Source organism: Coregonus lavaretus (assembly GCF_964263955.1).
Source record: "Coregonus lavaretus genome assembly, chromosome: 28".
Taxonomy (NCBI): Eukaryota; Metazoa; Chordata; class Actinopteri; order Salmoniformes; family Salmonidae; genus Coregonus; species Coregonus lavaretus.
In genome coordinates this window covers 40,476,841-40,536,064 of record NC_140015.1, presented here as the reverse complement: position 1 = coordinate 40,536,064, position 59,224 = coordinate 40,476,841, and the positions used below count along the sequence as shown (strand labels likewise).

At 45.7% G+C, this 59,224-nt stretch overlaps 1 protein-coding gene across 1 annotated transcript; it reads left to right on the top strand.

Moving 5' to 3' along the window:
• The first annotated feature begins 13,115 nt into the window (after positions 1-13,115).
• Positions 13,116-55,378, top strand: LOC311103631 (polycomb protein suz12-A-like). Its single transcript, XM_084145231.1, has 16 exons — positions 13,116-13,813; positions 16,565-16,611; positions 16,828-16,892; positions 22,982-23,050; positions 23,371-23,420; positions 23,848-23,933; positions 24,120-24,363; positions 25,129-25,228; positions 25,651-25,756; positions 38,092-38,275; positions 40,177-40,268; positions 40,669-40,812; positions 43,822-43,979; positions 46,422-46,620; positions 46,907-46,986; positions 54,096-55,378. The coding sequence occupies exons 1-16, from the start codon at positions 13,624-13,626 to the stop codon at positions 54,532-54,534; spliced, it is 2,253 nt and encodes a 750-aa protein (XP_084001357.1). The 5' UTR covers positions 13,116-13,623; the 3' UTR covers positions 54,535-55,378.
• The last annotated feature ends 3,846 nt before the right edge of the window (positions 55,379-59,224 follow it).

Sequence of the window (59,224 nt, the reverse complement as noted above, 5' to 3'; positions counted from 1 at the left end):
TAGTAATAAGCTTTGGGACAAGTAAGCGTGAGGCAGCTTGATGTACACAGCCTGGACAGGACGCTAGTCTATAGCAGAGCCTTACCCCCAATCTGTCTCCTTAATGCTGAGTACCAAGCAGAGAGACACTGGGTCCCATTTCTTAGTATTTTGGTATGACTTTAGAGTCCATTGTGGTTACATATAATGATGAAAATAAGAAAATAGTCATTATTCAGAATAACAAAATAACATTATTCAGAAAAAGAAACTCCACACTCTCAAGGGAAATATGTTTGTTATCTAATTAGCATAATCTGATAAAGGAAAATTCAATTATAGGATTTAATTGTAAAATCTAAATGTAATTATTACATCCTTCTTCTTTTTTAACATCTCTACTACACTTGATGAAGTAAGACGAAGAATATGCCTTTCATAAAAAAAGTTTCCAACAGGTCAAAGTTATTCCGTTTTTTTTCCTTCTGTTTACTGCACTAACATTCCAAACCAAAACCCTGTGTGGTTCATTGTTGTGATCCCTGGTCAGGGAACCGCTGGCCCTTTAAATAACCTACTGCACGTCCTCAAATCAACAACTACCTTGTGACAACTTCAGCTCAGTATATACTACATGGCACCCTATTCTCTGTAGTGCACTACTTTTGACCAGGGCGCATAGGGAATAGGGTGCCATTTGGGACGTATGGGCCCTGGTCAAAAGTAGTGCACTACATAGGGAATAGGGTGCTATTTGGGATTAACCATATGTCATCAAATCAACAACTTAGTCATATCCTCAGTATACGCCGACTGTATGAGTGACATCCTAATATTGGAGTTAATATAAGTCCATCACAAATCACACATTCGCTCAGCCTGCCCGTGGTAATCTATTTTAAAACGTGATTAATGTTAGTGAGAAAACATCCTGATGGGTTAGCACCCTGCGTGCGCGGATGTGTGCGTGTGGAGGGTCTTATTGCAAATGAATCAAGTATTTCTAGGTGTGATAACTATTGAGCTGTTGATGAGGATCAGACACAGATATAGTCACTGACGTTCTCAGCTAAACATTCAGGGCCTGGAGCAGTAGCACCACGTGGATACACACACACACACACACACACACACACTAACATGCGCATATACACACACACACACTCCTACGTGCACACACACACACACACACACACACACACACACACACACACAGGAATTCACAAGTCAGACAGGAAAACATTTAGTGGGATCTAGGTATCCTAGTATGCCATCTCCTGCCATTGTGCCCTTGAGCAAGGCACTTGACCCCTAAACTGCTCCAGGGGTGTCACATTGTGGCTATACAGGTTCAGATGAACTGGGTGATCTTGCGGGCCAGAAACTGGGACTTTGTAGGCCAGTTGAGAGGAGTGTACACTAACTCACCTTACCCACAAAGACCCACCCTCTGACACACCAGGAACAATGGAACAACGGCTAAAACATGGCTATTATTGACCCACACTAATGATCTATTTACTGAATTAAACTATGTAGATTATGTAGAAAACAGAAGGAAGGTAGGTGCTGCTAAGGTACACAATAGTAGGTTTTGGTAGACAGAAGATGCTGCTATGGTACACAATAGTAGGTTTTGGTAGACAGAAGATGCTGCTATGGTACACAATAGTAGGTTTTGGTAGACAGAAGATGCTGCTATGGTACACAATAGTAGGTTTTGGTAGACAGAAGATGCTGCTAAGGTACACAATAGTAGGTTTTGGTAGACAGAAGATGCTGCTATGGTACACAATAGTAGGTTTTGGTAGACAGAAGATGCTGCTAAGGTACACAATAGTAGGTTTTGGTAGACAGAAGATGCTCTTTGGTAAAAGGGGTAAATTGGTCTTCATAAAGAAAGGAGGTCCAAGGCACTCTTCATATAACTAATTAAAATGTATTTATTTGTATTGTATGTTCAATGGTAACAAAGATTAAAAACGTTGTTTAATCTTTGTTTTTAATCAGTTTTTAATCTTTGTTTCCATTGAACATGCCATACAAATAAAGGCATTTTAATTAGTTATATGAAGAGTGCCTTTTTTATATAGATTATGTATTTGTCTACTTTAATGTACTACTAAGACTTTATTTATTCATTCCAAATGGGTAAAAAAAAAGCTGTAAAGTTGCTTTGAACGCAAAACTATTGTTGTGAAGCAAAGACAATTATCATTCTGCATTATGCTAATCTATCCACTGAAATTACCTTGTTGTCCTCAAGTGAACTGTCTTGCTCTCACACTTCAGCGTTCAGGTGAGAGAGAAATGTGCCTGTTCTCTTTGTAGCTCAGAAGTATTTAGGGTTAGGGTAAGGTTAAAGAGTTAACTACAGTAAAAAAAAACTTACTCCCAAACTTACCCATCATGTAGGCCTATTTATCTACATAGCTACAGTAGGCCGCTGTACAGGTTGGGCACACTCTCCAAAGCGCACCGTTGGAACACGAGGGGATACTTCTTGAGTTCTTGAGCCCACGCCCAGGGTTCCCTTTCGCAATCTACCATATGACTTGAATGTTATGAGTAAAATCCTTTATGAAAAATGTCTGTGTCATCCTCCAAAAAAGCAGTTTTAATTGTCCACAGTCAGACACGAAACAGATTACAGAATGGCCTGTATCGGCATGGAACATAGGCCCATCTCTCCAAAGACAGTTGAATATCCTCCTAAAGTTATTCCTGACAAAAAGCAGTAGGCTACCGTATGTCCCAGACCGGTAACGTTACCCGGGGGGAAATGAAGCCACCTGCTCTCTCTCTCTCTCTCTCTCTCTCTCTCTCTCTCTCTCTCTCTCTCTCTCTCTCTCTCTCTCTCTCTCTCTCTCTCTCTCTCTCTCTGTGTGTGTGTGTGTGTGTACTGACCGGTCGTCCCGTGCAGCAGCCGGAGACAGTAGCCCAAACCTCGTGGCTCTGGCTGTGCTGAGTGGGCCGCGTGGTGCGAGCTTCTTCTTCAGGCCCTCCCTAAAATGGAATTCTAGAATTCTTGGTGGTGGTGACTAGGTAGTAGGTACGTCGAGCTCCATGCATGCGCCACTCCAGAAGAACACAATCCCGTGGTTGCAGCCTGACCAGTCCTGGAGACAGTTGAGATCTTGCAGTAACCATTGCCACCAAATGGAAAGGTTTGGCTCTGCACTCTCGTGCGTAAAAGTGTGGGAATAACTATTGTACCTTCCTCCTCCAAAACAATCATCAGAACGACGAGGTTTTCCTATACCATAAGGATTTATCAAGTTTCTGAGTAAAATATAGCATTGGGATTGAAAACAAGATCTATATTTACAAACATATATATTTACAAAGATAGACAAGAACTCAGTCTTTAGTTTAGTTTTCGTTTCTTTCATCCATGTGTCATTGTCTGGTGAGGGTTGTTCTCTCATATGATCTATCTGTATGTAAAATCTCAGTGGGCTACTTAACTGGTCTAACTATTGTAGTTGGAGCGCCGACTGGTGGTCATTAAGAGGGGCCTGCCAAATAAACTTCTAATAAAGTTTAAGATTTTTAGCTGTAAAACTGTTTTACCTTGATGTCTCCTAGATTTGTTTTAGCGATAAACCTGTTTTACCTTGATGTCTCCAATTTCTTGTCTTGATGAACACCATTTAAGTATGATAAGTCTTAGCATATAACTAGTGCATTGTTGAGATATAAACGTTTTATCAACACATTAACTTTATATTGAGTGAAATATATATCAAATATCACCATGAAGTATCACGTTGGAACTGTCGTGTTTAAAAATGTGTCCACCCTGGACTTTCTTTCCGAGGCACGGACGGGGATCGAGCCCGCGATCTTCGGTTTACGAGACCGACGCCTTACCACTTGGCCACCGCGCCCGGTAATAGTGCGACATAAAAAGATGAGCTTTCAAACCTTTTTTCTGCCAATTGACTGAATCTGATTGGATAATGTTATGGATGATACAGATACATTTATTGGTAGTAGCTAGGTTTTATGACGAGCAATCTCAAACATACATGTCCAAACCAGACACACCATGTCATCTTCCAGTTGACCACATAGCTAAACTTTGCTAAAACCAACGTTGGTGGCTAGCTACTGGAAGTTAGCTACACGGGTCGTTTTCAAAATGTGACTTTAGCCACTTGAAAGCAAAATAGGATGATGATGCACGATAAGTATTACGTTTATTATCAGTAGTGATAGATTTTATGACGCTATTTATAAGACGCCCTGCCCATGTGTTCCTGAATGTAGCACTGCACCCGGATGTAGTGGATGAGTAAACCAAGGATCATGTTGCTAGCCGGGTTTGGTATCTCGAGCATCAAACGTTATATGTTGATGATTATGTGATTTATAGCTAGATAGAGAACTTGGATGCAGATTGCGAGCTTGTCTCGTTTTAACCTGTGCGCTTGGGTCATCTTGGTAAGTCCTAGGTATGTTCCTAGCTCAGCAAAGATGTAGCTAGTTAACTAAAAAATATATCTTAAACTAGCTAGCTGTGAATATGAGATCAGTACAGTACATCCAGTTCTGTACCTGTGTCATTGTCAAAAGTGGTCTCCAACGGTAGCAAATTCGTGGAATGTTGGTCGAATACATATGAGCCTAATAATCATCCTGGTCTGATGTTATGTGCACCGCACTGTAACAATGTAGCTAGTTGCAATGTTGTTAGCTAGCTAGCTACAATAACATTACAATATTGTTAGCTTTGTTTCAAAGCTCAGGCTAAGTTCCACATGTATGTTCCGTGGAACAAACAGTATATTCAGGATTCCCTGAATCATGGCAGTGAAATGTGTTATATAAGATCATAAGTGTGTGTGTGTTACACTTTTGACCGTGTTAGTTTTCATGTAGCTACAACAGAGTAGACTACCTATGCTACTTACCGTAACTGAACATCATATTCCGTTCTATATTCATAATATTGCGTCTATATAACCTGGTAAAGCTACATTCCCAACCGTTCCCTTTGCAGGTGAGGAAGCGTAGAAATCAGGACTACTGCAGGAGTAACCCGGGAGAGGCTAGAGAGACCCTGAACTCTCACCCCTGTGACACCCCAGCCCTGTCCCAAGCCGTCCCTGACCTTCCACGCCTCCATGTCCCAGGTGTAGGCTAAACCTTTGAAGCTGGAGAGACCCTGAAGTCTCACCCCTGTGACACCCCTCGGTCCCCTCCCCAGCCTCAGCCCCTCTCTGACCCGCCACCATGCCCCTGATCGTGGATGCTGTGTGGGCCTTGTGGAGCATCGGGGCGGGGGTCTATGACTACTTCCACACCAGTGCCATGGAGGAACGCATCGGCAACCTGGAGAGCGTCCTCACCATCCACCAGTGTGTCATAGCAGCCCTGTCCGCAGGCCTCGTCCTCCTCATGACCTACATACTGTGGAGAAAACACTGAAGCCATGGTCGTATTCAGTTGGTGAGATGGCCCCCGGGGTGAGGTTTCCCCTAGGTACAGATCTTGGATCATTTCCCCCTCCCCCAATCCTATCCGTAACCAGTAGTGGGGAAAATGCTAAACTGGCCCAAGATCAGCATCTAGGGGCAACTTCACAATACTCCAGGGGAGATGGGACGGTCCTAGATACTCCAGACCTAAGGACTGCAATGCGGCTAACATCAGCTACTCAGCAGACTAACAGCCAGTCCCAAATCACTCCCTAACCCTCCCCCCATTGTCTTATGTCAGTGCAATGACTGTCAGTTTAGGGACGGGTATCGTGTAGGAGTGACGCCACCTAGCATAAGACAATGACCTTGGCCCTAACCCTTTGGTGTTTGCAGATCTGAAGGGTCTTGATAGGTATAAGCAGTGTAATGCTGGATCGTCACATCACTACTACTACTGGAGCTCAACAGACAGTCTGAAATCCCTCCCTGGTCCTTCCCGTCAGCCCTGACCCTCAAATGAAGGGTCTGGATGGGTATGACAACTGGAGAGGTGTGGTAGCGCAGTGTTGGATCAGGATTCTGTTTCAACCACGCACTACTATTGAAGACGAGCTCAAGAGACCATGAGGAGTTGCTTGTGGAAGCTTCCTGGTGGAAAGTAGCCCTGATATACAGTCCCAGGTCTCTATCAGCGCTTGCTGGAGTTGGAGTAGGCTGGCGTTGCCGTCCCTCCCAAGTCTCGTTCGTCGCTCTGTTGTTACTTGGAACGGGAGCGAGAGGAAGTCTGGGAGCTGAGGGTAGCTGGAGAGGGGCTCTTCAGTCTGAGAGCTGAGGGTAGCTGGAGAGGGGCTCTTCAGTCTGAGGGTAGCTGGAGAGGGGCTCTTCAGTCTGGGAGCTGAGGGTAGCTGGAGAGGGGCTCTTCAGTCTGAGGGTAGCTGGAGAGGGGCTCTTCAGTCTGAGGGTAGCTGGAGAGGGGCTCTTCAGTGTGGGAGCTGAGGGTAGCTGGAGAGGGGCTCTTCAGTCTGGGAGCTGAGGGTAGCTGGAGAGGAGCTATTCAGTCTGGGAGCTGAGGGTAGCTGGAGAGGGGCTCTTCAGTCTGAGGGTAGCTGGAGAGGGGCTCTTAAGTCTGGGAGCTGAGGGTAGCTGGAGAGGAGCTCTTCAGTCTGGGAGCTGAGGGTAGCTGGAGAGGGGCTCTTCAGTCTGGGAGCTGAGGGTAGCTGGAGAGGGGCTCTTCAGTCAGAGGGTAGCTGGAGAGGGGCTCTTCAGTCAGAGGGTAGCTGGAGAGGGGCTCTTCAGTCTGGGAGCTGAGGGTAGCTGGAGAGGAGCTCTTCAGTCTGGGAGCTGAGGGTAGCTGGAGAGGGGCTCTTCAGTCTGGGAGCTGAGGGTAGCTGGAGAGGGGCTCTTCAGTCTGAGAGCTGAGGGTAGCTGGAGAAGGGCTCTTCAGTCTGGGAGCTGAGGGTAGCTGGAGAGGGGCTCTTCAGTCTGAGAGCTGAGGGTAGCTGGAGAGGGGCTCTTCAGTCTGAGAGCTGAGGGTAGCTGGAGAGGGGCTCTTCAGTCTGAGAGCTGAGGGTAGCTGGAGAGGGGCTCTTCAGTCTGAGAGCTGAGGGTAGCTGGAGAGGGGCTCTTCAGTCTGAGAGCTGAGGGTAGCTGGAGAGGGGCTCTTCAGTCTGAGAGCTGAGGGTAGCTGGAGAGGGGCTCTTCAGTCTGAGAGCTGAGGGTAGCTGGAGAGGGGCTCTTCAGTCTGAGAGCTGAGGGTAGCTGGAGAGGGGCTCTTCAGTCTGAGAGCTTGAGGGCCATATATGTTTGTGCTATCATGTCAACTCCATGTTTGGCATGGCAAGCAGTTGACATGATAGCACAAACAGATCTGGGACCAGTCTATCATGACTGGCAGTGATCAGAAAACACTATTTTGCTACTGTGTGGATACTGACTTCAAGCCTGGTACCAGATCTGTTTGTGCTGTCCTGCCAACAATGACCATAGGAGTGGGTAAGACCGTACAAACAAATCAAGGACCAGGCTAACTCACTCCACTTGTTTGATTTTAAACTATCATCCATTAAATGTGATTGACTCATTTTGGTACTTTATATTGCCGAAAGGGATTTGAGAAACATGGCTTCCGTCCATGTCACTGCAGAGTTAGCCTAAATACTAATGACACTGTTAGGACTAAACATTATGGACCGTTTTCCCGGACACAGATTTATCCTAGTCCTAGAATGAAAAGCATGGTCAATGGAGAATCTCCATTTAAAAGTGTGTTTTTTTTAGCCCAGGACTAGGCTTAAACTGTCTGTGAAACCTTCCCTGTAAGAGAAAGATAACACCATTTAAGTTACTGTCTAGGTCAGGGTTGCCCAACCCTGTTCCTGGAGAGCTACCCTCCTGTAGGTTTTAACTCCAACCCTGTTCCTGGAGAGCTACCCTCCTGTAGGTTTTAACTCCAACTCTGTTCCTGGAGAGCTACCCTCCTGTAGGTTTTCGCTCCAACCCCAGGTGTTACTAACCTGATTCATCTTATCAACCTGCTAATTATTAGAATCAGGTGTGCTAGATTAGGGTTGGAGCAAAAACCTACAGGACGGTAGTTCTCCAGGAACAGGGTTGGGCAGTCCTGGTCTAGGTTAACATGTTTCCATGTCGATGACACCTTAACGGTTTTCTCTGTATTTGTACGTCATAATATATATTTTGAAATCATGCTTTTATCATTGTTGGATCTGTTACCTGTCTTGACTATTATCCTGACCGTTGGCCATTGTTGTCGACTCAAGCACTACTGTGGGGATTTTGCTGAATCACTACCTTGTTGTGGTTTCTATGGGAACAAAAAGTATTAATGTCAGGTTAATAAATAATGTGATTAACTCTGCACTATTCTTTCCTCCTTACTGTATTTCAACTATTAGCTTATGTACAAACTATGATATGATTTAGTCTACTGTTAGTTTATTATGTACAAACTATGATTTGTAATTCCCTTGAAAGTTGGTTGCCATGACAGTGGCCAAAGCTGGTTGTAATCTCAACCAGTTTTGATCACTGAGATACTGACAAGTAGGTCCTGTAGGTTTTAACTCCAACCCTGTTCCTGGAGAACTACCGTCCTGTAGGTTTTAACTCCAACCCTGTTCCTGGAGAACTACCCTCCTGTAGGTTTTAACTCCAACCCTGTTCCTGGAGAGCTACCCTCCTGTAGGTTTTAACTCCAACCCTGTTCCTGGAGAACTACCCTCCTGTAGGTTTTAACTCCAACCCTAATCTAGCACACCTTATTCTAATAATTAGCTGGTTGATAAGCTGAATCAGGTTAGTTACAACTGGGTTTGGAGCGAAAACCTACAGGAGGGTAGCTCTCCAGGAACAGGGTTGGAGACCTCTGTCATAATCTCACATGACTCCTGCTTCCAACATAAACATCATGATCCTAGTCCCAAATGGTACCCTATTCCCTACATAGTGTACTACTTTTGACCAGATCCCTATGGGCCCTGGTCAAAAGTAGTGCACTATATAAGGAATAGGGTACCATTTGGGACGGAGCCATGTACTCCTGGAATGGCCACAGATTGATATCGTCCATCCAGGTCAAAGATTCTTCTTCTCTTTGCCCTCTTGATTCGTATCAGGGATTGAGAACGTCAGGAAGACTGCTTCTTCCTTCCGTAGAAACTGAACTTGCCCGGGTTTTCTGCTTCTATGGCGCCTGCCCTGAATATGTCATCAGGCCAAATTGCTGAATAAATCTCTCTTTCTCTGTCATTATACTAGGCTATTTGCTCAGCTGTGCCTATCCCCGCCCTCATTATGTTTGTTGGTCAGTCCATTCCTATTAGTACCGTACTCTTCACTTCCACATTGCTGAGATACACTCCGTTTATTAGGTTCACCCATCTAGTACCAGGTCGGACCAACCTTTGCCTCCAGAACAGCCGGAATTCTTTGGGACATGGATTCTACAAGGTGTGGCGTTCAAACGTTGCTCAGTTGGTATCAAGGGACCCTAACGTGTGCCGGGAAAATATTCCCCTCACCATTACACCACCGCCACCAGCCTGTACCGTTGACACCAGGCAGGATGGGGCCATGGACTCATGCGGCTTATGCTAAATCCTGACTCTGACATCAACAGGAACCAGGATTCATCGGACCAGGCGAAGGTTTTCCACTCCTCAATTGTCCAGTGTTGGTGATCGTGTGCCCACTGGAGATGGTTCTTCTTGTTTTTAGCTGATAGGAGTGGAACCCGGTGTGGTCGTCTGCTGCAATAGCCAATCCGTGACAAGGACAGTTCTGCACACCACTGTTGTACTGCGCCATTATTTGCCTGTTTGTGGCCTGCCTGTTAGCTTGCACGATTCTTGCCACTCTCCTTCGCCCTGTCTCATCAACGAGCTGTTTTCTCCCACAGGACTGCCGCTGCACCATTCTCTGTAAACCCTAGACACTGTTGTGCGTGGGAAAACCCAGGAACAGAGAGCGAGTGCAGTGGGAATCACAAGAATCTTGACATCCGAAGTGTCGGTTTTTGAACTTCGTTAAGGGAGTAATCTCTGGGGTGTCGATGGAAGTTGAGGTGAAATACCTAAGGGAGAGAATAGCAGGTGTGGTTAATATCCGGCCTGACCAGAATGGTGAAAGGGAAAAAAGTATGTTGGTTCTTTAGTTTTTTGACAAAGAACACCTCCCTACCAATGGAGGTTGGTGGCACCTTAATTGGGGAGGACGGGCTCATGGTAATGTCTGGGGCGGAATCGTATCAAATACATGGTTTGATGCCATTCCATTCGCTCCGTTCCAGCCGTTATTACGAGTCGTCCTCCCCTCAGCAGCCTCCACTGCTCCCTACACATTTAAAGCAAAGGTAAGGTAAGACCATTCCTCCACAAAATGCTACAATGTAAAAACTGTAAAGGATTTGGCCATGTGACAAATGTGGTGGAGATCATGATCCAGAGTTCTTGGAGTGCCCTGTAAGGGTGAAGGAAGTTGAGCTGGCGAAAGTCAGGACGGTCCATCAGATCTCCTATGTGGAGGCAACCAAAAGTGTTGAGAAAGCAAGTGACAGTGTTGAAGATATGATCGCGGATGCAACACAACGCGTGTGACAAGCAAGAGAACCGTTTATTGCATCTGTTATTAACTGTATGGCACAAGTATCAAAGAAATCAAAGAAGTTGGACATTGTGGCTGCAGCTGAAAAGTATCTGGGACTTCAGGAGTTCACAGCGGAAGGTCTGCAAGGGGTTTTGGCAATGGAAGATGTTTGATGCAATGGAAGAGTTTGGATTGGATATGGCGGTTTTGTTTTAACAGAATAAATAATATGTTTTTTTTGGTAGTCTGTATGGATCTCCCCCCCCCAACATGACAATGTTCCCATTTTTGGGTTATTTTTGTTTTCATCCCGCACAGTAAGTGGCGGCAATACACTTCCAATAAACATAAAGAAAAAGAAGTAGCGCGTGTGCGTCACTAGTTAACACAGCCACAAGGTAAGAAGGCCCGCCTACTCGAGCAATCAGGTGAGGGAGTGTGATGACGTGAATGCCGACCGGCTTGCAGGAGCAGAAAAGAGACCTGTATTTCTTTTATCCAGTGATCCATCAATGATTTGGTTATTTATTAGATATAATAAAACCAACCGTTCTAAATGCAAAGTTGTAATCGGATGTCTTATTCAAACTCAGTTTGCAGGTTTATCATGATGTTTTCCCTTACTTGTCTTAACCCAAAATAGGTTTACTCCAATATCTGCATTGTTTTTAAAATGGCACGTAAACAAACAAATTGACACATCTTGATTTTAGATGTTTATTTTCAAAGTCCACAAGTAATCCACGAGTAAAATGTTCACCGTTTCACAGAAATGGTCACAGAAATTTATATTTTTGAAATTGGCTGATTTAAGATGAAAATGTCCACACTGTTACTTTTTTTTTTTGGCATCCAGGCACTTACTATAGTAATTTATTTAACTTAACATAGCCTTGCAATCCATATTTCTGGTATTTTGTACCAGTTTCCAAAGGCATGGTCTTCAAGCTATGGAAGATGGCAAAACATTTAGTTAAAATAATAATTGATTGGGGACTTACATGACACTTTTATAGACACCCAAGGCTCTTTATAGTGTATGGGGAAACTCACCACCCTAACCCCACTTACATACTCTTTATTTGATTTGATTGGCCCATCCACCCACCTCTTCGGAGGACAAAAGTAACTTTTTTTTTTTTTTTTTTTACAGATGTTTTGTGACATATACATTATTCATACACTTTACATACATGGTACTATTATACAAAGTATTACATGATAGGAATACAGTTTGCTATACACATTACACATAAAATACTTTCTGAAGGCGCTTTGTGCCCACAACTTGAAATTGTAGGCTATAAAATAAATAGAGTTGCACGCTCTATATACAAGCTCCGAGTAATGTATTGGGTAAACCGCCAACGTTTCGGCATCACAGTGCCTTCTTGAAATGGAACACCATTTAATGGGAGACTTTTACTCTCCCAACTGAGTTTTTTTCCCTGCCAAAATAATAATAATATGCCATTTAGCAAAAGCTTTTATCCAAAGCGACTTTTTGTGTATGGGTGGTCCCGGGGATCGAACCCACTACCTTGGCGTTACAAGCGCCGTGCTCTACCAGCTGAGTAACAACAGATGTGCAGGTATAATATATTACTATTAAAATGAAAGGCTTGTAGGCATAGCTGCAGGAAATAGGGGTGCTGGGGATGCTGCAGAACCCCCTGATAAATCACACATTTAAAAAGTATTAATATATAAAGAAATTGTGCACTAGGCCTTTATTATTCCTGTATGAGCAGAGAAAAATACTCCTCAAAAACAACAACCTCTAGGGGACACCTTACACTGTAGTTAGGCCCTGTAGCTCAGTTGGTAGAGCATGGCTCTTGCAACTCCAGGGTTGTGGGTTTGTTTGTTGTGGGGGGGCAGTATGAAAATGTATGCATTCCCTAACTGTAAGTCGCTCTGGATAAGAGCGTCTGCTAAATGACTAAAATGTAAATGTTAGGAGTTTTTCATGTAGCATCACCTGAACAGTAGCTCAGCAGATGGAGTTGGGGTCTCAGGGACCAGAACCAGGGAAAGGGGTCGAATCCCAGAGAAGGCATGTGACACCACACTTTCAGCACATTGTTGTTCAAACAATTATTTTATTATTTTTATTATTATTATTATTATTTATGTGAATTTTAGTGACGTTGCCAACTGGGACCTCGGGAAAAATCGCTTTGAACGGTCATCCAACTCGGAATTCCAAGTCGGAAACTCTGGCCTTTCTAGAGCTCCGACTTTCCGACCCGAAGATCACTGACATCATTTGACCTCGTTCTTTTCCGAGTTCCCAGTTGTCTTGAAAGCACCATTGGGTCCTCAAACTCGAAAATGAGGCGTTTCCCGCGAAACGGAATATGAGTGATCACTTGTCTGATTGGTTCGGTAGGCGGGCCTTCTGACTTTGTGGCTGTGGTAACTAGTGACGACTGCGCGTGAGCGGCAAAAGCTTCTCTACCGAACGTCATCCGCAGACCCGTGATGATTCGCACCAATCACAACTCTCACTTCTCTAAACAACGCCTCTAATTCGGCTAGGATCTGTGGGGGCGGTTGCTTTTAAGTCACCGTTTGAATTGTTGAGTTCAGGGAGTTTATGCCTATGTGAAAAAAAAAAAAAAGAAACGGTCAATTTGACTATTCCGTAGATGCTCTCAGGAAAATTGCACTAAATGGTTCATTTGCGTAGAGTTTTGTAGCTTTACCAAGCCGACATAGCATTCTTTCATGACATCTTTCGAACTCACCTTATTTGCTGTGATATCTACAGCATAACTAGCTAACGTTAGCTATTTGATGTTCAGTAGGAAACATAGCTAGGTGGACGTGCCAGGTGCTTGCTAACTTCTCTCATTTCCTTGCGATTTAATCGAATTTGTTTCTCGGACAAACTGTTTTCTAGCCAATCAACAACTGTAGCTGACAAACAATGCATTGATACAACAAGTCTAATGTTAATTCAATGAAATTGACAAGAAGAAGATAGCTGGCTAATATCGGCTGGCTAGCTTCAGCTTGCTCGTTGTTGGTGCTCTCTTTGTTTTGACAAAGGACTTGAGTTTTTATATTTTTTATATTTGGAATACACCTGTGACACTTTATTTCCTGGGCCATGGCTCCCCAGAAGCACGGTTCTTCTGGCGGCGACAACAACGTTGTGGGCTATTGTGGTACCGGTGGCGGCAGAGCGAACGGCAGTGTCTACGGCCACCAAACAACTGCAGTTGTGGTGCCCGCAGCCAAGAAACCGAAAATGGAACTGGTTCAAGCCGACCATGAGTTGTTCTTGCAGGCATTTGAAAGTGAGTTGCTGTCATTGTCGTCGTATAATGTTGTTGCATGATTATTCTTTATATAGCTAGATTGCTTGTAAATACCAATCTACTATATAACCATCTCTATTTAATCTAGCCTATATAGAAGTGTCCCTTGTGATTGTGAGCCATCATTATTTCAACAAAATTATAACTACATTTCACCAGAAAGACGTCAAGTTAAAAGCATCTGACAACATGATCATTATACTGAGAAATCGGATCCTATTTTAGATTTGTAGCTAGATAATTTATTCTACCACGTGCTTGCTTACTTCCTCATCTGAAGAGATGACATGTGCCAGAACTACTTTAAGAAATGAGCATGTGCTGCATTTGAAATATGTTTGACAACATGTGAAGAGTCTATGTTTGTGAAAAATTAAGGTGTGTGTATATATTTACATTTACATTTTACATTTTAGTCATTTAGCAGACGCTCTTAACCAGAGCGACTTACAGGCGCAATTAGGGTTAAGTGCCTTGCTCAAGGGCACATTAACGTCATTTAGCAGACGCTCTTAGCCAGAGCGACTCACAAATTGGTGCGTTCACCCTATAGCCAGTGGGATAACCACTTTACAATTTGGGGGGGGGGGGGGGGGGGGGTTAGAAGGAATACTTTAGCCTATCCCAGGTATTCCTTAAAGAGGTGGGGTTTCAAATGTCTCCGGAAGGTGGTGAGTGACTCCGCTGTCCTGGCGTCGTGAGGGAGCTTGTTCCACCATTGGGGTGCCAGAGCAGCGAACAGTTTTGACTGGGCTGAGGGGGAGCTGTGCTTCCGCAGAGGAAGGGGAGCCAGCAGGCCAGAGGTGGATGAACGCAATGTCCTCGTTTGGGTGTAGGGACTGATCAGAGCCTGAAGGTACAGGGGTGCCGTTCCCCTCACTGCTCCAAAGGCAAGCACCATGGTCTTGTAGCGGATGCGAGCTTCAATTGGAAGCCAGTGGAGTGTGCGGAGGAGGGGGGTGACGTGAGAGAACTTGGGAAGGTTGAACACCAGACGGGCTGCGGCATTCTGGATGAGTTGTAGGGGTTTAATGGCACAGGCAGGGAGCCCAGCCAACAGCGAGTTGCAGTAGTCCAGACGGGAGATGACAAGTGCCTGGACCAGGACCTGCGCCGCTTCCTGTGTAAGGCAGGGTCGCACTCTCCGAATGTTGTAGAGCATGAACCTGCAGGAGCGGGTCACCGCCTTGATGTTGGCGGAGAACGACAGGGTGTTGTCCAGGGTCACGCCTAGGCTCTTCGCACTCTGGGAGGAGGACACAGCGGAGTTGTCTACCGTGATGGCGAGATCATGGAACGGGCAGTCCTTCCCGGGGAGGAAGAGCAGCTCCGTCTTGCCAGGGTTCAGCTTGAGGTGGTGATCCGTCATCCATACTGATATGTCTGCCAGACATGCAGAGATGCGATTCGCCACCTGGTGATCAGAAGGGGGAAAGGAGAAGATTAGTTGTGTATCGTCAGCGTAGCAATGATAGGAAAGGCCATGTGAGGATATATACGTTTGATACAACAATTTCCCATCCTAAAAATTATGAATAAGCAAAGGCTTTGATTTACATTTTAGTCATTTAGCAGACGCTCTGGGACTTACAGTTAGTGAGTGCATAAATTGTTTCATACTGGCCCCCCGTGGGAAACGAACCCACAACCCTGGCGTTGCAAGCGCCATGCTCTACCAACTGAACTACACGGGGATTTCTGGTAAAACAGATAGAAAAGGGGTCTTAGAAAACGTCTACCTGAAAAAGTCTTAAGGTATTAGAAATACATTAAAACACAATAACGTTGAAGTAAAGACCCCTGCCAACTAATATCAACACTTATATTTAGTTTAGGAGAAATGTTTCTGCCTTCTGTAAGTTTAAGAAACATTGCCTTGTGCCTTGAAATTCCGTTACCAAAAATCCACACATCAATTAGTTAGTGTTTTTACTGACATACATTTTGTTTATGAATTATTAAGTGATTAAGACTCGAAATCCCGTTATCAAATCGGTAACAGAATTTCAGAAAAATCGGTCACGGAATTTATGCAATTGAATTGGCTACAATGGGAAATCAAAGTAGTCACAAACCACAGTTGGATTCACAAGTTTAGACAGCACATTACAGCACAGTAGAGTATAGGAAAGAGAAGTATAGTTCTCTACAGTAGAGTTTAGTACGGTATACAGTAGAGCACACAAGTTGAGTACACTGTACTGAACTATACTGTACTGAACTATACTGTACTGTACTATACTGTACTGAACTATACTGTACTGTACTGTACTATACTATACTATACTATACTGTACTGAACTATACTGTACTGTACTGTACTGTACTGAACTATACTGTACTTTAAAGAACTGTACTGTACTGTACTATACTCTACTATACTGAACTATACTATTTTGTACTGAACTATACTCTATGGAACTATACTGTACTGAACTATACTATACTGAACTATACTCTACTGTACTGAACTGTACTCTATTGTACTGAACTCTACTGTACTGAACTATACTCTACTTTACTGCACTGTACTCTACTATACGAGAATAATATTGTTGTCAATGTAAAGTAATTTACCGTAAGATAATGAATGTTAAACCAGTGTCTGTTTTTGGAGCCAACAATAATTGCCCCTCTAGGATAAATAGTCTGTTGCCTAAGTATAATGTTATTGTCAATGTAATTTACTGTGAAGTTAATGAATGTTGAACCAGTCTATTGTGTTTCCAGAACCGACCCAGATCTACAGGTTTCTCAGAACCAGGAACTTGATAGCGGTACGTTGGAAGCCTTCTCAGCACCTGTCATTCTTTACTGTCTGTGGCCTCTAATGGTGTGCCTGTTTGAAGATGGTAAAGATTTGATGCACTGCACACTTCCACTAGATATCATTTCCTTCTTTTTGGCATTGACAACCTGTTGCGACATTTCTGTCAAGGTGCAGAAGATGCATGTGCAGATTTCTAATCGTTTTTTCCTGTGTTGGTTTTCAGCCCATATTTTTGCACAGAACCCTCACCTACATGTCCCACAGAAACTCAAGAACAAACGCCAAAAGGTAAAAACCTGAATGAAGGTGTTGATTATAACTGTTGAATGTTTTTAAAAGGTCCATTGATATGTTAGGCATTCTCAGCATACTGATGGACCCAGTTAGATGAGTCCCAGTCTTCAAATAGCCTACATGAGCAGCAGAATGGAAAACCTAAAGCTTTTAGTACTAAGACCTGTTCGTGTGTACCAGTGACGTAATTACAGTGAACCCGACGACCCCAGAAACTGAAGAGTTGGTAGGGTTAAACCCTGTTGGATTACAGCAGGGGAGAGTGTGTGTGGTTCAGTATGCTGTAATCTTAGCACAGGGCCTACAGCCATGGGGCTGCATAGTGTAGGAGGGGGCAGCCCCTGCTATTTCACTGAGTGACGTAATGTATACAGTTGAAGTCGGAAGTTTACATACACTTAGGTTGGAGTTATTTAAAACTCGTTTTTCAACCACTCCACACATTTCTTGTTAACAAACTATAGTTTTGGCAAGTCGGTTAGGACAGCTACTTTGTGCATGACACAAGTCATTTTTCCAAAAAGTGTTTACAGACAGATTGTTTCACTTACACAGTGAGGGAAAAAAGTATTTGATATATAAGTGGTTCAGCTATGAAATCAGCTGCCAGTTTTAAAAAGCAGGGATCAAGAAGATCAGGACCTGCAGGCTTTCTCTGATCTAAGGATTTCAGGGCTTTACAGTGAGGGAAAAAAGTATTTGATCCCCTGCTGATTTTGTACGTTTGCCCACTGACAAAGAAATGATCAGTCTATAATTTTAATGGTAGGTTTATTTGAACAGTGAGAGACAGAATAACAACTAAAAAATCCAGACAAACTCATGTCAAAAATGTTATAAATTGATTTGCATTTTAATGAGGGAAATAAGTATTTGACCCCTCTGCAAAACATGACTTAGTACTTGGTGGCAAAACCCTTGTTGGCAATCACAGATGTCAGATGTTTCTTGTAGTTGGCCACCAGGTTTGCACACATCTAAGGAGGGATTTTGTCCCACTCCTCTTTGCAGATCTTCTCCAAGTCATTAAGGTTTCGAGGCTGACGTTTGGCAACTCGAACCTTCAGCTACCTCCACAGATATTCTATGGGATTAAGGTCTGGAGACTGGCTAGGCCACTCCAGGACCTTAATGTGCTTCTTCTTGAGCCACTCCTTTGTTGCCTTGGCCGTGTGTTTTGGGTCATTGTCATGCTGGAATACCCATCCACAACCCATTTTCAATGCCCTGGCTGAGGGAAGGAGGTTCTCACCCAAGATTTGACGGTACATCGTCTCTGATGCGGTGAAGTTGTCCTGTCCCCTTAGCAGAAAAACACCCCCAAAGCATAATGTTTCCACCTCCATGTTTGACGGTGGGGATGGTGTTCTTGGGGTCATAGGCAGCATTCCTCCTCCTCCAAACATGGCGAGTTGAGTTGATGCCAAAGAGCTCCATTTTGGTCTCATCTGACCACAACACTTTCACCCAGTTCTCCTCTGAATCATTCAGATGTTCATTGGCAAACTTCAGACGGGCCTGTATATGTGACTTCTTGAGCAGGGGGACCTTGCGGGCGCTGCAGGATTTCAGTCCTTCACGGCGTAGTGTGTTACCTATTGTTTTCTTGGTGACTATGGTCCCAGCTGCCTTGAGATCATTGACAAGATCCTCCCGTGTAGTTCTGGGCTGATTCCTCACCGTTCTCATGATCAATGCAACTCCACAAGGTGAGATCTTGCATGGAGCCCCAGTCCGAGGGAGATTGAGAGTTATTTTGTGTTTCTTCCGTTTGCAAATAATCACACCGACTGTTGTCACCTTCTCACCAAGCTGCTTGGCGATGGTCTTGTAGCCCATTACAGCCTTGTGTAGGTCTACAATCTTGTCCCTGACATCCTTGGAGAGCTCTTTGGTCTTGGCCATGGTGGAGAGTTTGGAATCTGATTGATCGATTGCGTCTGTGGACAGGTGTGTTTTATACAGGTAACAAACTGAGATTAGGAGCACTCCCTTTAAGAGTGTGCTCCTAATCTCAGCTCGTTACCTGTATAAAAGACACCTGGGAGCCAGAAATCTTTCTGATTGAGAGGGGGTCAAATACTTATTTCCTTCACTAAAATGCAAATCAACATTTTTGACATGCGTTTTTCTGGATTTTGTTGTTGTTATTCAGTCTCTCACTGTTCAAATAAACCTACCATTAAAATTATAGACTGATAATTTCTTTGTCAGTGGGCAAACGTACAAAATCAGCAGGGGATCAAATAATTTTTTCCCTCACTGTAATTCACTGTATCACAATTCCAGTGGGTCAGAAGTTTACATACACTAAGTTGACTGTGCTTTTAAACAGCTTGGAAAATTCCAGAAAATGATGTCATGGCTTTAGAAGCTTCTGATAGGCTAATTTACATAATTTGAGTCAATTGGAGGTGTACCTGTGGATGTATTTCAAGGCATACCTTCAAACTCAGTGCCTCTTTGCTTGACATCATGGGAAAATCAAAAGAAATCAGCCAAGACCTCAGAAAATAAATTGTAGACCTCCACAAGTCTGGTTCATCCTTGGGAGCAATTTCCAAATGCCAGAAGGTACCACGTTCATCTGTACAAACAATAGTACGCAAGTATAAACACCATGGGACCACGCAGCGGTCATAATGCTCAGGAAGGAGATGCGTTCTGTCCTAGAGATTAAAGTACTTTGGTGCGAAAAGTGCAAATCAATCCCAGAACAACAGCAAAGGACCATGTGAAGATGCTGGAGGAAACAGGTACAAAAGTATTTATATCCACAGTAAAATGAGTCCTATATCGACATAACCTGAAAGGCCGCTCAGAAAGGAAGAAGCCACTGCTCCAAAACCGCCATAAAAAAGCCAGACTACGGTTTCAACTGCACATGGGGACAAAGAACGTACTTTTTGGAGAAATGTCCTCTGGTCTGATGAAACAAAAATAGAACTGTTTGGCCATAATGACCATCGTTGTGTTTCGAGGAAAAAGGGGGAAGCTTGCAAGCCGAAGAACACCATCCCAACCGTGAAGCACGGGGTGGCAGCGTCATGCTGTGGGGGTGCTTTGCTGCAGGAGGGACTGGTGCACTTCACAAAATAGATGGCATCATGAGGAAGAAAAATTATGTGGATATATTGAAGCAACATCTCAAGACATCAGTCAGGAAGTTAAAGCTTGGTCGCAAATGGGTCTTCCAAATGGACAATGACCCCAAGCATACTTCCAAAGTTGCGGCAAAATGGCTTAAGGACAACAAAGTCAAGGTATTGGAGTGGCCATCACAAAGCCCTGACCTCAATCCTATAGAAGATTTGTGGTGGGCAGAACTGAAAAAGCGTGTGCGAGCAAGGAGGCCTACAAACCTGACTCAGTTACACCAGCTCTGTCAGGAGGAATGGGCCAAAATTCCCCCAACTTATTGTGGAAAGCTTGTGGAAGGCTACCCAAAACGTTTGACCCAAGTTAAACAATTTTAAAGGCAATGCTACCAAATACTAATTGAGTGTATGTAAACTTCTGACCCACTGGGAATGTGATGAAATAAATAAAAGCTGAAATAAATCATTCTCTCTACAATTATTCTGACATTTCACATTCTTAAAATAAAGTGTTGATCCTAACTGACCTAAGACATGGAATCTTTACTAGGATTAAATGTCAGGAATTTTGAAAAACTGAGTTTAAATGTATTTGGCTAAGGTGTATGTAAACTTCCGACTTCAACTGTACATTATCTGTGTGTCTATGGACTTGGTCAACAGTGCAGGCAACTGTCAACTGACTGATCTACAAATCACCTCGCATCATATAACTACTCATTATTATTAGTAGTAGATCAGTCAGTCACAATTTACCATAATGCATCATCACAGATTTGATGCTCTTGAAAACAGTGATCCCTGTGGGAATTGAAAACAACAGTTGAAAAACAACCTTGTTGCTAGCACTGCACTCTTCCTAATTGAGCCACACAGGACCATTTGTCTGCTGTAATGAGACGTAGTACATGTTGGCTAATGGCTATATCTTTCTCTATGTAAATGAGAAATGGTATGTTTAGTTATCTTAGCTTTTTTGCATATCGGTTGATTTATAGTGAAATCTGGGGCCCTGAGTTCTTCTTGATTATAGTGATATCTGGGGCCCTGAGTTCTTCTTGATTATAGTGATATCTAGAATCAAATGTTTTTCCTCTACGATGCGAAATGTAACCTACCGGCTGTATTTCTGCCCAACGTGAACGGCAATAGTGCAAGATATATACATGAAAACATGAAATGACACCGGGAATCGATAGAACATCGCTCAAAAAACAAAATAACTTTCCAAATAGGTGAATCTTTCCTTTAATCCTTTACACTCGTGGGAATTGGCCTATATGGATAGGGAGGCTAAATTGAAATGTTTCTTACAGAATAAATATGAAAAGTGTATGCATAACCATGGCAGAAATTGAAAGGGAACAGTTGGGAGGTTCTGGGAAAATGATTAGACCAAAGTTGAGGACACAACAGTTCACCTGACACAAGACTGAATCCAAACATTACACTGTTGATTTTATGTGCATTTTACATTTACTTTTGTTATCTGTTGATAACGAAATCTGAAATAGTCTGGATACATTCAGTAACATGATAATATTCCTGGGAAATGTGTTGCAGGTGCAACATGAGACCAACATGTGTAAAGGATTTGAGTGAGAGGACTAACTGGTGTCTCCAAGTGGCCACACACCTCTCCAAAGTTCCTAACTAATTCTAATGCACTTTTATGACTCAAAGTCTTCAACTATAAGGTGCTGTTTTGAGCTCTCCTAGCTGTGCTGGTGAGGAACTAGAGCAAGGACACTTGTAGTAGTTTTCTTTTGGAACACAGCCCTGCATCCCCGCCTTTACACAATTACTGTTGTATACACAATTCAAAAATGGTCCATTAATAAATCCCAATCTGGGTCAGGTGGGCATCATTTGAAAGCTTGTTCTATTGCCAACATGACTAGCTAAGTTATAAACTACGATATTACAGTGTTAGGCTTTCACAAGGTAATTCAGGGAAACAGATGGTCATTTTGGTTGGCATAGAAAGGAGTCCTGAGCTCATTCAGGTGGGTGTGCCGAGGATAATGTTCTTCACAGTAGACAAACCGGCTCGTTCTGTTCAGAACAACCCAGGGTATAACGCCATGTCATCTTGATCTTTACATCAAACGTAGTGATCATAAACGTTGACACTATATATGACATGAGTTATATGATATGGAAATGTCAAGTGGAAATGTGGGTGTTTGGCTGCTGGTATGACATCAAAGCAGTATTTACTATAGTCCTCAACGTCTCCTCTTTCTAAATACATAGAGTCCTCTTCATTTACAGCATTTCTCTCACTCAGTCAACAACATTAGCGGGAGGGATGGGGGGCAACTTGTTGTCACGTGCGGTGCTGAAGTTCAGAACGGCTGTCAGTCAAAACCCATACAGAGCTGTGAAGCACAGAGCCAGAGGTCTGACGTCATGTATAGCATGTTACTGTACAGCCGCTGAGCTCTGACGTCATGTATAGCATGTTACTGTCCAGCCGCTGAGCTCTGACGTCATGTATAGCATGTTACTGTCCAGCCGCTGAGCTCTGACGTCATGTATAGCATGTTACTGTACAGCCGCTGAGCTCTGACGTCATGTATAGCATGTTACTGTACAGCCGCTGTGTTCCAATTTAGATGCTTATCAGTGTCCAAATCTGCCATTTTCAACCTGTATACGGGTACGAGTTTACACAGCCCAGTTTCTCCATTGGGTTGAATACATCCTCACTTTTTAAATGATATTTATCTGCATTTAATGGTGATGTGTGTTCTGATTCTCCCACTTGTGCACTCCCTGTCATGGTTTTCAAATCATTGGATGGTTGTAGGAGCACTGGGTGGGGCAGTTTCCAACATGGTTAAATCCTTGACGGGGAGTATGCAAGACAAGTGCACACTTTGGGAGAAGTGTAGTGAAGGAGGTTCAAGCCTCAGAAGTGCAGTATAAATCCCCAGTGTGTCCTGTCTCTATTAACCCTGAGGGTTCTCTGGGGGGGGTCAGGAAGTCCTCCAGGGTGGATCACCTGCTGTACAGAGTGGAGAAGAAGAGGGCTGAGCAGAGGGCACACAGGTAAACACACACAGAACCCTTCAGTATCTTCTGGTCTTTTTCCATTAGTCCACTGTTGATACGGTGATAATGTGGCATGCTACACTTTGCTTCTTGAACGTTCTAGGCCTATGTCCTGAACTTGACCGTTGACATGCAAAAAATGTTGGGGCTGTATCAATGGGTAAAATACCGAAATATCGTTTTTGAGTGGATTATTCCTTGAACTCCAAAAGGTGCTTGATATCGATAGTCCCAAAAAAGCCATTCACACCTGAAAGAATCAGATCTAAGCTCTTTTTTGTAACTCTTTGGTAACTCTTTCATAACTTTGTCCCCAGCCTGGCTTCACACCTACAACTCACCTTCACTGGGTTCTTTCATAAAGTTGGTAAGTGTTTAACTTGATGTTTGCAGGGAGGATAGTTGGTAAGTGTTTAACTTGATGTTTGCAGGGAGGATAGTTGGTAAGTGTTTAACTTGATGTTTGCAGGGAGGATAGTTGGTAAGTGTTTAACTTGATGTTTGCAGGGAGGATAGTTGGTAAGTGTTTAACTTGATGTTTGCAGGGAGGATAGTTGGTAAGTGTTTAACCTGATGTTTGTAGGTATGATGGAAAATATAAATTTCATCAGATACCAAATGCACGTTATTAGTTTAAATCCTGATTGTTACCCTCTTATTATTCATTTTACATTTTTTACATTTTAGTCATTTAGCAGACGCTCTTATCCAGAGCGACTTACAGTTAGTGAGTGTATACATTTTCATACATTATTCCCTTTAGTCCTGATTGTTAATGTCTTCTTCCTCTACAGAGAAGTCATCAGTAGACTCTGAGAATAAGCAGAACTCTGTTTCTCTAGAGGTGCTGCTGGTTAAAGTCTGTCACAAGAAGAGGAAGGTAAGAGGGTGTGTGTGAGCATCAGCTAAATGAGTCAAATGGAAATGTGTGCATCTTCTCTCCTTTTACCTCTCTCTCTCTCTCTCTCTCTCTCTCTCTCTCTCTCTCTCTCTCATCCTCTCTTTTTCTCTTTTTCTCTCTCTCTCTCTGGTACACATTTCCACTCCCCGTTCTCTCCCCCTCTAGGATGTGAGCTGTCCAGTGAAGCAGGTCCCTACAGGGAAGAAGCAGGTGCCTCTGAACCCAGACAGCAGCACTCCCAGCAGTCAGGCCAAGCCAGGCTCCTGTCCTTCTCTGGTGGTGTCCAGTAGTGAGTTTGAAGCCAGCAGCATCCATACGGTCAAGTCCTACTCCCTGTTGTTCAGAGTGTCAGGACCAGGCAGGACGCAGCACAACGGACTGGTCAATGGACAGACCAATGAGAACATAGGTAGGTTTAGCGCTGGAGGTAGTCACTACGTGTATGTATATTAACCCCAGGCTTGTTAACCCCAGGCTTGTATTGTTACAGAGGATGTGTGTGTTAACCCCAGGCATGTATTGTTACAGAGGATGTGTGTGTTAACCCCAGGCTTGTATTGTTACAGAGGATGTGTGTGTTAACCCCAGGCTTGTATTGTTACAGAGGATGTGTGTGTTAACCCCAGGCTTGTATTGTTACAGAGGATGTGTGTGTTAACCCCAGGCATGTATTGTTACAGAGGATGTGTGTGTTAACCCCAGGCTTGTATTGTTACAGAGGATGTGTGTGTTAACCCCAGGCTTGTATTGTTACAGAGGATGTGTGTGTTAACCCCAGGCATGTATTGTTACAGAGGATGTGTGTGTTAACCCCAGGCTTGTATTGTTACAGAGGATGTGTGTGTTAACCCCAGGCTTGTATTGTTACAGAGGATGTGTGTGTTAACCCCAGGCTTGTATTGTTACAGAGGATGTGTGTGTTAACCCCAGGCTTGTATTGTTACAGAGGATGTGTGTGTTAACCCCAGGCTTGTATTGTTACAGAGGATGTGTGTGTTAACCCCAGGCTTGTATTGTTACAGAGGATGTGTGTGTTAACCCCAGGCTTGTATTGTTACAGAGGATGTGTGTGTTAACCCCAGGCTTGTATTGTTACAGAGGATGTGTGTGTTAACCCCAGGCTTGTATTGTTACAGAGGATGTGTGTGTTAACCCCAGCCATGTATTGTTACAGAGGATGTGTGTAACAGGAAGAAGAGAAGCTCCACCGTCAGAGAAGAAGAAGTGGGAGAAACAACGTTCGTAGCTCAGATGACTGTGTTTGATAAGAACAGGTACACACACTCTTTCTCTCTCGCACACACACACACACACACAGTCCTCTAACCCCTAACCCTAAAATAGCTTTTTACAAGTGAGGACCGGCAGAATGTCCTCACTTCTCTGAATTGTAGTTGGTTTACTATTCTTGGACTTAAACTGTGGGCTTGCTCCACCTCTCTGGCAGACTGTGGGCTTGTTCCACCTCCCTGGCAGACTGTGGGCTTGTTCCACCTCCCTGGCAGACTGTGGGCTTGTTCCACCTCTCTGGCAGACTGTGGGCTTGTTCCACCTCAACTGCATTACAGCTGATAATCTAGAAATCACCTTGCTTCACAAAAAACGACTCATTATTTGTCAGTCAGTCACGATTTGCCCACTCGGCATCACTGATTTGAAGCTCTCGAAGACGGCCAATGTCCCTCTGTCTTTTCAGGCGTCTCCAGTTGTTAGATGGGGAGTATGAGGTGTCTATGCAGCAGATGGAGGACTGTCCTGTCAACAAGAAGAGAGCCACCTGGGAAACAAACATGGATGGAAAGGTACGTGTGTTGGTTGACAGGTGTGTGTGTGTGTGTGTGTGTGTGTGTGTGTGTGTGTGTGTGTGTGTGTGTGTGTGTGTGTGTGTTGTCACGATACCAGAATTGAGACTTCGATACCAGGTTTAGTATGATGATACTCGATACCAAAACGATACCAGGGCAAAAAAATACGGTATATTAGCCAAAGTCCCAGAATGGCCCTTGATCCAGACAGAGAAACCCAGCTACTACTCTGTTCAATAGTTGGGCATCTTATAAGTTCAATATCCTTACCTTTGAAATGGGGATGTGACAAATATACAATGTTTAAACAGCCATTTTTTAAAATCGTTTAAACGATGAATCATAAAATGATGTGAATTCACAATTCCAATATGGTCCTGCTTATGATGGCAATGCAGTTTAATCTACGCACGCCTGGCTACCTACCAGACGACCGTCACTAGTTGCCACAGTCATAAACCCCGCCTATTTCTACAATTGATCTTCTTAAAATGTGATTTTTAAACCTAACCTTAACCCCACTGCTAACCTTATGCCTAACCCTAACCTTAAATTAAGGCCAAAAAGCAAATTTTTTGTTTTCATTTACTTTTACGATATATCCAAATATGACTTTGTGGCTGTGCTATCTATTGGAATCCCTACCAGACGGATCACCCTCTAAATACACCTCCGCTGTCTTCAACCAGGATCTCAGCGATCACTGCCTTATTGCCTGCGTCCGTAACGGGTCCGCGGTCAAACGACCACCCCTCATCACTGTCAAACGCTCCCAAAAACACTTCAGCGAGCAGGCCTTCCTAATTGACCTGGCCCAGGTATCCTGGATGGATATAGATCTCATTCCGTCAGTAGAGGATGCCTGGTTGTTCTTTAAAAGTAATTTCCTCTCAATCTTAAATAAACATGCCCCATTCAAAAAATACAGAACTAAGAACAGATATAGCCCCTGGTTCTCCTCAGACTTGACTGCCCTTGACCAGCACAAAAACATCCTGTGGCGTACTGCATTAGCATCAAACAGCCCCCGCGATATGCAACTTTTCAGGGAAGTTAGGAACCAATATACACAAGCAGTTAGGAAAGCAAAGGCTAACTTTTTCAAACAGAAATTTGCATCCTGTAGCACTAACTCCAAAAAGTTTTGGGACACTGTCAAGTCCATGTAAAATAAGAGCACTTCCTCCCAGCTGCCCACTGCACTGAGGCTAGGAAACACTATCACCACCGACAAATCTACAATCGAGAATTTCAACAAGCATTTTGCTACGGCTGGCCATGCTTTCCACCTGGCTACCACTACCCCGGCCACCAGCTCTGCACCCTCCGCTGCAACTTGCCCATGCCCCCCCCCGCTTCTCCTTCACACAAATCCAGACAGCTGATGTTCTGAAAGAGCTGCAAAATCTGGACCCCTACAAATCATCTGGGCTAGACAATCTGGACCCTTTCTTTCTAAAACTAGCCGCCGAAATTGTCGCAACCCCTATTACTAGCCTGTTCAACCTCTCTTTCGTAACGTCTGAGATCCCCAGAGATTGGAAAGCTGCCGCGGTCATCCCCCTCTTCAAAGGGGGTGACGCTCTAGATCCAAACTGTTACAGACCCATATCCATCCTACCCTTCAAAAGTTTTTGAATGCCAAGTTAACAAACAGATCACCGACCATTTCGAATCCCACCGTACCTTCTCCGCTATGCAATCCGGTTTCCGAGCTGGTCATGGGTGCACTTCAGCCACGCTCAAGGTCCTAAACGATATTATAACCGCGATCGATAATAGACAGTACTGTGCAGCCGTTTTCATTGACCTGGCCAAGGCTTTCGACTCTGTCAACCACCGCATTCTTATTGGCAGACTAAATAGCCTTGGTTTCTCAAATGACTGCCTCGCCTGGTTCACCAACTACTTCTCAGATAGAGTTCAATGTGTCAAATCGGAGGGCCTGTTGTCTGGACCTATCACAGGGTTCAATTCTTGGGCCGACTCTTTTCTCTGTGTATATCAATGACGTCGCTCTTGCTGCTGGTGACTCTCAGATCCACCTCTACGCAGACGACACCATTTTGTATACATCTGGCCCTTCATTGGACACTGTGTTAACAAACCTCCAAACGAGCTTCAATGCCATACAACACTCCTTCAGTAGAAATCCAACTGCTCTTAAACACTAGTAAAACTAAATGCATGCTCTTCAACCGAACGCTGCTTGCACCCACCCACCCGACTAGAATCACTACTCTCGACGGGTCTGACCTAGAGTATGTGGACAACTACAAATATCTAGGTGTCTGGTTAGACTGTAAACTCTCCTTCCAGACTCACATTAAGAATCTCCAATCCAAAGTTAAATCTAGAATCGGTTTCCTATTTCGCAACAAAGCCTCCTTCACTCATGCTGCCAAACATGCCCTCGTAAAACGGACTATCCTACCGATCCTTGACTTCGGCGATGTCATTTACAAAATAGCCTCCAACACTCTACTCAGCAAATTGGATGTAGTCTCACAGTGCCATCCGTTTTGTCTCCAAAGCCCCATATACTACCCACCACTGTGACCTGTACGCTCTTGTTGGCTGGTCCTCACTACATATTCGTCGCCAAACCCACTGGCTCCAGGCTATCTATAAATCACTGCTAGGCAAATCCCCGCCTTATCTTAGCTCATTGGTCACCATAGCAACACCCACCCGTAGTATGCGCTCCAGCAGGTATATCTCACTGGTCATCCCCAAAGCCAACACCTCCTTTGGCCGCCATTCCTTCCAGTTCTCTGCTGCCAATGACTGGAACAAATTGCAAAAATCTCTGAAGCTGGAGACCCTTATCTCCCTCACTAACTTTAAGCATCAGTTGTCAGAGCACCTTACCGATAATAATAATAATAATATGCCATTTAGCAGACGCTTTTATCCAAAGCGACTTACAGTCATGCGTGCATACATTTTTTTTTTTTTTTTTTTTTGTGTATGGGTGGTCCCGGGGATCGAACCCACTACCTTGGCGTTACAAGCGCCGTGCTCTACCAGTTGAGCTACAGAGGACCACTGCACCTGTACACAGCCCATCTGAAATTAGCCCGCCCAACTACCTCATCCCTATATTGTTATTTATTTTGCTCATTTGTACCCCAGTATCTCTATTTGCACATCATCTCTTGCACATCTATCATTCCAGTGTTAATACTAATTGTAATTATTTTGCACTATAGCCTATTTATTGCCTTACCTCCTTAACTTGCTACATTTGCACACACTGTATATATATATTTATTTCTGTTGTATTTTTGACTTTGTTTTGTTTTACCCCATATGTAACTCTGTGTTGTTGTTTTTATCGCACTGCTTTGCTTTATCTTGGCCAGGTCGCAGTTGTAAATGAGAACTTGTTCTCAACTGGTTTACCTGGTTAAATAAAGGTAAAATAAAACTGCTGCCCCCCACCCACTCAGCAACGATTCTCTGCTGTGTGCCTCTGCTCCATGTTCTCACTTCTCATCAATTAAACCTGGCTCAGCAAGTCTGTTCTTGATAAGGATATTTTAATAAATGGTTATAATGTGTATCGCACTGATCGAGTTAAGAAACGTGGGGGTGTGGCTATATACGTAAAGACTAAATTCCTTGTAAGTGTGCCAAAGTCTGAAACTATTTGTAAACAGTTGGAATTTCTTGCTTTTAATCTTGAGGTTTCAAAGGGTCTCTCTATAACTGTGATTGGCTGTTATAGACCCCCCCCCCCCCCTCTGCTCTCGGTGATGCATTGTCTTTTCTGATGCACTTTATGTCTAAACTTCTTTACAATGAAATTATCTTGATTGGTGAGCTCAACTGGTGTTGGTTAAAGCCGGCGTCTGATTTAAAAAATGTATTGTAATTCTATGAATCGTACCCAGTTGATTAATTCACCCACCCGCCCAAATCTCAAATGTCCAGAGAAATCTACCGTGATTTGATTTGATATTGACAAATGTTCCACATAAATATTCTGCGGTTGGTGTGTTCTGTAATGATTTAAGTGACCACTGTGCTGTTGTTGCTATTAGAAATACTAAGGTACCCAAAACAAACCCACGCTTTATTCGTAAGAGAAATATTGAGTTTTAATGAGCAGGCTTTCTTTCATGATTTGTTTTATTTTGACTGGAGCAAGATTGAGCTTATTCCTGATGTGGAAACTGCCTTGAAGTTCTTTCATTATGTGTTTTTTCCAAATAGTAAACAAACATGCCCCATTCCACAGGTTTAGAGTTAAAGGGCGGGATATAATCCATGGTTTTCTTCTGAGCTGTCCTGTATTATTCACAAACGTAATCTAGCCTGGGCTAAAGCAAGAAACTGATGTTCTGATGCTGATTGGCTTCTTTTTAGGCAGCTACGAAACAGGTGTTCTTCTCTTCTCAGGAAGGCCAAGTCTGAATATTTTATGTCTGTTACTGCTGATAACCTGAATGACCCTAGAAAGTTTTGGAAGGCTATTAAGTCTGTCTGGTAACAGTAATGTTAATGAATTACCGTCATGTGTATTGAAGGACTCTGTTGCTGCAAGGTCCCCCTGCTCAAGAAAGCACATATACATGCCCGTCTGAAGTTTGCCAATGAACCCAACGCACTAGAAGACCAGTTCTTAAAGCCTTTAGCCGTATCCTTATTCTAGTCCTCCTCTGTTCCTCTGGTGATGTAGAGGCTAACCCAGGCCCTGTAGCCCCCAGTATCACTCCTACTCCCCAGGAGCTATCATTTGATGACTTCTGTAATCGCAAAAGTCTTGGTTTCTTGCACATAAATATCAGAAGTCTACTTCCTAAGTTTGAGTTATTCACTGCGTTAGCACACTCTGCCAACCCTGATGTTCTAGCAGTGTCTGAATCCTGGCTCAGGAAGGCCACCAAAAATTCTGAAATTTCCATCCCCAACTATAACATTTTCCGGCTAGATAGAACTGCCAAAGGGGGTGGAGTTGCAATCTACTGTAGAGATAGCCTGCAGAGCTCCATCATACTATCCAGGTCTGTGCCCAAACAGTTTGAGCTTCTACTTCTAAAAATCCACCTTTCCAGAAATAAGTCTCTCACTGTTGCCGCTTGCTACAGACCCCCCTCAGCCCCCAGCTGTGCCCTGGACACCATATGTGAATTGATTGCCCCCCATTTATCCTCAGAGTTCGTACTGCTTGGTGACCTAAATTGGGATATGCTTAATACCCCGGCCATCCTACAATCCAAACTAGATGCCCTCAATCTCACGCAAATTATCAACGAACCTACCAGGTACAACCCTAAATCCGTAAACATGGGTACCCTCATAGATATCATCCTGACTAACATACCCTCTAAATACACCTCAGCTGTCTTCAACCAGGATCTCTGCGATCACTGCCTTATTGCCTGCGTCCGTAACGGGTCCGCGGTCAAACGACCACCCCTCATCACTGTCAAATGCTCCCTAAAACACTTTAGCGAGCAGGCCTTCCTAATTGACCTGGCCCAGGTATCCTGGATGGATATAGATCTCATTCCGTCAGTAGAGGATGCCTGGTTGTTCCTTAAAAGTAATTTCCTCTCAATCTTAAATAAACATGCCCCATTCAAAAAATACAGAACTAAGAACCGATATAGCCCCTGGTTCTCCTCAGACTTGACTGCCCTTGACCAGCACAAAAACATCCTGTGGCGTACAGCATTAGCATCAAATAGCCCCCGCGATATGCAACTTTTCAGGGAAGTTAGGAACCAATATACACAAGCAGTCAGGAAAGCAAAGGCTAACTTTTTCAAACAGAAATTTGCATCCTGTAGCACTAACTCCAAAAGGTTTTGGGACACTGTAAAGTCCATGGAGAATAAGAGCACTTCCTCCCAGCTGCCCACTGCACTGAGGCTAGGAAACACTATCACCACCGATAAATCTACAATAATCGAGAATTTCAACAAGCATTTTGCTACAGCTGGCCATGCTTTCCATCTGGCTACCACTAACCCGGCCACCAACTCTGCACCCTCTGCTGCAACTTGCCCATGCCCCCCCCGCTTCTCCTTCACACATTCAGACAGCTGATGTTTTGAAAGCGCTGCAAAATCTGGACCCCTACAAATCAGCTGGGCTAGACAATCTGGACCCTTTCTTTCTAAAACTAGCCGCCGAAATTGTCGCAACCCCTATTACTAGTCTGTTCAACCTCTCTTTCATAACGTCTGAGATCCCCAGAGATTGGAAAGCTGCCGCGGTCATCCCCCTCTTCAAAGGGGGTGACACTCTAGATCCAAACTGCTACAGACCTATATCCATCCTGCCCTGCCTTTCGAAAGTATTCGAAAGCCAAGTTAACAAACAGATCATCGACCATTTCGAATACCACCGTACCTTCTCCGCTATGCAATCCGGTTTCCGAGCTGGTCACGGGTGCACTTCAGCCACGCTCAAGGTCCTAAACGATATTATAACCACGATTGATAATAGACAGTACTGTGCAGCCGTCTTCATCGACCTGGCCAAGGCTTTCGACTCTGTCAACCACCGCATTCTTATTGGCAGACTAAATAGCCTTGGTTTCTCAAATGACTGCCTCGCCTGGTTCACCAACTACTTCTCAGATAGAGTTCAGTGTGTCAAATCGGAGGGCCTGTTGTCTGGACCTATGGCAGTCTCTATGGGGGTGCCACAGGGTTCAATTCTTGGGCCGACACTTTTCTCCGTGTATATCAATGATGTCGCTCTTGCTGCTGGTGACTCTCAGATCCACCTCTACGCAGACGACACCATTTTGTATACATCTGGCCCTTCATTGGACACTGTGTTAACAAACCTCCAAACGAGCTTCAATGCCATACAACAATCCTTCAGTAGCCTTCAACTGCTCTTAAACACTAGTAAAACTAAATGCATGCTTTTCAATCGAACGCTGCTAGCACCCGCCCACCCGACTAGAATCATCACTCTCGACGGGTCTGACCTAGAGTATGTGGACAACTACAAATATCTAGGTGTCTGGTTAGACTGTAAACTCAACTTCCAGACTCACATAAAGAATCTCCAATCCAAAGTTAAATCTAGAATCGGCTTCCTATTTCGCAACAAAGCCTCCTTCACTCATGCTGCCAAACATGCCCTCGTAAAACTGACTATCCTACCGATCCTTGACTTCGGCGATGTCATTTACAAAATAGCCTCCAACACTCTACTCAGCAAATTGGATGTAGTCTATCACAGTGCCATCCGTTTTGTCTCCAAAGCCCCATACACTACCCACCACTGTGACCTGTACGCTCTTGTTGGCTGGTCCTCACTACATGTTCGTCGTCAAACCCACTGGCTCCAGGCCATCTATAAATCACTGCTAGGCAAATCCCCGCCTTATCTTAGCTCATTGGTCACCATAGCAGCACCCACCCGTAGTCTGCGCTCCAGCAGGTATATCTCACTGGTCATTCCCAAAGCCAACACCTCCTTTGGCCGCCATTCCTTCCAGTTCTCTGCTGCCAATGACTGGAACGAATTGCAAAAATCTCTGAAGCTGGAGACTCTTATCTCCCTCAATAACCTTAAGCATCAGTTGTCAGAGCACCTTACCGATCACTGCACCTGTACACAGCCCATCTGAAATTAGCCCACCCAACTACCTCATCCCTATATTGTTATTTATTTTGCTCTTTTGCACCCCAGTATCTCTATTTGCACATCATCTCTTGCACATCTAGCATTCCAGTGTTAATACTATTGTAATTATTCTGCACTATAGCCTATTTATTGCCTTACCTCCATAACTTGCTACATTTGCACACACTGTATATATATTTTCTGTTGTATTTCTGACTTTGTTTTTTTTACCCCATATGTAACTCTGTGTTGTTTTTTATTGCACTACTTTGCTTTATCTTGGCCAGGTCGCAGTTGTAAATGAGAACCTGTTCTCAACTGGCTTACCTGGTTAAATAAAGGTGAAATAAAAAAATAAAAATCTGAATGATTCAGAGGAGAACTGGGTGAAAGTGTTGTGGTCAGATGAGACCAAAATGGAGCTCTTTTGGCATCAACTCAACTCGCCGTGTTTGGAGGAGGAGGAATGCTGCCTATGACCCTAAGAACACCATCCCCACCGTGGAAACATTATGCTTTGGGGGTGGTTTTCTGCTAAGGGGACAGGACAACTTCACCGCATCAAAGGGACGATGGACGGGGCCATGTACTGTCAAATCTTGGGTGAGAACCTCCTTCCCTCAGCCAGGGCATTGAAAATGGGTCGTGGATGGGTATTCCAGCATGACAATGACCCAAAACACACGGCCAAGGCAACAAAGGAGTGGCTCAAGAAGAAGCACATTAAGGTCCTGGAGTGGCCTAGCCAGTCTCCAGACCTTAATCCCATAGAATATCTGTGGAGGGAGCTGAAGGTTCGAGTTGCCAAACGTCAGCCTCGAAACCTTAATGACTTGGAGAAGATCTGCAAAGAGGATTGAGACTAAATCCCTCCTGAGATGTGTGCAAACCTGGTGGCCAACTACAAGAAACATCTGACCTCTGTGATTGCCAACAAGGGTTTGGCCACCAAGTACTAAGTCATGTTTTGCAGAGGGGTCAAATACTTATTTCCCTCATTAAAATGCAAATCAATTTATAACATTTTTGACATGCATTTATCTGGATTTTGTTGTTGTTATTCTGTCTCTCACTGTTCAAATAAACCTACCATTTAAAATTATAGACTGATCATTTCTTTGTCAGTGGGCAAACGTACAAAATCAGCAGGGGATCAAATACTTTTTTCCCTCACTGTAAAGCCCTGAAATCCTTAGATCAGAGAAAGCCTGCAGGTCCTGATCTTCTTGATCCCTGCTTTTTAAAACTGGCAGATGATTTTATAGCTGAACCACTTACATATCTGTTCAATCTAACCCTGGAATATAATGAAATTCCAAGGATCTGGAAATCCGCATTTGTCCTACCACTTTTAAAAGGGGGAGATCCAACTCTTTTAAGTAATTATAGGCCAATCTCAAAGCTGTCACCCCTAGTTTAAAAATCCTTGAAATCCTTGTTAGTGAACAGCTAAAATAGTTTTATCAATGTACTAATCGGCTTCAGGAAAAAGTATAGCACAATTACAGCAGCCATGAAGGTTTTAAATGATATCACTGAAGCCCTTGACAAAAAACAGCACTGTCTCTCACTTTTTATTGATCTCTCTAAGGCTTTTGATACAGTTGATCATGCTATACTGAGGCAGAGATTGTCGAGTGTAGGTCTTTCGGAGCATGCAGTTGCATGGTTTGCTCACTATCTGTCTGCTAGAACTCAGTGCACTCAATTTGATGGGCTCAGCTCTGTTAAATGGTCTGTCTGTAATGGTGTGCCCCAGGGCTCTGTACTTGGTCCCCTCTGTCTGTAATGGTGTGCCCCAGGGCTCTGTACTTGGTCCCCTCTGTCTGTAATGGTGTGCCCCAGGGCTCTGTACTTGGTCCCCTCTGTCTGTAATGGTGTGCCCCAGGGCTCTGTACTTGGTCCCCTCTGTCTGTAATGGTGTGCCCCAGGGCTCTGTACTTGGTCCCCTCTGTCTGTAATGGTGTGCCCCAGGGCTCTGTACTTGGTCCCCTCTGTCTGTAATGGTGTGCCCCAGGGCTCTGTACTTGGTCCCCTCTGTCTGTAATGGTGTGCCCCAGGGCTCTGTACTTGGTCCCCTCTGTCTGTAATGGTGTGCCCCAGGGCTCTGTACTTGGTCCCCTCTGTCTGTAATGGTGTGCCCCAGGGCTCTGTACTTGGTCCCCTCTGTCTGTAATGGTGTGCCCCAGGGCTCTGTACTTGGTCCCCTCTGTCTGTAATGGTGTGCCCCAGGGCTCTGTACTTGGTCCCCTCTGTCTGTAATGGTGTGCCCCAGGGCTCTGTACTTGGTCCCCTCTAATTCACTATTTATATAAATAATTTAGACAAAAATCTGCAAAATGCGCAACTTCACTTTTATGCTGATGCTACTGTTATTTATTGTTGTGCCTGGTCTCTCGCAAAAGCTTTCCAGAACTTGCAAACTGCTTTTTATTCTGTTCAACATACCTTGTCAATTGAAGCTTATCCTCAACGCTGACAACTAAACTAATGGTGTTTTCTAAAGCAAGAAACAGACCTCTGAACCTTTCACCTATTACTACCTGTCAGGGCAATGAGATTGAGGCTGCAACCTCGTATACATTTCTTGGAATTTTAATTGACGACAGCCTCTCTTTTTAAAAATTGCATATTCAACAATTTACAAAAAAATTGAAGCTGAAGTTGGGATTTTATTTTAGGAATAAGGCCTGTTTTTCTTTTGAAGCCAGGAGGAGGCTAGTGTTGGCTACATTTATGCCTATACTAGACTATGGAGATATGTTATATATGAACGCTTCCTCTCAGTGTTTGAGATCAATTGACACCGTTTATCATGGAGCATTGAGATTTATTTTAAATTGCAAAACCCTTACGCACCACTGCACTTTATATACCAGGGTTGGCTGGCCTTCTCTAGTCACTCGTAGGCTCAGTCACTGGTATCCTTTTATTTACAAAGCCATTTTTGGGTTTACTACCATTTTATCTGGGCATTTTTATTCTTCAGAAATGTGGTGGGTACTCCCTTCGTTGGCAGGACTTTATCCTGCTAACTGTTCCAAATGTCTGAACTGAATTTGGTAAAAGGGCTTTTATGTACTCTGTGCCATCAGCTTTGGAACGCCTTACAACATACTTTTAAACTGGAAGAACTTGTCCCGATTTGGTGTTTTTAAATCATTGATGAAGGATTTTGAGGCTGATTCCTTGACCTGTCAATGTTTTTAAATTGCTGTTTTATGATGTTGTTATGCTCCTGTGATTTCTATGGATGTTTACTAGATGACTTGTTGTTTTTCATGTTGTCTGTCTGTAATTGTGTAATGACTTGGTGCTGCCCATCTTGGTCAGGACGCTCTTGAAAAACAGATTTCAAATATCAATGAGCCTTTCCTGGTTAAATAAAGGTAAAATAAAAAAAATGAATGTGATGGCTCGTTGCAGTGACGTATGACAGCGTGTTCATAGACGTCCCCAAAGACGTGTTGTTCACGCCACGTATGGCGTTTGAGAACTCGCACTTTGTACTTGCAGAGCAGTCATTGTACAATTTCTCTATCCGGGCCGTCAAGGTTTTTCGACATGGCGTCTTGTCGTCTGGTTCTAGACATGCCATCAGGGTACTGAAGCCGACATCCTCTACCATTTGACCATGGCTGTATATCAACTGTAATCAGTGCTGTGATTTTTTTCTTTCTTTCTCACACCGTCCCTTATAGCACTGCTGCCAGCAACGGTTGGGTCGTCCCTTTTCAGCGTTGCACCTGTACTGCCACTGTAGCTCAATTCCACCTCGCAAAGTTTGCATTTCACGACCTTTATCATTTAACTTCTCAAAGTATTGCCATACAGGCCTTTGCTGCTGTCGCTTCCCTGTCTCACTCTCTGCCATTTTTCCAACTGTTAAGGACGATGACGTGCAGAGCGCTTTATATCTGTGGCAAATCAGTTGAAAGATGCATATATTGTTGCGTTAGGTATTTGTTTAATTAAAATGTTTCCCGTCATGATGAGGATCGGGACCTGTTAGTGGTAGTTTTGTGATAACTGCACTGTGATTTCCCCCAGTCGGAGCCCTCAGTTCGCTGACGCAATAAATATTTGGCTGAGGGAGAGATGTGAGGGAGACTATTAAGCGAATGAAGTGTTTGGTGGCAATCAGCATTAAAATCAGCATATTTTGCGTTATGTTTTGTATGTTATCACAGACAAAGTACTAAGGGTAGTTAATTGATGTTAGCTTCAGCTGTCAGCTAGCAAGGAAAGTTAGCCTACAAAGCTGGAAGCTACCGCTATCTTCTTGCAAGTTATTCTAGACTGTATGGACATTGTTTTGCCAATAGTAATTAACAGTTTCAACATTTCTACACGCCGTGTCGCATTATTCAAGTGTGTTAACTTCTGTGCAGCATGATGCAGCCCAGACTCCCAGTGCAGGCTAAGCAGGCACGGTGCACTCCGTGGGGGACATCGGCTGCGCTTATAGACAGATTTGATCCGTCAGACACATTTGACAGAAGTACCGAAAAATAACAAAAATTCTAGTACCGCACCATTGTTCATGTTCTAGTATCGGAAAAGTACAGAGGTTTTGTATACTGTGCAACACTAGTGTGTGTGTGTGTGTGAGAGAGATGGTTCCTCCTAGGCCCCTGGCCTTCCCCTCTGAACAGACATAAAGAGAGCACTACTTTTCTCTCCTTCTCTTCCCTTTACTCATGTATTTGTCTCTCTCCCTCCCCTCTTTCCTGTAGCGCCTCCCTCCGTTTGAGACGTTCTCCCAGGGTCCTACTCTCCAGTTCACGCTGCGTTGGACAGGCGAGCCCAGTGATAGGTCGACGGCCCCCGTGGCCAAACCCCTCGCCACACGGAACGCTGACGCTAGCAGCCTGACCTCCGATCCTAGGCCCTGCTCCCTCAGACCCACACAGACCGTAGGTGAGACACGGGCCGGACGACACACACACACACACACACACACACAGACCGTAGGTGAGACACGGGCCGGACGACACACACACACACACAGACCGTAGGTGAGACACGGGCCGGACGACACACACTCACACACACACACACACACACACACACACACACACACACACAGACCGTAGGTGAGACACGGGCCGGACGACACGCACTCACACACACACACACACACACAGACCGTAGGTGAGACACGGGCCGGACGACACACACTCACACACACACACACACACACACACACACACACACACACACACACACACACACACACACAGACCGTAGGTGAGACACGGGCCGGACGACACACACTCACACACACACACACACACACACACACACACACACACACACACACACACACACACACACACACACACACACACAGACCGTAGGTGAGACACGGGCCGGACGACACACACTCACACTCACACACACACACTCACACACACACACACACACAGACCGTAGGTGAGACACGGGCCGGACGACACACACTCACACACACACACACACACACACACACACACACACACACACACACACACAGACCGTAGGTGAGACACGGGCCGGACGACACACACTCACACACACACACACACACACACACACACACACACACACAGACCGTAGGTGAGACACGGGCCGGACGACACACACACACACACACACACACACACACACACACACACACAGACCGTAGGTGAGACACGGGCCGGACGACACACACTCACACTCACACACACACACTCACACACACACACACACACACACAGACCGTAGGTGAGACACGGGCCGGACGACACACACTCACACTCACACACACACACTCACACACACACACACACACACACACACAGACCGTAGGTGAGACACGGGCCGGACGACACACACTCACACACACACACACACACACACACACACACACACACACACACACACACACACACACACAGACCGTAGGTGAGACACGGGCCGGACGACACACTCACACACACACACACACACACACACACACACACAGACCGTAGGTGAGACACGGGCCGGACGACACACTCACACACACACACACACACACACACACAGACCGTAGGTGAGACACGGGCCGGACGACACACACTCACACACACACACACACACACACACACACACACACACACAGACCGTAGGTGAGACACGGGCCGGACGACACACACTCACACTCACACACACACACTCACACACACACACACACACACAGACCGTAGGTGAGACACGGGCCGGACGACACGCACTCACACACACACACACACACACACACACACCCACACAGACCGTAGGTGAGACACGGGCCGGACGACACACACTCACACACACACACACACACACACACACACACACACACACACACACACACACACACACACACACACAGACCGTAGGTGAGACACGGGCCGGACGACACACACTCACACACAGACTGTTGTAATCTGTAGAAGCTCACTAAATGGTGTCAACTTAAAGGGATACTTTACCATATACCATGTTTTAAAGGAATACTTCGGAGTCAGATGAACTCGTGGATACCATGTTTATGTCTCTGCGTCCCGTATGAAGGAAGTTAAAGGTAGTTTCGCGAGCCAATGCTAACTAACGTTAGCGCAATGACTGGAAGTCTATGGGTATCTGCTAGAAAACACTAGTTAGCACTTGCACTAGTGATAGTTAGCAACTTCCTTCATCCTGGACACCGAGACATAAAAATAGTATCCACGAGTTAATCTGATTCTGGGGAAGTAGATAAAGAGGGCCTCATTGACAAAATATTGAAGTATCCCTTTAAAAACGTGGTAGATGTTTCCTCCCTCTCTCTGTAGCTGTTAAAGACTCCTTCAGCAGTACAGACTTTCAGATGAGACGGGAACACACACTCGTGGAACCAAGAGACAATCTACGCATATTCTACCAGGTGAGAGACACACACACACACACACACACACACACACACACACACACACACACACACACACTTCTATTCTTGACTTTTGTGCAGATTGTATTGTGCATATCTGAATCACAGCTGTGTTGTGCTTGTCTTTTTGTTCTCTTGTTATGTCTGTCTGACTGGGGGTGGATGGTATTAGAGACCTGGCCCTTTAACAGGCCAGCATCCCAAATGGCTCCCTGTTACCTATATAGTGCACTACTTTTGACCAGGGCTCGTAGGACACCATAGTGTGCACTACAATAGGGAAAGAGGGTGCCATTTGGGACAGTGTACTTTAGACTTGGCTGTCTATGACGGGGAATTTCTTAGTTTCTACTGACTCCTACCCTTTTCTGTGGGATTACGTACTCGCTCTCTCTAGTTCCTGTATAACCACAACACACAGCAGCAGACCGAGGCAAGGGATGACCTCCACTGTCCCTGGTGCACTCTGAACTGTAGAAAACTCTACAGTCTCATCAAACACCTCAAACTGGCCCACAGCAGATTCATCTTCAACTACATGGTGAGAGAGAGACTGTGTGTGTGTGTGTGTGTGTGTGTTTCTGGTGCACTCTGAACTGTAGAAGACTAGTTTCCTCAAACACCTCAAATTGGCCCACAGCAGATTCATCTTCAACTATGACTGCATTTAGACAGGCAGCCCAATTGTGATATTTTGCCAATAATTGTGCTGCCTGTGTAAACAGCCTAGGAGTTGAGAGAGGCCAATAATTGTGCTGCCTGTGTAAACAGCCTAGGAGTTGAGAGAGGCCAATAATTGTGCTGCCTGTGTAAACAGCCGAGGAGTTGAGAGGCCAATAATTGTGCTGCCTGTGTAAACAGCCGAGGAGTTGAGAGGCCAGTAATTGTGCTGCCTGTGTAAACAGCCGAGGAGTTGAGAGGCCAATAATTGTGCTGCCTGTGTAAACAGCCGAGGAGTTGAGAGGCCAGTAATTGTGCTGCCTGTGTAAACAGCCGAGGAGTTGAGAGGCCAGTAATTGTGCTGCCTGTGTAAACAGCCGAGGAGTTGAGAGAGGCCAGTAATTGGGCTGCCTGTGTAAACAGCCGAGGAGTTGAGAGGCCAATAATTGTGCTGCCTGTGTAAACAGCCGAGGAGTTGAGAGGCCAGTAATTGTGCTGCCTGTGTAAACAGCCGAGGAGTTGAGAGGCCAGTAATTGTGCTGCCTGTGTAAACAGCCGAGGAGTTGAGAGAGGCCAGTAATTGGGCTGCCTGTGTAAACAGCCTAGGAGTTGAGAGAGGCCAGTAATTGGGCTGCCTGTGTAAACAGCCGAGGAGTTGAGAGAGGCCAGTAATTGGGCTGCCTGTGTAAACAGCCGAGGAGTTGAGAGAGGCCAGTAATTGGGCTGCCTGTGTAAACAGCCGAGGAGTTGAGAGAGGCCAGTAATTGTGCTGCCTGTGTAAACAGCCGAGGAGTTGAGAGAGGCCAGTAATTGTGCTGCCTGTGTAAACAGCCGAGGAGTTGAGAGGCCAGTAATTGTGCTGCCTGTGTAAACAGCCGAGGAGTTGAGAGAGGCCAGTAATTGGGCTGCCTGTGTAAACAGCCGAGGAGTTGAGAGGCCAGTAATTGTGCTGCCTGTGTAAACAGCCGAGGAGTTGAGAGGCCAGTAATTGGGCTGCCTGTGTAAACAGCCGAGGAGTTGAGAGGCCAGTAATTGTGCTGCCTGTGTAAACAGCCGAGGAGTTGAGAGGCCAGTAATTGTGCTGCCTGTGTAAACAGCCGAGGAGTTGAGAGAGGCCAGTAATTGGGCTGCCTGTGTAAACAGCCTAGGAGTTGAGAGAGGCCAGTAATTGGGCTGCCTGTGTAAACAGCCGAGGAGTTGAGAGAGGCCAGTAATTGGGCTGCCTGTGTAAACAGCCGAGGAGTTGAGAGAGGCCAGTAATTGTGCTGCCTGTGTAAACAGCCGAGGAGTTGAGAGAGGCCAGTAATTGGGCTGCCTGTGTAAACAGCCGAGGAGTTGAGAGAGGCCAGTAATTGGGCTGCCTGTGTAAACAGCCGAGGAGTTGAGAGAGGCCAGTAATTGGGCTGCCTGTGTAAACAGCCGAGGAGTTGAGAGAGGCCAGTAATTGTGCTGCCTGTGTAAACAGCCGAGGAGTTGAGAGAGGCCAGTAATTGTGCTGCCTGTGTAAACAGCCGAGGAGTTGAGAGGCCAGTAATTGTGCTGCCTGTGTAAACAGCCGAGGAGTTGAGAGAGGCCAGTAATTGGGCTGCCTGTGTAAACAGCCGAGGAGTTGAGAGGCCAGTAATTGTGCTGCCTGTGTAAACAGCCGAGGAGTTGAGAGAGGCCAGTAATTGGGCTGCCTGTGTAAACAGCCGAGGAGTTGAGAGGCCAGTAATTGTGCTGCCTGTGTAAACAGCCGAGGAGTTGAGAGGCCAGTAATTGTGCTGCCTGTGTAAACAGCCGAGGAGTTGAGAGAGGCCAGTAATTGGGCTGCCTGTGTAAACAGCCTAGGAGTTGAGAGAGGCCAGTAATTGGGCTGCCTGTGTAAACAGCCGAGGAGTTGAGAGAGGCCAGTAATTGGGCTGCCTGTGTAAACAGCCGAGGAGTTGAGAGAGGCCAGTAATTGTGCTGCCTGTGTAAACAGCCGAGGAGTTGAGAGAGGCCAGTAATTGTGCTGCCTGTGTAAACAGCCGAGGAGTTGAGAGAGGCCAGTAATTGTGCTGCCTGTGTAAACAGCCGAGGAGTTGAGAGGCCAGTAATTGTGCTGCCTGTGTAAACAGCCGAGGAGTTGAGAGAGGCCAGTAATTGTGCTGCCTGTGTAAACAGCCGAGGAGTTGAGAGAGGCCAGTAATTGTGCTGCCTGTGTAAACAGCCGAGGAGTTGAGAGGCCAGTAATTGTGCTGCCTGTGTAAACAGCCGAGGAGTTGAGAGAGGCCAGTAATTGTGCTGCCTGTGTAAACAGCCGAGGAGTTGAGAGAGGCCAGTAATTGTGCTGCCTGTGTAAACAGCCGAGGAGTTGAGAGAGGCCAGTAATTGTGCTGCCTGTGTAAACAGCCGAGGAGTTGAGAGAGGCCAGTAATTGTGCTGCCTGTGTAAACAGCCGAGGAGTTGAGAGAGGCCAGTAATTGTGCTGCCTGTGTAAACAGCCGAGGAGTTGAGAGAGGCCAGTAATTGTGCTGCCTGTGTAAACAGCCGAGGAGTTGAGAGAGGCCAGTAATTGTGCTGCCTGTGTAAACAGCCGAGGAGTTGAGAGAGGCCAGTAATTGTGCTGCCTGTGTAAACAGCCGAGGAGTTGAGAGAGGCCAGTAATTGTGCTGCCTGTGTAAACAGCCGAGGAGTTGAGAGAGGCCAGGTGTGTGTGGGGGGTGGTAGGGTGTGTGTACTGTAAGGAGCATATATACATGCATATTGCAGGCCGAATAAGGGCTAGTTATGAAAAAAATATATAGGTCCATTGTGATCTTTACATTTTTTTTAATGACCTCTCCCTCCCTCTCTCTCTCTCTCTCTCTCTCTCCTCTCCTACCTCTCTCTCTCTCTCCTCTCCTCTCCTCCCTCTCTCCCTCCCCAGCCCCACCCTAAGGGAGTGAGGATAGACGTGTCTATTAATGAGCATTATGACGGGGCGTACGCTGGTAATCCTCAGGATATTCACAGTCAGCCCGGCTTCGCCTTCAGCAGGAACGGACCCGTCAAGAGAACCCCTGTCACACACATCCTCGTCTGCAGGTAACTGGGTACACACACACACACACACACACGTCTGTGTCAGACACACACAGACACATCCTCGTCTGCAGGTAACTGGGTACACACACACACACACACACGTCTGTGTCAGACACACACAGACACATCCTCGTCTGCAGGTAACTGGGTACACACACACACACACGTCTGTGTCAGACACACACAGACACATCCTCGTCTGCAGGTAACTGGGTACACACACACACACACACACGTCTGTGTCAGACACACACAGACACATCCTCGTCTGCAGGTAACTGGGTACACACACACACGTCTGTGTCAGACACACACAGACACATCCTCGTCTGCAGGTAACACACACCCCTATAGTGGAAGAGGCCAATTCAACTTGAAGTCCAGGTAGCAGATATGTATCAGATATGTATGTAGTTGGTTTTGTATATTAGCTAATAGTTGACCCCCACGCTCACTGAAGTCCGTGACAATGTTCCGTCTCTGCTGGTGCTGCTGGCTGTTTGAGATGCTTTAGAAGCCACATTGCTGGTAGGGACAGCATCCACTTTGAGAAGCAACTTCTTGCTGAAGCACTCCTTCCATTGTTGATAGCCGTGGAAGTTCTCAGGGATGAAATGTGCCCCACAGATTGACTAGTAGACGCTCAATTCGCCCGGTTTCCACTAGTTACACTACATGACCAAAAGTATGTGGACACCTGCTCGTCGAACATCTCATTCCAAAATCATGGGCATTAATATGGAGCTGGTCCCCCCCTTTGCTGCTATAACAGCCTCCACTCTTCTGGGAAGGCTTTCCACTAGATTATGAAACATTGCTGCAGGGACTTGCCTCCATTCAGCCACAAGAGCATTAGTGAGGTCGGGCACTGATGTTGGGTAATTAGGCCTGGCTCGCAGTCGGCGTTCCAATTCATCCCAAAGGTGTTTGTCGGGGTTGAGGTCAGGGTTCTGTGCAGGCCAGTCAAGTTCTTCCACACCTCCACATTTCATGAAGCTCCCGACAAACAGTTATTGTGCTGACGTTGCTTCCAGAGGCAATTTGGAACTCGTAGTGAGTGTTTCAACCGAGGACAGACTATTTTTACGTGCTTCAGCACTCGGCGGTCCCGTTCTGTGAGCTTGTGTGGCCTACCACTTCGCGGCTGAGCTGTTGTCTCCTAGACGTTTCCACTTCACAATAACAGCACTTACAGTTGACCGGGGCAGCTCTAGCAGGGCAGATATTTGACCAACTGACTTGTTGGAACGGTAAGCCATTCTACTGCCAATGATTGTCTATAGAGATTGCATGGCTGTGTGCTCGATTTTATACACCTGTCAGCAACGGTTGTGACTGAAATAGCCAAATCCACTAATTTGAAGGGGTGTCCACATACTTTTGTGTGTATATATAGTGAACCAATCGTAAATATTCATGAAAACAAAAACGTGCTTTTTGGTCTTAATTTAAGGTTAGGCATAAGGTTAGCAGTGTGGTTAAGGGACCAATTCGTCTCACTTTTCTTTTCATTCACCGTGTGACGATGACCACAGGGTGTTTTTTTTCCAAAGTTAGAGCTGATTTGGAGAGAACCTCAAACCCAACTTTTAGAACAACATAATATTATAACAATTTATTTAAGAGTTTGTAATTTGGGAATGTTTTCTTGAGGTGCTCTAAGTTACTATTATATGTGTTTCTGGCATTGAGAAATAGGAGCTGCTTTGAACATCCGTCTTTACCTCTCTCTCTCTCTCTACGCCTCTCCTCTCTTCCTGTAGGATCTTTACCTCTCTCTCTTTCCCTCTACCCCTCTCCTCTCTTCCTGTAAGATCTTTACCTCTCTCCCCCTCTACCCCTCTCATCTCTTCCTGTAAGATCTTTACCTCTCTCCCCCTCTACCCCTCTCATCTCTTCCTGTAGGATCTTTACCTCTCTCTCTTTCCCTCTACCCCTGTCCTCTCTTCCTGTAGGATCTTTACCTCTCTCTCTTTCCCTCTACCCCTCTCCTCTCTTCCTGTAGGATATTTACCTCTCTCTCTCTCTCTCTCCCTCCCTCTACCCCTCTCCTCTCTTCCTGTAGGATCTTTACCTCTCTCTCTCTCTCCCTCTACCCCTCTCCTCTCTTCCTGTAGGATCTTTACCTCTCTCTCTCTCTCCCTCTACCCCTCTCCTCTCTTCCTGTAGGATCTTTACCTCTCTCTCTCTCTCTCTCTCTCTCCCTCTACCCCTCTCCTCTCTTCCTGTAGGATCTTTACCTCTCTCTCTCTCTCTCTCTCTCTCTCTCTCCCCCTCTACCCCTCTCCTCTCTTCCTGTAGGATCTTTACCTCTCTAATTCTCTCTACCCCTCTCCTCTCTTCCTGTAGGCTAAAGCATGTATGTATGTACAACCGTGTATGCAGGTACAATTGACCTACTCACTTACTAACCCCTCCCTCCCTCTCTCTCTCCTCCCCCAGACCTAAGCGTCTTCTCCCCCCCAGTCTGTGTGAGTTCCTGGAGGTCGATGGAGGAGAGGGAGACCAGCAGAGAATCATCACTGGTCACAACCGCCTCTACTTCCGGTCAGACAGCTGTACCCCCAAAACACCCCAGGAGGTAGAGCACGACAGTGAGGATGAGACAGACCCCTTCTGGCTCCGAGAGAGGACCATCATGGTGAGAGTCACACACTGAGCAGGTAGCTACCACACACAGTGAGAGGTGAGAGGACTATCATGGTGAGGGGGTGACACACACTGTTCCTGCACTTACCCTTTTGTACAGTTCTGTTTATTCAGATTGTGTGTGTGGTGTTGCATTACACTAAGATTCACACATTAGGCCCAAACCCAGGTCGACTCTGCACCCATTACAGACTGTAGGGATTAGAGTACAGAGCCACATTGGGTTTGGAGTCTCCAATTTGACTCTGGATCCACTCTGACTGTTGTTCTGTCTACAGCAAATACAGGAGTTTACAGACGTGAATGATGGAGAGAAGGAGGTGATGAAACTATGGAACCTCCATGTTATGAAGTATGGGTACGTACCACACACGCACACCTACCTCCATGTTATGAAGTATGGATTCATATCTCCCATTAAAGCCCTGGCCTCATCATAAAGCCTTTGTTTAAAGCTTCATAAGACAGTGTTGTGTGTCAGTGTCATTCTCTAAAGCTTCATAAGATGTTGCTGTGATTCTCTAAAGCTTCATAAGACTGTCCTGTGTGTCAGTGTCATTCTCTAAAGCTTCATAAGACGTTGCTGGGTGTCAGTGTCATTCTCTAAAGCTTCATAAGACGTTGCTGGGTGTCAGTGTCATTCTCTAAAGCTTCATAAGACGTTGCTGTGTGTCAGTGTCATTCTCTAAAGCTTCATAAGACGTTGCTGGGTGTCAGTGTCATTCTCTAAAGCTTCATAAGACGTTGCTGTGTGTCAGTGTCATTATCTAAAGCTTCATAAGACGTTGCTGGGTGTCAGTGTCATTCTCTAAAGCTTCATAAGACGTTGCTGTGTGTCAGTGTCATTCTCTAAAGCTTCATAAGACGTTGCTGGGTGTCAGTGTCATTCTCTTGAACTCTGATATGCTGCTGTTCAGCTTCCAAGCTCCGCCTCCCTTCTGGCATCCTCTGTCATTTTAAGATAGTAGTATAGGTAGCAACTCTAGCTAGGTTTCCATCCAATCAAAATGTTAGCTGAAATGGGCTAGTTAAGTGACTGTCCGTAGCTAGGTTTCCATCCAATTGGCGACAGATTTTAATGCAAATATTCTAAAATCTGCATATAAACACACTTTCCCACCAGAGATGTTTCCATCGAATTGACGTGTTGTGGATGAAAGGCTGTGTGATGACATAGTGCACATGAAAATAACTTTTGCAGTTAAATTCCCATGTACTGAATTAAAAAAATACAATTTAAATGGATTTCCATCGCATTTTCAACTCTACTGGTGGTTTTGTCAGCAAAGATCTTGCGTTTATATAGTGAATGTGCCCTCTGGTCTTGGCCCGTGCGCTCTAGCCAACAGCTGGCAGATACAGTGTGGGAATAGCCTACATGATGAGATTATTATGGACACAGGCTAGATTTATTTTTATTTGTCAAACGGCAGCCAAGCATCGATCATCATGTCACCAGAATAAGAGACTCAATATTTATTGGAAAGGAGCTCATCACCGTGCACTTTCACCACCCTGTGAAGTTCATAACTTATTTCACCTGTAGCCTAAACAACTGTGAGTGGTAGTGGGAGGACCACACCATATCGTCGCATGACTCCAAGTTTACTTCCATATGATTGTTGGATGGAAACCTGGTTAATGACATCTATTTCTCACTCATTTAACCATTTAGAGAGTTAAAAGATGCTCTCAAACAATCAATCAATCAAATGTATTTATAAAGCCCTTTTTACATCAGCAGATGTCACAAAGTGCTATACAGAAACCCAGCCTAAAACCCCAAACAGCAAGCAATGCAGATGTAGAAGCACGGTGGCTAGGAAAAACTCCCTAGAAAGGCAGGAACCTAGGAAGAAACCTAGAAAGGAACCAGGCTGTGAGGGGTGACCAGTCCCCTTCTGGCTGTGCCGGGTGGAGATTATAAAAGTACATGGCCATTAAGGCCAGATTTGTTCTTCAAGATGATCAAACGTTCATAGATGACCAGCAGGGTCAAATAATAATCACAGTGGTTGTAGAGGTTGCAACAGGTCAGTACATCAGGAGTAAATATCAGTTGGCTTTTCATAGCCGAGCATTCAGAGGTCGAGACAGCAGGTGCGGTAGAGAGAGAGGGAGAGCGAGAGAGAGTCGAAAACAGCAGGTCCGGGACAAGGACAGGTCAGGGTTCCATAGCCGCAGGCAGAAGAGTGGAATCTGGAGCAGCAGCACGACCAGGTGGACTGGGGACAGCCAGGAGTCATCAGGCCAGGTAGTCCTGAGGCATGGTCCTAGGGCTCAGGTCCTCCGGGAGGAGAGAGAGAATTAGAGGGAGCATACTTAAATTCACACAGGACACCAGATAAGACAGGAGAATAACACCAGATATATCAGACTGACCCTAGCCCCCCGGCACATAGACTATTGCAGCATAGATACTGGAGGCTGAGACAGGGGGTCGGGGGACACTGTGGCCCCGTCCGACGATACCCCCGGACAGGGCCAACCAGGCAGGCTATAACCCCACCCACTTTGCCAAAGCACAGCCCCCCACACCACTAGAGGGATATCAACAGACCACCAACCTACTACCCTGAGACGAGGCTGAGTATAGTCCACAAAGATCTCCTCCACCGCACACCCTGAGGGGGCGCAAAACCGGACAGGAAGATCACGTCTGTGACTCAACCCACTCAAGTGACGCACCCCTCCTAGGGACGGCATGGAAGAGCACTAGTAAGCCAGTGACTCAGCCCATGTAATAGGGTCAGAGGCAGAGAATCCTAGTGGAGAGAGGGGAGCCGGCCAGGCAGAGACAGCAAGGGCGGTTCGTCGCTCCAGTTCCTTGCCGTTCACCTTCACACCCCTGGGCCAGACTACACTCAATCATAGGACCTACTGAAGAGATGAGTCTTCAGTAAAGACTTAAAGGTCGAGACCGAGTCTGCGTCTCTCACATGGATCGGCAGACCATTCCATACAAATGTAGCTCTATAGGAGAAAGCCCTGCCTCCAGCTGTTTGCTTAGAAATTCTAGAGACAATAAGGAGGCCTGTATCTTGTGACCGTAGCGTACATGTAGGTATGTATAACAGGACCAAATCAGAGAGATAGGTAGGAGCAAGCCCATGTAATGCTTTGTAGGTTAGCAGTAAAACCTTAATATGGAGGTTAAACACAATGTGACCTCCATATTAACACAATGCGACCTCCATATTAACACAATGTGACCTCCATATTAACTCAATGTGACCTCCATATTAACATTTACATTTACATTACATTTACGTCATTTAGCAGACGCTCTTATCCAGAGCGACTTACAAATTGGTGCATTCACCTTATAGCCAGTGGGATAACCACTTTACAATGTTTATTTTATTATTTTTTTTTGGGGGGGGGGGGGGGGGGTTGGGGTAAGGGAGGGGTAGAAGGATTACTTTATCCTATCCCAGGTATTCCTTAAAGAGGTGGGGTTTCAAATGTCTCCGGAAGGTGGTGAGTGACTCCGCTGTCCTGGCGTCGTGAGGGAGCTTGTTCCACCATTGGGGTGCCAGAGCAGCGAACAGTTTTGACTGGGCTGAGCGGGAACTATGCTTCCGCAGAGGAAGGGGAGCCAGCAGGCCAGAGGTGGATGAACGCAATGCCCTCGTTTGGGTGTAGGGACTGATCAGAGCCTGAAGGTACGGAGGTGCCGTTCCCCTCACAGCTCCATAGGCAAGCACCATGGTCTTGTAACAGATGCGAGCTTCAACTGGAAGCCAGTGGAGTGTGCGGAGGAGGGGGGTGACGTGAGAGAACTTGGGAAGGTTGAACACCAGACGGGCTGCGGCATTCTGGATGAGTTGTAGGGGTTTAATGGCACAGGCAGGGAGCCCAGCCAACAGCGAGTTGCAGTAATCCAGACGGGAGATGACAAGTGCCTGGATTAGGACCTGTGCCGCTTCCTGTGTAAGGCAGGGTCGTACTCTCCAAATGTTGTAGAGCATGAACCTACAGGATCGGGTCACCGCCTTGATGTTAGCGGAGAACGACAGGGTGTTGTCCGGGGTCACGCCAAGGCTCTTCGCACTCTGGGAGGAGGACACAACGGAGTTGTCAACCGTGATGGCGAGATCATGGAACAGGCAGTCCTTCCCAGGGAAGGAAGAGCAGCTCCGTCTTGCCAAGGTTCAGCTTGAGGTGGTGATCCGTCATCCACACTGATATGTCTGCCAGACATGCAGAGATGCGATTCACCACCTGGTTATCAGAAGGGGGAAAGGAGAAGATTAGTTGTGTGTCGTCAGCGTAGCAATGATAGGAGAGGCCATGTGAGGATATGACAGAGCCAAGTGACTTGGTGTATAGCAGGGAGAAGAATGTGGCAAAGAGCTTCCTAGGGTTAGAGGCAGATGCTTGGAATTTAGCGTGGTAGAAAGTGGCCTTAGCAGCAGAAACAGATGAAGAAAATGTAGAGAGGAGGGAGTGAAAAGATGCCAGGTCCGCAGGGAGTCTAGTTTTCCTCCATTTCCGCTCAGCTGCCCGGAGCTCTGTTCTGTGAGCTCGCAATGAGTCATCAAGCCACGGAGCTGGAGGGGAGGACCGAGCCGGCCGGGAGGATAGGGGACATAGAGAGTCAAAGGATGCAGAAAGGGAGGAGAGGAGGGTTGAGGAGGCAGAATCAGGAGATTGGAGGGAGAAGGATTGAGCAGAGGGAAGAGATGATAGGATGGAAGAGGAGAGAGTAGCGGGAGAGAGAGAGCGAAGGTTGCGACGGCGCATTACCATCTGTGTAGGGGCAGAGTGAGTAGTGTTGGAGGAGAGCGAGAGAGAAAAGGATACAAAGTAGTGGTCGGAGACATGGAGGGGAGTTGCAGTGAGATTAGTAGAAGAACAGCATCTAGTGAAGATGAGGTCAAGCGTATTGCCTGCCTTGTGAGTAGGGGGGGGCGGTGAGAGGGTGAGGTCAAAAGAGGAGAGGAGTGGAAAGAAGGAGGCAGAGAGAAATGAGTCAAATGTAGACGTAGGGAGGTTGAAATCCCCCAGAACTGTGAGGGGTGAGCCATCCTCAGGAAAGGAACTTATCAAGGCGTCAAGCTCATTGATGAACTCTCCAAGGGAACCTGGAGGGCGATAGATGACAAGGATATTAAGCTTAAATGGGCTAGTGACTGTGACAGCATGGAATTCAAATGAGGAGATAGACAGATGGGTTAGGGGTAAAATTGAGAATGTCCACTTGGGAGAGATGAGGATTCCTGTGCCACCACCACGCTGACCAGATGCTCTCGGGGTATGCGAGAACACATGGTCAGACGAGGAGAGAGCAGTAGGAGTAGCAGTGTTTTCAGTGGTAATCCATGTTTCCGTCAGCGCCAAGAGTCGAGGGACTGGAGGGTAGCATAGGCTGGGATGAAGTCTGCCTTGTTGGCAGCAGAACGGCAGTTCCAGAGGCTGCCTGAGACCTGGAACTCCAGGTGGGTGGTGCGTGCAGGGACCACCAGGTTAGAGAGGCAGCAGCCACGCGGTGTGAGGCGTTTGTGTAGCCTGTGCGGAGAGGAGCGAACAGGGATAGGCAGAGGCATAGTTGACAGGCTGCAGCAAATGGCTACAATAATGCAGAGGAGATCAAAATGAACTAAACATCTGGGAAAGGAGAGAGCAGGGCCCCCCCCCCAGCACAACTCTCAAATATAACTCTCCCAACTTCCACCTCAGAAACTATAATTGTTGTAAACTACAGCGGTTCAATGTTTCTAGGAATAGACTAACTCAGTTTATTCAGCTAGCTAACTAGGTGCAGTATTATTCCGTGAAAATCGTCCGGGCATCAAGTCATATGACGCCACAGCCAGCTAGCATGCCGGACTCCAGCAACACGGTTTAGCGCCAATACTCTGCCACAACAAACCACCAGTGTATCAACACGCAAGCAGATCGTTCGTGTCCGTGTCTAACGTTGTGGGTTAGTCCCGACAGCTTGAGCGAGTCCGTCGTCAACTTATTCAGCCAGTTAGTTAGCTAGAATAGTTAGCAAACTAGCTAGCCATTGCTTTCAAACAAAGAAGAACCCCTCCTTTCACGGCACGAACACACAGAGAGAGCCAAACTAACGTTAACTAGTCACCCATGTCCCAAATTCCCTGAACGACTCGGGCTATCAATATGTAAAAAACAAAACACAAATGTAGGTTATGACTTACCCCTAGCAGCTACTGTTAGCTAGCCAAGTGCAAAGCTAGCCACTGAATTGACTCAGCCAGTTCGCGTCTGTTCGCACGGTCGTTCCAGCTATTGTTTACTAGTAGCTATCCAGGTAGCAACAAGCTAGCTAATATTTCAAGCACAGTAGCCACTTGCTACCTAACGTTAACGGTTCAGACAATGAGGTTAGGAAACAGCTGAATGGTAGGCAATTATTGTATGTAATTATTGTAGGCAGCCAGCTGGCGTAATTACAGGCACTCTCAGGCGTGAAATAACTATACCGTTGCTAATAGCTACTCGCCAGCTAGTCCCGGTGGTGGGTTAGCTAGCTAGCTTCGTGCTACGCTGGGCTACGCTGGGCACAGCCGAATACAATACTAACCTACAATAATTACATACAACAACCCACAATAACTACCTACAATACCTAACTACAATCTTACTCGACAAAGCCCAAGCTATGTGTAAAGCCAAGCTTACCCAGCTCCCTCCACATACAAACAACACAATGTGACCTCCATATTAACACAATGTGACCTCCATATTAACACAATGTGACCTCCATATTAACACAATGTCCATATTAACACAATGTGACCTCCATATTAACACAATGTCCATATTAACACAATGTGACCTCCAAATTAACACAATGTAACCTCATATTAACCAGGCGCTCTAGATTAGAGCCTCCATTGTGTCTGGAGCAGGCTGAACGTTTGACATCTCCACTCTAACCTCCCTACCCCCCCACTCTAACCCTCCTCCTCTCTACTCTAACCCCCTACTCTAACCCTCCTCCTCTCTACTCTAACCCCCTACTCTAACCCTCCTCCTCTACTCTAACCCCTTACTCTAACCCCCTACTCTAACCCTCCTCCTCTCTACTCTAACCCCTTACTCTAACTCTCCTCCTCTCTACTCTAACCCCCTACTCTAACCCTCCTCCTCTCTACTCTAACCCCCTACTCTAACCCTCCTCCTCTACTCTAACCCCTTACTCTAACCCCCCACTCTAACCCCCTACTCTAACCCTCCTCTACTCTAACCCCTCACTCTAACCCCCTACTCCTCTCTACTCTAACCCTCTTCCTCTAACCCCCAATCTAACCCTCCTCCTCTCTACTCTAACCCCCTACTCTAACCCTCCTCCTCTCTACTCTATCCCCCTACTCTAACCCTCCTCTTCTCTACTCTAACCCCTCACTCTAACCCCCTACTCTAACCCTCCTCTTCTCTACTCTAACCCCTCACTCTAACCCCCAATCTAACCCTCCTCCTCTCTCTGCCCCTCAGCTACATAGCAGATAACCAGATGAACGGAGCGTGTCTGGCGTTTGTGGAAGTTTGCGGTGCGTACATCGCCAGGAAGAACCTCTGTAGGAACTTCCTGTTACACCTGGTCAGCATGCACGACTTTAAACTGGTTACCACGACAACCATCAACCAGGCCATGACACGCCTCCGACACATCCAGCAGACCCAGCGGCAGGAGGGAGGAGAGGGGGATGGAGGAGCAGGAGCGGGAGATGGAGGAGAGGAGAGGGTGACGGCGCTGGAGTCTCAGCCTGAGCTGGAACCCGACTATGACACATGTAATGACCACAACACGTATGGTAAGAGTAACCATGGTAATGGCCGCACCAATGGAAACGGCATCGGCGATGATGATGAAGAAGCTGGTAGTTCTGTTGCTGTGGAAACGTCCAGGCCGAGCAAGAGGCATAAGTTCTGAGGTTCCCTCCGCCCCTCTCCTGGAAGAGTGATAAGAATCTAAAATGGCGCCCGGCGATGGTGATTGGCTGGGTGGAGGGTGAAAGAGGGTGTGGTGTTGGTAGTGATTGGAGGGAATAAGAGACTCATGATGACATCATTCCAAACAGGCACTGGGTGTACTGTATAGAGGTGGTGGGCCAGAATCATTTAAGCCCATTTGGACACACACATAAATACACACACACACACTCATTGTCCCACTGGTTATAGCAGGCATACATACATCTAGTGTTTTCCCATGTCTGGTTCTTCAGTCTCCCATGATGTCATTAGAGTAACGTTACAATGACCATGAGTTCTGAGTAACTTAGCCTGGGTCCCAAATAGCACCTTATTCCCTTTATAGTAGTGCACGACTTTTCACCAGGCTAGCATTCTGTCCAGGAGGTGTACTTGTACATCAAGCTGCCGTTCTGGCTGTTACAAAGCTTACTTACTATTTTTGTCCAGGGCCCTAAATAGATCAGAGGTCCCCAAGCTGTTTCACTCAGGCCCCCCTTCCAGCACTGGGGAACATCCATTTCAGGCCCCCCTTCCAGCACTGGGGAACATCCATTTCAGGCCCCCCTTCCAGCACTGGGGAACATCCATTTCAGGCCCCCCTTCCAGCACTGGGGAACATCCATTTCAGGCCCCCCTTCCAGCACTGGGGAACATCCACAAGCACTGTTCATACCCCTCTTATTGGCAGAGAGAACATTCTGCAGGTTTAAAGCTTATTTCCTGCAATTCTATACGTTTTGCCATGTCTAATGTGTATTCATGTGATATTTGAGTGACCAAGAAAATGAGTATCTAAGGGCAAAAAAAAAAAAACGTTAGCTGACATGGCCTAGTTGATCTGGACATTCCTGACAAGTTATAAAAAGCTCTCTAAGGAATGCAATGACTGACAGGACAAGAGGAACTGATGATGCAATACCCAATTTAGACATTGCACCTTGTGTTCCACTATTACAACTTTCAGGAGTAAGTTTTAAAGCTGGACTGAGTTCCTTATATATATATATATATATATACACTTTTTTTTTTGTGTGTGGGGAACCCCGTGCCCCCCCTCCCCCCTCCCCCCCACAGTTTGGGAACCACTGATATATGGAATAGGGTGGCATTTGGGACGTACAATCAGACTCTGTACTGTGTCCATCCTCACTGGTCCAACCTACTTTAACACCCGTCTGGGGCGGCAGGTAGCTTAGTGGTTAAGAGCGTTGTGCCAGTAACCGAAAGGTCGCTTGTTCTAATCCCCGAGCCAACTAGGTGAAAAATCTGTCGATGTGCCCTTGAGCAAGGCACTTAAACCTAATTGCTCCTGTAAGTCGCTCTGGATAAGAGCGTCTGCTGAATGACTAAAATGTAAATGTCTTGTCTCAGGTGCCTGTTTGAGACGGACTATGGTGTCTGTGCACTATATAGGGAATAGGGTGCCATTTGAGACCGACTCGCTTTGGGACGTACTCGTTTTACATATATACACACACACACATACATATATATACACACATACATATGTATGTGTGTGTATATATATATATATATATATATATATATATATATATATATATATATATATATATATATATGTATATGTATATGTATATATATATGTATATGTATATATATATATATATATATATGTATATGTATATGTATATATATATGTATATGTATATATATGTATGTATGTGTGTGTGTGTATATATAGATACACTGCTCAAAAAAATAAAGGGAACACTTAAACAACACATCCTAGATCTGAATGAATGATATAATCTTATTAAATACTTTTTTCTTTACATAGTTGAATGTGCTGACAACAAAATCACACAAAAATTATCAATGGAAATCAAATGTATCAACCCATGGAGGTCTGGATTTGGAGTCACCCTCAAAATTAAAGTGGAAAACCACACTACAGGCTGATCCAACTTTGATGTAATGTCCTTAAAACAAGTCAAAATGAGGCTCAGTAGTGTGTGTGGCCTCCACGTGCCTGTATGACCTCCCTACAACGCCTGGGCATGCTCCTGATGAGGTGGCGGATGGTCTCCTGAGGGATCTCCTCCCAGACCTGGACTAAAGCATCCGCCAACTCCTGGACAGTCTGTGGTGCAACGTGGCGTTGGTGGATGGAGCGAGACATGATGTCCCAGATGTGCTCAATTGGATTCAGGTCTGGGGAACGGGCGGGCCAGTCCATAGCATCAATGCCTTCCTCTTGCAGGAACTGCTGACACACTCCAGCCACATGAGGTCTAGCATTGTCTTGCATTAGGAGGAACCCAGGGCCAACCGCACCAGCATATGGTCTCACAAGGGGTCTGAGGATCTCATCTCGGTACCTAATGGCAGTCAGGCTACCTCTGGCGAGCACATGGAGGGCTGTGCGGCCCCCCCAAAGAAATGCCACCCCACACCATGACTGACCCACCGCCAAACCGGTCATGCTGGAGGATGTTGCAGGCAGCAGAACGTTCTCCACGGCGTCTCCAGACTCTGTCATGTCTGTCACATGTGCTCAGTGTGAACCTGCTTTCATCTGTGAAGAGCACAGGGCGCCAGTGGCGAATTTGCCAATCTTGGTGTTCTCTGGCAAATGCCAAACGTCCTGCACGGTGTTGGGCTGTAAGCACAACCCCCACCTGTGGACGTCGGGCCCTCATACCACCCTCATGGAGTCTGTTTCTGACCGTTTGAGCAGACACATGCACATTTGTGGCCTGCTGGAGGTCATTTTGCAGGGCTCTGGCAGTGCTCCTCCTGCTCCTCCTTGCACAAAGGCGGAGGTAGCGGTCCTGCTGCTGGGTTGTTGCCCTCCTACACGTCTCCTGATGTACTGGCCTGTCTCCTGGTAGCGCCTCCATGCTCTGGACACTACGCTGACAGACACAGCAAACCTTCTTGACACAGCTCGCATTGATGTGCCATCCTGGATGAGCTGCACTACCTGAGCCACTTGTGTGGGTTGTAGACTCCGTCTCATGCTACCACTAGAGTGAAAGCACCGCCAGCATTCAAAAGTGACCAAAACATCAGCCAGGAAGCATAGGAACTGAGAAGTGGTCTGTGGTCACCACCTGCAGAACCAGTCCTTTATTGGGGGTGTCTTGCTAATTGCCTATAATTTCCACCTGTTGTCTATTCCATTTGCACAACAGCATGTGAAATTTATTGTCAATCAGTGTTGCTTCCTAAGTGGACAGTTTGATTTCACAGAAGTGTGATTGAGTTGGAGTTACATTGTGTTGTTTAAGTGTTCCCTTTATTTTTTTGAGCAGTGTATGTATGTATGTATGTGTGTGTGTGTGTATGTGTTTCAGTATAGAGACAAACCGAAAAGCCTTGGGTTGTATTCACTAGGAACGAAACTGGGATGGGACTACCTGAACTTGTCCAATATAAACGCTTGTTTTCGTTTTCCGTTGCAAAACGTTTTGCTACAGTGTGCCCTAATGAATACAACCTTAATGTATTGTTTTTTTATGAGGGGAATGGTTGATTGTATGATGATGCATTCTGAACTGGAATGTTTTATTGTTGATGTTTATTGTTATGGTGGCCATTTTGAGGCTGAACTTGACGATGGAACGCTGGTCTGATCTGAAGTCCAGCTCTTGGAAACAGTGTTCTTGGACTATAAGGTGTCTATGGGCTCAGGGTAGAAAGATCACTTTACCCACAATCCTAAACTAAATGTGTACTGCTATCAGACCTCTGTTCAAGTACTACTTGGAGGCGATGAACGTTTGCTCTAGCCTGCCTGGAGTGCTAGATGGGAGGGGGTTATATTTTTGGGACTATTATATTGGTCCATTATGCCAGGCAAGCTCAATGAAGCACAGAAAAAAGTATTTTAAATAGTAATTTGAAAGCAGGTCTGGTTACCACTGTCAGTCCAGGTCCAGTGATGCTACTAGATAGATTATTCAGGCTCTCAGCAAGCACTGATCACAGGTCATCTGTAACCTTTGAGGTCATTAGGTCCAAGGTTCAGTTACACTGTATGACCTCATTCATCATCAAGCTATCCCAAAAACCGTGCAGTGTCCCAGATGGCACCTTATTCCCTATATAGTGCACTATTTTTGACCATGTCCCATAGGGTAGTGCACTACTTAGGGAATAGAATGCCATTTGGGAAGCATTCTTACTATGTTGGACTAATTTGGCAAGGTCAGTGTTGACTTGCTAAACATAAACTATAGTAAAATATCAGCACTATGATGTTAAAGTTGGGAGTTAAATGTTTTTGTTGAGTTTCCTGACCAAAGGGAGTTGGATTTGCTGCAGGTTTCCCACTCTTTTCCTCAGCTGTGAAACTGTCACAAATGGCATCTTTATTTTCTATACAGCGCACCATAGGGTCCTGGTCAAAAGTAGTAAGGATCACAGGAGGCTGGTGGCACCTTAATTGGGGAGGACAGGCTCGTGGTAATGGCATCAAACACATGGTTTCCATGGTTTCCATGTGTTTTGATGCCATTCACTCCGTTCCAGCCATTATGAGCCGTCCTCCCCTCAGCAGCCTCCACTGGTATGGGCCCTGGTCAGAAGTGGTGCACTATATAGGAAGTAGGGTGTCATTTCAGATGCAAACTTTGCTTCTCCCGTGATGGGGTGGATCTTTTCTGGTGTGAACTCATTGCAAT

Excerpts from the sequence above, each read along its gene's own strand:
- LOC311103631 (XM_084145231.1), top strand. The coding sequence starts at position 13,624 with ATGGCTCCCCAGAAGCACGGTTCTTCTGGCGGCGACAACAACGTTGTG. Across the intron at positions 13,814-16,564 it reads GTTCTTGCAGGCATTTGAAA|AACCGACCCAGATCTACAGG; the intron begins GTGAGTTGCTGT and ends TTGTGTTTCCAG. Across the intron at positions 40,269-40,668 it reads ATCTACGCATATTCTACCAG|TTCCTGTATAACCACAACAC; the intron begins GTGAGAGACACA and ends CGCTCTCTCTAG.